This window comes from Hemibagrus wyckioides, linkage group LG11 (assembly GCF_019097595.1).
Source record: "Hemibagrus wyckioides isolate EC202008001 linkage group LG11, SWU_Hwy_1.0, whole genome shotgun sequence".
Lineage (NCBI taxonomy): Eukaryota > Metazoa > Chordata > Actinopteri > Siluriformes > Bagridae > Hemibagrus > Hemibagrus wyckioides.
Window position 1 is genome coordinate 26756281 of NC_080720.1, and position 72071 is coordinate 26828351.

The 72071-nt window shown below is 39.1% G+C and overlaps 2 protein-coding genes across 2 annotated transcripts; one reads left to right on the forward strand and one right to left on the reverse strand.

The window, feature by feature from the left end:
- Positions 1-2215: 2215 nt before the first annotated feature.
- chpfb (chondroitin polymerizing factor b) lies at positions 2216-15393 on the forward strand. Its single transcript, XM_058403476.1, has 4 exons — positions 2216-2671; positions 3679-4246; positions 9191-9373; positions 11553-15393. Exons 1-4 carry the CDS (start codon positions 2382-2384, stop codon positions 12813-12815), a joined length of 2304 nt encoding a protein of 767 aa, XP_058259459.1. The 5' UTR covers positions 2216-2381; the 3' UTR covers positions 12816-15393.
- A 1239-nt stretch (positions 15394-16632) lies between these two features.
- Positions 16633-53242, reverse strand: asic4b (acid-sensing (proton-gated) ion channel family member 4b). The gene is made up of 10 exons (XM_058403477.1): positions 52189-53242; positions 26414-26558; positions 24468-24595; positions 23252-23405; positions 22622-22675; positions 22194-22347; positions 20912-21003; positions 20527-20606; positions 19081-19248; positions 16633-17329 (listed from the first exon to the last, which is right to left on the reverse strand). Exons 1-10 carry the CDS (start codon positions 52765-52767, stop codon positions 17225-17227), a joined length of 1659 nt encoding a protein of 552 aa, XP_058259460.1. The 5' UTR covers positions 52768-53242; the 3' UTR covers positions 16633-17224.
- Positions 53243-72071: the final 18829 nt, after the last annotated feature.

The window sequence follows — 72071 nt, forward strand, 5'->3', positions numbered from 1 at the left end:
TGCAAGCCACGTGAGTGTTTACAGACCAACCTTGGCAAACCATGTCATCATGGAGCATTCTTTATTGTAAGGGGCATTGTCAGGTTGGAAGAAGTTTGAGCTAGTTCCATTAATCCCAATGAAGGTGAAAGAGCAGAGAAAAAACATTCTAGACATTCATGTGCCTCCAGATTTGTGGCCCCCAACTTTTTTGCCAAAAAAAGTTTTTTTTATTGTCAAATGACCACATACATTTGGACACATAGTGTATTTACATATTCACACATTTACACTTTCTGCCCAGTGTATATTGTCTAATTTCATTTGCAATATCCAGCAACCACTTTTGCTAGAGCACTGGAGTAAAAATAAGAACTTGTATGTTATGAAGAGGGACCAGCTTAAATAAACTCCCGCTGGTCCCTCTTCATAACATACAAGTTCTTATTTTTACAAGGCAAAATGTCAGGCCAATCCTTTTACAGTGTTCATTTGGGGCTAGCTGGACTTATATAAACACACTGGGTGTCAATTCAGCCATCGGGATTTTGCTGAGAATAGAAATGTTTAACTCAGCCCTACCTTCCACGCCTTCAACAACTGGCAGAGCAACAGGGCTGCTACAAAACTGCTGATTTTAGGTGTCCTTTTTTTATACAAATCATCTGAATCACTTCTAACATAGAATTCCACCACACCTCCAGCCAATGAAGAGGAAAGTGCTTTTCGTTTCATTTCTTATAAAGACGTGACCTTTTTTTCAATTTCTATAGTATACTTAAAGATATTGTTGAAGGGTTCTAAATCTAAGCTCATCATCTATAGCATTACTCAACAAAAAAATTTGACTGAAACATCACTTTAAAATTTAACAATCTACTGCATACAAATTCAGATATATTGGCAGCTTTTTGAATTTCCACATTGTCTAACCTTTCTTGTCAATAATAAAAAAATCCTAATGTGTGATTCATTTGCAAAATCTTCAAGATGTTGACAAATCTACATATTTTGAACAAGATAGATTAAAAAAAAAAGAAAATCCCTAAATGGACAGCCTAAAGATACATGAGATGACTGTGGACGCTTAGAAACCATAAAGATGACTTAAGATGGTCCATGATTGCTATGAACATTTTTACACTCAAGTCTCCATCAGTGAACAGCTGACAAGAGATTAGAAATAGACCTTCAGTAAGAAGAGGCCAACCCTACAAGGATCCTGAGGCATCCAGAGATGGACCGGTTACAGTTGGATTCTGCTTCGTGAGGATTTGGGTATTCAAAGCAACGATGCCAACCCTATGTGGACTTTGATGATGACAACAACCTCCTAATTAAAACACACACTAACATTCTACATATGCTGTATCTGCATCACACAACTGACTGTACATGACTGCAGAAAGGACATTGTTCATAATCACACTGTTCGGTGTTTAGAATAATTTATAATCACACTCTCTAGTGTCACCCAAATGAGGATGAGGTTCCCTTTTGAGTCTGGTTCCTCTCAAGGTTTCTTCCTTATACCATCTGATGGGAGTTGCCCCTGTTGCTAGGACGTTTTGCGCTATGTTTTTTTGTTTCTTATGTTCTGTAAAGCTGCTTTGAGACAATGTCCGTTGTTAAAAGCACTATACAAATAAACTTAAATCGAAAAAATTGAACAAAATAGATTTCATGTTATAAAACTATAGTGAAGTCAGAAATGACTCTGATTCTTATAGGCACATAAGTTCCTCATATGCTCATAAGTTCCTGGTTACACAGTTGCACAGTATAGTACACAGTTATAGATAGGAAATAATTGATAATCAAGCTATTCTTTGGCACTCAGATAAGGATTGGTTCCCTTTTGAGTCTGGTTCGTCTCTAGGATTCATTTTTCCTATGGTCTCATGGAGCTTTTCTAAAATATAAAAATAATATGGAATTGAGCATAAAGACAAATAAACTAAAAAAAACCCAGCCCGGTTTAGACCACGCCCACTCCGTGTTAAATCTAAATGATGGTACTAAGATGTACAGGTATTCTATGGGTTTCTTTCTGAAACCCCACTCCACCATAGGCTTGTATCCAGGTGCTTTTTTTTTTGACAAATTGCTTCTCTAAAATTACAAATGGCGTTAAAGACGGGTTAACATCAGTCTGGTGCAGATGGTGCTGCTCCAAAACAGTCCGCGCCTCCGTCAGCTGGCAGCGCGTGTCGGGTGACGTCAGCTAGGAGGCGGAGCTCCGGGCGGTGACACGTCACTAAACAAGCGGAGACGTCGTCTTGTCCTCGAGGCGTTTAGAAAAGAGGCTTTGTATCGAGGCGCTTTCTCTCCTCCGAGAGCAGCTCGTTGTCTGTGTCAGTAGCGGGCGATAGAAAGACAGGCCAGGCGGCGGTTAATCAGCAATGCGGATTGCGACGCTAATCTCTCTGGCCAGGCCGATCGGCCCGGTGGTGGTAGGCATCTCTCTGGGCTTCACTCTCAGCCTGCTCAGCGTCACATGGGTGGACGAGAGCTGCGGTTACGGGGCCGTCGGTGTGACCGAGGAGGCGCCGGTGGCTGCGCCGGGAGGCGCGAAGGGCGCGCGCAAGCCGAGCTCGATAGCAACGGGCAACGCCGAGGAGGATGACTTCCAGCCCAAAATAGTGCCATACAACAAGCCCGCCCAACAAGATCCACCGAAGAAAGTTTTCAGGTAAGCTCATAAGCCTTGTTTCTGGAGTTGTTTCATGGATGATTCGCGAGCCAGTCGATTCTTCATGAACGACTCTTTAAATGCAGCCCAGGAGAAACAACTCGCCACGACGGACGTGCAGGAAAAGAGGCTTTGTTAGATTTGAACATTTATTCACTGTGCTCTCTTTGTTTAATAATGATCCATTGTGATTGTACTGCAGTGTTAGTTATGAACATAAACATCTTTTATGATAAAGCAGTAGACTTGTTTTGTTTATTTATTTTTGTTTCTTTAGCTCTAAACAGTGCCAGGATAAGTGTGTGATTGTGTTTTGCAGAAAGATTCAACTCGCACTATTTTTTTTTTTTGGATTAAAACTAATGGGAGTTTCAGTAGTTGAAGAAGTAGAAGAATCACTGAAGCTGAGTCTAAATGCCAATCACTATTTTGGAGCGTCCACGCCCGTCTGCCCCTGCCTAAAGGCCACATCTGTGCTCTCTTATTCCACAACCAGTTCATACATTAGAAGTCTTTAGAGGCGCTTGACATGGCATATTGTTTTCTGCAAGCATCAACAATCCCTAGGGTTTCCACACTGCTATGATTAAAGACATTTGATCTAACGCTTTTGATGTCTGCCCTAGCTCCTGTTATTAAAAGGAGCTCAGCATCCTGTTGTAGACTTCAAGTTGTTCATTCACTTCCCAGTGATTGCATTTCAGGCAGAGGATATGTGTGAATATTTCTACGTTTAGTCCAGACATGCTATGATGCTACGATTGGGGTGCTAATCAATTTTTTTAAGCTTAACTTAAAGGTGGAATAATGAGCTCTAAATGCACCACAGGGAAGATCTGGGGAAGAAAAAAAATTCTATCTGAGATGCCATTTGTGATCAATTAGTCCGAAATCTTTAGGCAAATCTTTGCTTAGTGTGAGGAAACGGACTGTGGAGATAACACAAAGAAACAAGTCTGTTTAATTTGTCTGTAAACTTAACATAACTCTCCCCCCCCCCCTTTCAGAGCCAAGTACGCCAGCACGGAGCTGGGTATTCATGAGCGTCTCTTCGTAGCAGTCATGACCTCCAAAAACAACTTAAACACATTAGCTGTGGCAGTGAACAGGACCCTGAATCACCACCTGGATGGCCGGCTTATCTTTTTCACCAGCTCTCACAACCGCAAAGTCCCTCACGGGATGTTTGTGGTGGCCCACGGTCATGAGCATCCTGTGCCCAACATGGTACAGACCGTGCAGTATCTTTTGGAGCACCATGTAGTAGAGTACGACTGGTTCTACATACTTCAGGATGACACTTACATCCAGCCTGACCGACTGAAGACGCTGGTGGGCCACTTGAGCATGGACCTCCAGTTGTACATGGGCCACCCAGGGGAGTTCATTGGAGGTGAAGCCCAGGGAAGGTACTGTCATGGAGGTTCAGGTTTCCTCCTGTCCAGGGCCTTATTGCTGAAGCTTAAGCCCTTCTTGGAGCATTGTCGGACTGACATTGTTAGTGTCAGGCCTGATGAGTGGCTTGGGCGCTGCATCCTCGATTATGCTGGCATTGGCTGTGTGAAGGAGTATGAGGTAAGACAGATCCATTGTATGAAGGGAAATTGTCTGCGAAAACCCATGAAAATGACAGAAATGGAATTTTTTCTGACAGTAACATAATTTGAGGCCTCTGTTTAAAGGGCCATAAATATCTGTTTACCAAAATGGCATGCAAATGATTTTATTTAGGTCACTGGCTCTCTCTGCCTGCAGCCTTTGGTAAGGAGTCTGTATACCAATGTCTACAATCTTGTTCGCAATTTGTTCTTGGGATAGGTATCCTATACACTGTATAGAAATAGACATAAGCCTATTCAGTTCAGTTTGTAATCAGATACAATGCGCCTGTGCCGTCAGAACATTAATGCAGAGAAGTGCACTGTACAGATGCTGGAAAACGGTGTAAAAATGTTTAAATGAACTGAAAAAAGAAATATGGCCTATAGAATAGAACTGATTTAATTATTGCTTATTTCTCCACTGATGTTAGCAGGAGCAGAGATCAGTCTTGTGATTGTACCTCAGCTGAAAAGACAGATATGAATGATGCTGATAATCAAAGGGACAACTTATTTCCCTTTCTGAATTTTAATTTTTTTTTTTTTTTCTCAAATTTGGCAATAATGGCATCTTTTCATGAGTAGATTAGGTTCTGAATGTAGAAGAAGTAGTGTGATTAATTTAGTGTGTCTTTCCATGGTTTTGGACTAAGTTGGGTTTGAAATCTGTGCAATAAATCACTATGTTTTATAGTTAAGGAAAACTTATTTGGAAAGTTTATACATTTATAATAACTTATTTCAGTTGAGGAATAAGGAATGATTTATGTTAGAAAATGTCACATTTTTACCATGTGAAGGTTTTTTTTTTCTTTTTCTGCAGACCAACATACAATTATGACTCATAATTTTAATGGCTCCCTTTTTTCTACCCTCTTTCATGCAGCTCTTCCTCACATATTTTCTAATTTTGTTGCTTTCCAACGTTGTTCTGCTTCATGACTTTCCAAACACGAGAGTATACGCCTCTTCACTAGAGGTTGGACTCGCTACTGACGATTCTCCTCATGAGGCCCTGTTAAATTGTATGTAAAATAGCATCCACATTGGCATAGAGATTTATATGCAGGATAGTTTGACAGATTTTAACCTGGCATGGATCATCCTGGCCAGCTCCGAAAGCAGACCAGTGTAGATAAAGCAAACTGTTCATGTTGCCTGATTCCGCTAAGAGCTCCACGTTTATGCTGGCCACAAGTGCCCTCATTTTTCAACCTCAGCTCTCGTGTGTCAGCAGGAAACCACAATTCCCAGGAGTCTTTGCCTCCGATGAGAAGGTGGCTTGTTTCGTATTGAGACACAGTACAGCGAAGTGCAACGTTGGCTCAGAATTCTGAACGCTAACAGTATTTCAGGGCCAAAGTCCCTATTTCTGATGCAGATGCACTTGCAAGGAAGCAGTCATAAGTCTGTGAAACTCGGCGCAGTCTCGCAGAACATATCCCAAGATGCATTGCCATGTGCAGCCATGCTGTTTCATCTAACTGCCAAATAGCTTAAACTGCACCACTCTGGTTTTATGAGTGATTCCACTGATGGGGGGTCATTTAGCCCCTTAATCCATGTCAGGCAACATCACATTTTTATGAGATTTTTTTTGCTGACAATGGTGACATTTTAATCCTAAACGAATAACAGGGATTTTTTAATAGCATGTAATTAGCAAATAGACATAATAATGTCATGAGAGCTTTGAACGCGTTCAAAAGTTAACATATATTTTTACTGTATAATTTTAATAACAGATTGTCAGTTAACATAAAAAAGTGGAATGAGAGAACATGGGCATAAACATGAACATAAATTTGTGTTGAATGTGATTTGTGAAAATTCCAAATGGTTCATAGGCTCAATAGGAGCATGCAGTATAACAGTTTTCTGCAATCTTTCACTGCTGTGTGCTTCACTGTGAGACACACTTTATTATGTTATATACTGAGAACCTTTAGTGCTGCAACATTGGTGCAAGAGGTATTACTAAACATGCACAGAAGTGGAGTATTTTTCTCCTTAATAAAATGAGAGATGAGAAATTAATTTTGAACACTATTAACCATCAGGAAGCCTCACCCAATTCTCCCCATGTCACATGCTTTAGTCTGGCTTCCCAGGGTGTACTTACTTTCTGTCAAGATTATTTTGAATTAATTAAGATGAAATAAATTATATCAGTTATGGCATGTTTGACACCAGTTAAAGGAAATGTTTTTTTGGAGAATAGCCCAAAAATCTGTCATTCAGGTTTCATGAGTGCCACTGCCTACAAGCAGTTCCTGACTGCTGGAAATATTATTACCCACCAATCGTACCACCCTACTCTCCTTAGACCTGTGGAAATGCACTTGTTTTGGAGAATTAAATTGTTCAACACGATTTTTTTTATTAAATGGTGAATCAGGAACAGGGAACAGTTCACACTGCACAAGCCTAATGTATGGGGAATACTTTTACCTTTTACCTTTACAGATATACATGTAAAGTAATCAGTGAAACACAAATAATGATGTTTTAATGATGTTAGGTCTTTTTCCACCTTTTAATGTTTTTACCAACCAACAAAATTCAGTTGAAAAACAAATAAGCATTTTCGGGGGAAAAGAAACAACAAGTGTGCACACGCCTTAACTAATCCTATGGTAAAGCACCTGTTGCTTGTAATAAAACACTCAGTCTGTTGTGGAAATGCCTCCCGAATTCTTGATTTATTGCACTCTTCCTTGCCAAAATGCTCCAGATCTGTCAAATAAAGAAGGGATCTCCTTTATGCAACACTCTCCAAGTCATTTTACAGGTTTTTAGAATAGATTTAGATCAAGATTCAAAAACATTGAGCTGCTTTTTCGTACATTTTTTTCTTTATTGGTGATTTCTTTGGGTCATTGGCATGTTAGAAGGTTTTGTACATGGGTTTGAATCTGTTTACTTAATCCTGTGCAGAGTCGCATGCTCTGTTACAAAAAGGTGTGCACACTATACAACCAGGTTATTCTTCTGCTTTTCTCTAAAACGTTTTTTTTTATTTTTCTTGAATTTTTTAAGTCACATTAAAGATGGAAAAAGATCTGTCATCATTTATCTTGGTTTAATTTTTTTACGTTACAAAAAATAAAGCTTCACACATTGTTCTGAAGCAAGAGGTCCTGACTGTTGACAGGCAGTTATGTAGGCAGTCGACGTTATTTGTTTTAATGAGCCTAGGGCAGCCATAGCAAGTTTCCTCTGATCAGATATTTTGCTGCTGAAATGCCAGGAAAACTGTTCTATTACAAAAAATAATATGAATGTATTATGTCTTAATTATCTTTAAACTACAGGACAGTGAGACAATTGCTGAAAGACTTTCCAGTTGCCAATCAGAAAGGTTTATATGCGTAGTCGGGTCTATACAAATTTGGACATTGACAAAGTTATTGTTTTTGTGGCTGACTTGCAACAGTGCAGTATATTGGAGTAAATAAAAAGTGCAGACTTTCTACAGTAATGTATTTATCTCTCTGAAATTAAATTGTCATTATTAATACTTGTTTGCAAATTTTTTTGCAATTGACGACCGAGCAGGTTTTTACACTGGCAGTTTAGTCTAAAATGGAGCACAGTGTGCATGGAAGATTGGTAATATGAAAGCTGTCATGTGGACCACTGTGATGCCAAACCCAAAACTACTTGTGGGTGTGAGTTTGGGTTGCAATAGAACTGTGACATGATTCCCATGAACATAAACATAGCACGTACTCAAGTCCACACTTGTTCAGGAAGTAAAGTTGTGTGTGCAAATGTTTTTTTTACCCGATGACATCATTACTTTTCACAACACGTGTAGCACGAGTGGCATGGGAACATTGTGGGACACCAGTTTTTGTGTTGTGATGACGCACCAGGGTTCGAAACCCGAAACCAGACCAACACTGCACAGGATACTAGTCACAATCGCACTTGTATTAGATTGCAGCAAACATGCCAAGTGTGAAAACCACCTGACTGAAGTGTAGAAGTCATCACCAGATGCTAGGTTTCTTCCTGGTAATGCTCCGTCAGGCATTTACTGCAGCTGTCTTCAGTTCCTTTTGCTCTTCCTTCAGTTTTCAGTGAAATGCATGCTCAGTTGGTTTCAGGTCAGATTGTAGACTTGGCCATTGCAGAATATTTAACTTGTTTGCCTTTAAAAAAAAAGTTTCCAAGTATGCTTTGTGTCTAAAGAGTTTTGAAGCAAACTGAATGTGAGTGCATGTTCAAGCTGTATCTACATCATTCTGCTTTAGCTTTTTCATTGTTCAGTGATACTCTCATACATTTCACAGCCACATGTGTATTTTTAAAAGCAAGTGTAATCCAGGCTTTGCAAGAGGTTTGATTGAACTGTGGCTGTGTGGTTTAACATCGACAAGCCAGGCAGAGTTACAGGGAGATGACTGACAATATAGCAAAACTCCAGCCAATACAAAATCACCACTTCTCAGAAAGCAAGGATCCAGACACTCCAACTTTATTTATCCCAAGACAGATCTACGACGCAAACATAGTCGGCTATTATAGTTTTTGGTTTCCGTTGCAAATAAAGTTTGGATCTTGGCACATGTTCACTCAGTGGCAGTAGGATTAGCAAAGACGAATACGTAGTCTTTGATGCGAGCAAGCCAGAAGTGAAAGGACTTCCTGCCCTCTGCAGGAAGGCCTGCTGAGAGTCGTTAAGTTAATTAGGGTAATTAGGATGAGATCTTTAAAACGGCATTACTACTGTCAGCAGGGGTTGTATGGACATGAGCGCTTGTCAGGGCTTTGTTCTTTTTAGTTATGATGAACTATAATTTAGAGTATATGAAAGATGCTGCATTATGCTTTTAAAGCTTGCGTGACTGAGAGCTAGTCGGTATTGGACTGCATGTCATCTATGGATATTTTTTGTTTTTTTGTCTCACAGGGTCTTCATTATAACTATTTTGAGATGAAAAACACCATGGACCTGAGTGGAGATGAAAGCCCAGACTTCCAGGACGCTCTCTCGGTTCACCCAGTGAGCAGCCCAGAGCAGATGTATCGCCTGCACAGATACTTCACAGAAAGAGAGCTACAGAAAACCTATGAAGAGATCAAGGAACTTCAGGTGAAAATCTCCCGTTCTTTATCTTTCTCACTGTAATGAGCTCCATTCTTCACCCCATTCTTTTTTTTTTTCTTTTTCCATTTGGATTATAGTTGCTATGAGATTGAACTGCTGTCAATATTTTATTTCCTCCCATATTTGAGATTCACACTTTATGTGAATCATGGATTATGAACCATGTTTAAACACCAGAGAGCTCTCTATGGGAAAAGCGAGCCATATCAGATAAGAAAATGGGGGGAGAATGGATCAGAGCCATTGCACAAACATTGGGCAATGCCAACACAGCAATTTGGAATGCTTGGATGAAACCACTGGCGTTCTAATAACCAGCCTCCAACAGGTTGGCCAAGGAAAACAGCAGTTGATAGCAGAAACGCCGTGAGAACTGTGAAGGGAAAACCCCCAAAACAACAGTCAGTAATATTAACAAGAACCTTCACAGGGCAGGGGTGAAGGTATCATCATTTATATAAATATCATAATAGAGAGCAGAAATACAGAGGCCATACCACATGATGCAATCCCCTCATCAGCAGTAAGAATCAGAAGGCCAGGTGGAAACTTGTAAAGAAATACAGAGATTATCTACAAATCCAAAACTGACCTTTACCAAAGTGATGGAAAGGTGTGTTCCTGATCTAAAAAGCTCATTGGTCAAGTACAGTGGTGGTGGTAGTGTCATGGATGCTTTCTGAAGCAGAACCACTAATCTTTATTGGTGATGTATCTCACGGTTATAGCAGCAGAATGTCTACAGAAATGTTCGTTCTGACAATTTACAGAGAAATGCACCCAACTTCATCAAGCAGCCAAAGTCAATGACCCAAAACACCTTGCCAAAACAACAAAGCACTTCATCAGGGGGAAAAGTGTAATGTTTTAGATTGGCCAAGTCTATCACCAGACTTTAACCCAATTAAGCAGCATTTTACCTTCTGAAGAGGAGACTGAAGGAAGAAACTCCTCAAAGTAAACAAAACTCAGAGAAGCTGTGGTACAAGCTTGGAAAAGCATCACACTGGTTTTATGCAGTTATTGCAAGCAAGGGCGGTGGTAGCTCAAGTGGTTAAGGCTCTGGGTCGTTGACCAGAAGTTTGGGGTTCAAGCCCCAGCACCGCCAAGTTGCCACTGTTGGGCCCTTGGGCAGACCCTGCGGTCTGACACCAAAACCGCTAAGGATGGGATATGTGAAGAAGGAATTTCACTGTGCTGTAATGTATATGTGACAAATAAAGGCAACTTAACTTATAAACTTTAACTTAACTTTAAGGGATATGCAAACAAAAAATGAGGTGTCTTTTTTATGTTCCAGTACTTTTCTACACCTAAAGATTGAGGCCACCATAGGTGCCATGTCGTATTAAAAACTGTTTAACATGTGTAGAAGTAAATAAAAGGGAATTAAACTTCCTAAGGGGTCCTGGTGGGATTCCTACCCTGCTCAAAATATTAAGGAAACACTTAATCATCACAGTATTACATCAAGTCAATCAAACTTTAAGGATATCAATCTGTCTAGTTATAAAGCATTGTGATTCACAGTTTTGCCTGCTTTTGTGCAAATGAAAGTGACAAGTGTTGGCAGTTTCTTGATGATGAGGCATAGATTCCATTGACTAGCCCTCATGTTCTCCAGCCCTTATACTGTGATGAAGTGTTCCCCTTAATTTTTTTGCAGTCTTTAAAATACCCTGCAAATATCAGGTTGAGTAAGAAGCCAGTTTAACAAGCACAGATGTATAAACAGTCTTTCTAAGAATGTTTAAAACCAGCGAAAAACTTTAAACAAGTTGGTTTATAGTGAAATGATGGTGAAACCTGGCATATACCTTTTATAATTTTAAGAACTCTTTATAGTAGAACATGTTAGACGTTCTACTGGGTTTTCCCAGGCAGACACCCATACCAAATAGGTAGCTTAAATGCAGTGGAGTGTGTACTGGTACAGGGCTCTGCAGTTTCAATTGACAGAAAGAAGGCAAAGAAAACACTACCCAGCTGTTGAAACACAATATTTTTACTGGCACTCCTACATTTCTCAGTGACCTTGTTTCAACATTGCGATTGTGACACACTCTTAAAGAAACATACATGACTGATTAACTCTACCCAAACATCAGTAATGCTTTAGTTATTGACATGTTGATCACAGCGCTTTATTTTGTGTTTGCCACAGGCGGAGATAAAGAACATCAGCCACTTGGCTGTGGATGGCAACCGGAGCACAGCATGGCCTGTAGGAGTCCCACCTCCGTTTGAGCCCAAGAGTCGGTTTGAGGTGCTGCGCTGGGATTATTTCACAGAGGAGCAGCTGTTCTCCTGTGCTGATGGCTCGCCTAAGTGCCAGCTGACTGGCGCCGACCGTGCCGACGTGGATGATGTCATTAAGGTTGCTGTGGCTGAGCTGAATAAGAAATACTCACCTGTTCTGCAACTGAGCACCCCACAGTTGGTCAATGGATACCGTCGCTTTGATCCAACCCGCGGCATGGAATACACACTTGACCTTCAGCTTCGGGCAGAGACCGAATCGGGCTCGGGGCAATCGGTATCACAGCGCGTCCATTTGCTCCGGCCGTTAAGTCGGGTTGAGATCATCCCCATGCCGTATGTGACCGAAGCCACACGAGTTCATATCTTACTACCACTAACTAGTGGGGACCGCAGCGCAGCAGTCCGGTTTCTAGATCGCTGTGCTTCAAGTCTGTTTGAGCCAGCTGAGAATGCAATACTCAGCTTCCTCTTCCTGTACGATCCTGCAGAGGCACAGAAAGTGGGCACAGATGATGTTTTTGCAGAGGTCAAGATAAAAGTGGCTGCAATTGAACGTCGCTTTCCAAATGTCAAAGTGCCATGGATCAGTGTGAAGACGGAGAACCCGGGTCTTCTGCGTGTGCTGGATGTGGTATCAAGGAAGCATCCGGCAGACACTTTATTTTTGCTAGCTACTGCTGACACAGCATTAAATCCTGAATTCCTGAATCGCTGCCGTATGAACGCTATAAGCGGCTGGCAAGTCTTCTTCCCCATCCATTTTCAAGACTTCAACCCACAAGTTGCGTATCCCGATCAGGCTCTGCCCACGGCTTCGGATTTAGTGCGTGAGGCAGGCCACTTCGACCGCTATTCTTTTGAAGAGGCGTGCTTCTATAACGGTGACTACATGTCTGCTCGGGCACACATGGAAGCAGACACACATGAGGATGAGGAGCTGCTGGAGAGCCTGGATACCTATGACGTGTTTGTGCGCTATTCAGGCCTGCATGTATTCCGTGCCGTTGAACCTGCGCTCCGTCAGGAGTACCGAAATCACACGTGCGACGCACGGCTGAGCGAGGACATCTTCCACCGCTGCCTCCAGAGCAAACGTGAAAGCATCGGCTCCCGCTCCCAGCTTGCCATGCTCATGTTCGAACAAGAACAAGGCAACAGCACCTGAGCTCTTTCATGAATCTTACTGCAGGAATCAGAGACTGGCGACGGGCTAGCATGTTCTATCCTGCGAGATTTCTACAAATCTTTTGAAAGAACATGCAAACAATAAGGTGCTGCAGAAAGCATCCTCTAAATAAGCCACCACTCCATAACCCAGCAAGGGGCAGAATGGAAACCTGCATTTGAAGGAACCTTTTTCAGAGTATGTGAAAATGTTGTGGAGGTTCTGAACTGGAGAAGGTCTCTGTGGTGGCCCTGATGGAAGCAATAAGTATTGCGGAGGAAACCTTTAGGGCTAATTTTGTTAAATTAACTTAAACTAGAGACCTCAGAAAGGGTGGAAACCATCCAGTTCCAAGCAATCTCCAAAATTGCCTGTGTTTGTTCAAAATGTATTTCTGTCTCTCATTCATTTTCATGCTTGCTATGTTTGTCAGGGGCCAATGACCAGCTCTGCCTTTCATTATGGTACAATGTATTTCATGACTTGTAAAGAATCTGGAAAAAGTGTGGGTGCCGTATTGTGCGTTTATCAAGTGGTGTTGCATTTACCCAAACTGTATTATTTGAGGAAATGGGCAACACAAATGCAGTGCTTTACAGGGATGTGTGTGTGTGTGTGTGCCTGAAATTGGCCTCTGTGGTATCAATAACTGTTAAATGAGATTATTATTATTATTATTATTATTATTATTATTATTTATAATATGTAGTGTAGTATATATTTGAGTACCTTTTATATTAATATATATATAGTATGTAGCTGCTCTAGCTGATAAGGAAGGGTGGACCTGCTGATGCACACTGAACGTTCTGGGGTTGACTGCTGACAGTACAAATAATTTCAAATGATGAGACCAAATGTTTATACAATGCACAGATTTACAAACACTAAAGCTGCTACAGTGGTAGAGTAAAGCTAAATGTGTGTAGATAATATGGCACATTCCTGGCAGGAGGTTTTAGACTATTGCTGCAGCTGAGGATTTGCCAACTTCAAACCTCCCACTTCCCTTGTTATAGCGTTCAGGCAAACTCACAAACACACTGTAAACTGGAATGCTGTTTGATTAGTGATCCATTAATATTTAAACTGGATGTAAAATACGTGTGTAATAGTGTCGAAAATGGCATGAAAGAAAAATATGGCAGGAAATGGACTGTTGGCAAAGTATCATCTAGTATTTAGTGATTTCAAATATAAACAGAAAATACAAAGGCTACTTAAAAATCCTTAAATCTTACATGTTTCTTTTTCTTACTCTTCACCGTGAGCATGTTGAAGTGACGTCGCAGAATTACAACTCTGAGAAGTTTGAGCTCTGGATGAAACCATTATGAATCGGAGTGGCGTTCAAACGAACCTTTCCTACTGGGAACTTCCCAGTTCCCATTTAGTCATGGACGCATTATTTTCAGCCTCCAACTAGGAAAAACCAGTGAAGATTCCCCAAAACTTGGAGTGGAAGTTGGGAAGATGTCTTTAGCTTATATTCTTGCTCATATTCTCTGGTCATCTACTTTAAATGAGTTATAGTGGTATGTTCTTTAGGTCAGTGAATACAGTTGATTTACTGTTTATTAAAACAGCAAACTGTATGGCCAATCGTTAAGTAAATACACCATAAAGTCATGATTAATGGTAGCTGGCTTTTTCCACCAAGCAAGTTCCTACTTCCCACTTCATTGTTTCTTTGTCCTAGCATACAGCATTTGCAAGTGTTGAAATAAAACTGTTTTTTTAGGACCCTGTGGAGATGGCTACCATTTCACACCAAAAAAACTGTCCTCATCATCGGTCACTGTGGAAAAATGAGAGCATTTTGGTCATTTATTGATATTTGAGGACTCGATACAAGCAAACCTAGAAGGAACTTATTAAAACCGAGCAATGTTTGATAGACAAAGCCAATCTAAAAAAATAAAAAGAAGAATCATGCAATGAAGCTTATATGTGAACATAAATGAACAAATGTACCTTGTGGTTAAGGCATTGTAAAACTGCAACTGTTGGGCCCCTGAGCAAGGCCCTTAAGTCCCTCTATGTATCGTAGCTGCAACTGTACTCTGACCCCAACGTCCACAGCAGGAATATGTGAAGAAAAGTATTCCACTGTGCTGTAATATGTGTGACAATAATAAAAGCTGCTTCTTCTTCTTTTAGTAGTAACGTCCAGTTGTGTACCTTAGTGACGTTTCTTTGCAAGTATGTCCATCCATTTAAGGGTACAGTGGCTCAGAGTTTGAGCTATAGGAGGTTTGGGGTTCAAATTGAACAAGAGTCCTAACCCTCAGCTGTCCAGTTGTGTCCTTTGGATAAAAGCAGAGTTAATTCTAAATACCCCCCAGTTTAGTAGAATGTTTTTAAAGAGTGTTCTTTTTCGGAATGACCCCCTATCAACCCCCTGCCCTGTGCATCAGCCCCCTCTTTACCTTTAACTTAGCAGCTACATGATGTTTTATTGCACACAATCAAAGGTTTGACAATGGAAAAGACACTGGGGTTGTGTTGTATGCAGATTTTCCCATGTTCAAGACTGAAGAATTCATTTTATTTTATTTGTGATAAAAAATATAAATACTACATATCATGTAAGTGACCTTTTCTTTTGTAGTTTCAATAATAGTCACTAGATGGCATGAAAGACAAATACATCACTTCACTAGAATAACTCATCATCTTCCATGCAGCCAGTGTCTCAGTGAGCGGCTCGCTCGGTGATCAGGTAACCTTGTTATTTTTTTTTAGTTCTAAATTAGAAATTATATTATTATAGGAAAAGATGAAAACTCTCATAAGTCTCATTCACTCTGCTGACATTCTGAAATGAAATCATTTCTTTAATTCCCGAATTGATTTCTCGTTGTTGGATGTTCTTATTAAACCATTGTGAAGTGAATTTATAAAACCATCCAATTAGTTAGCCTTCGTTGCTGTTCTTCAAACAAAAATTATTTTATTGATTTAATGTTTTATGTGCTCTTTACAAAATGAACAAAAAGAGAGACTAGCATCTTTGTTACTCCAAAAAAAAAAAAAAAAATCATGGTGATCCATATCCCATATCCACAGGCAATATTTGAGCAAATATTGATTTTCCTTTGATTCTAGGATGAGCTGTTATTAGTATCTGGCTCCCAGAGGCACTATAGGCTATTGTTTCATTCTAAGAAACATGACACATGGAAAAGTAACAAAATGATTTAACTGAGCACTTCAGCCAACTCACTTTAGCCCTGTTGGCAAAGCTGGCATGACTCTCTTCATGAGAACTGTGGTTGGCATTTCCCAGCAAAGGTCTATAACAGGACTGTGTGTATTTATAAGCTCTGTGAGAGCATTTATGAATGAATTAGATGATACATGACAGAAAACGTGAGCGATGCAGCCAACGGGTGTGTTAAAAATTCTCATCAAGTGCACTAAGAAATGATGTTTCATACTACAGTCAAGATTAAACACCGCTACAGCAGTTCAGTCCTTTCTGGTCGTCCTATCAGCAGATTAAAATAAGAAAATAAGATTGTGTCGTATCCTCAAGGTGAATACGCACTGAGGTTTTTTTTTTTGTGTGTGGCAGGATTACTAGGGATCACTGGTCTCATTTTCTAGAAAACACAAAACCTTTCTAAAAAATATTAAAAGACTGTAAATGTACCTTAAAGATGCTTTACAGGGTGTGCAAAAAAAAAAAAAATCGGATCGATTTAGGAAAATAAAAATGAAAATACACCAAAAATATAAAAAATGTAAATAAAATATTTAAAAAAAAATAAATGGAAAAAGTAAATGATAAAAAGCAATTTACATATTGCCAGTATTAAATATTATATTGTTTTATTCATATTTTTAATAAATAGATTATTATTGTTGTTGTTGTTGTTATTGTTATTATTATTGTTATATATTAACATTAAATGCAAACGTAAAAATAAAGGACACAAGATTTGGGAATTTTTACTCTTCTAATTATGGAAAAGAAAAATGTGTTGTGCTTCTTCTTTACCAGTGAGAGGATTAATCTGAATGTAAAAAATACATAAATAAATAAATAAATACATAAATAAATAAATAAACCTCCCTAAAATGCTAAGCGTCTACTGAAGAACATAATTTACATGCAGTCAAATTGGCCTTGTTCCACCGGTGCTACTGCAGGACGATGCCAATACAACCATGTGCTGAAGGAATGGAGGCGGTCTCAGCCAGTTTGACCCCCCACCTAGCCACATACCTTTACACTGGCTGAAAAGGGGCATTCACTGTGAGCTCCCTGTGGGTTTGACTTTGGCTGCAGCTTATACAGGTGATAAACAGAAATGTCCAATTCCAGTGTGTGGTTCCAACCAAGGGCCAAAAGTCTAATGAGAAATTATTGTAGACAGTGATGAAAACTACAGAGAAATCATCTCTTAGCAAGCAAAGTCCTGCTGTCCAGTGGCCTGTGTGTGATGGTTTGGTAACACTGAAGCTGGATATACACTATGGGGTTGAGCTCTCGTCCCATCACTAGCCTCCTGTTGACACAAAATAGATGACAGATTGTCAGAACTTACAGTATATACTGTGTTATTTCTATCGATTAAAAAATTGTGTTAGTCCTACTTTTTATAGTTGTAGGTGCTTTTGAGTGAAGTACAGGGATCAGCATGGGCACTCTAACTGGCCTGCAGCTATGTAGCCCCATTCACACCAAGCTGTGATGCTCTGTGTGCTCTGACACCTTTCTATCATAGCCAGCATGAACTTTTTCAGCAATATGTGCTGCACTTGCTCTTCTGTGGGATCAGACCAGATGGGCAAGACTTCACTCCCCACATGCACCAATGACCATCTCCGGTCACTGGTTGACCTTCCTTGGACCACTTTTGGAGGTATGTACCACTGTATACCGGGAATACTTAACAAGACTTGCCGTTTTGGAGATGCTCTGATCTAGACATCATATGTGTCAAAGTCACTCAAACCCTTACGTTTGCCCATTTTTCCTGCTTCCGACACAACAACCTTGAGAACTGACTGTTCAGTTACTACCTAATAAATCTCACCCCCTTGACAGATGCCACTGTAATGAGATGATCATTATTCACGTCACCTGTCAGTGGTTTTAATGTTATGGCTGATTGGTCTGTATATTAAGCCTAAGTGGCTTTTAGGAGAATCAGCTTTTTTGTAATTCATTGCAACTTATAAATATCACAAGCCACTTTATTAGGAATACCAGCCTTATTTCTTTGAGATTCTGCTCATGTCAAGACTGCATCACGTAATAGCTGCAAATATCTCAGCTGCTTATTCATGCTGGAAATCTCCCATTCTACCATATCCCATAGGTGGGTACAGATTTGTCCTTTGTGACAGTGGCACATCATCATGCTGACTTTGATCGAAGTAGCCATAAAGGGATGCACATTCAGCAACAATACTTGATTGATCTTAACAGACTTAATATGTATACCAACACCAGTGAGCCTGAACTGTTAACACAAGACAGATTGGATTCTTGGATTCATGTGTTTGCTTAGTGCCAAATTCAGACTCTACCATATGCATGTTGCAGCAGAATTTTTTATTTTTTGTATCAGACCAGGTGTTGTTTTCCAGTCTTTAACATCAGACTCTGGTTTGTATCTAAAATGACTGGACCCCTATGTGGTCTTCTGCTCTTGTAGTTCTTCCACTTTAAGGTTTAATATGTTGTGGTGTGTTATGAGATGTGTTTCTGATCAGCATGATTGTACTTGAAGTATTCTAGGCCAGCCTGACCATTCATAGCTGACGTCTGTCATAAACACCCTGTTTCCACTAACATAACCTCCACTAAACGGAAGTTTGTTTGATTTTTTTAAACACCATTTTTTAGACCTTTGCTTGCAAATCCTAGGAGATCATCTAGTTTGGCACCAGCACCTATCCCACAGACAAAATGCTTGATCTGCATGATTTTAAGCATTGCGATGCTGCCCCATGATTGGTTGAATGTGTGAAAGACATACTGTACCCAGAGTACACTTCCTGTAATGTATGTGGTTACTTTAATACTGACTTTTAATTCACTTTTAATTATTTGTGAATGATTTCATATGGACCAATGATATTTGGTCATTGCTTTACTTGTGAAAAAAAAAAAAAAAAAGAAAGAAAAAAAAAGAAAAATATTCAGCAAATTTCTGTAGAAGTGCTGGAGAATTTTTCCACTGTGAAAAGCTGGTTGAAATAAAACAAACGGAATCCTCAGCTAAGGATTTCTTCAATTCCCTGGACTTACTTTGGGCTTAAATTCCTCTAGTCTGACTGTTGCAATGGTGCTCGGTGTTAGCTGGGCTCTAAGATTCAGGTCACGGAGGTTCTTTGTTCTCTGCATCTGGTTCCTCTGGCTCTGCTGGTTCTGGTACTTCTGTGGTCTCAGGAGTCTTTTGATCCTGTATTTGATTACCTGAAAGTGGGACAGAAATATGATTAAAGGCTGTTCAGCAACTAAGAAAAGAAAGAACATAAGTGAGAGAAAAGACTGTAATACAACCCAGTCTCAACAATGTTATTTAATAACCGTGAATACTTATATAGTACTTTTCACTCTTTTTCTAAAACACTCTTTGCTTCACACAAAAACTAATTAAAAGAGCAAAAAAAGAATGCGAATAAAATGCAATAAAAAAAAAGACATTTAGTATGGAATACAAATAGTAAATTCTCAATAGTAAATTTCTCTCTCTCTCTCTCTCTCTGGTGAAATAATCCTGAGATACCACTGTTTCTGACCCCTTCTGCTCTCCGGACCTGCCAGAACCATCCTCATGCCTTACTTCAGGTTGGAGTCTCATCTCTTTGAGGCCTCACACTGCTGCTGAGGATGCTCTCATATGGACAGCCTGAAGATACATGGGATTGCTGCGGATGGTAGCGTTTAAAAACCATGAAGATGGCTTCAGATTGCAATTTCCATGAACAGCACTCGAGTCTCCATCAGTGGACTTCAACAAGATAGACTTCATGTTAAAACTTGAACGAATGACCTGGATACGCTGCACTATATAGTATGCAGTTATAGAAAGGAAATGATTTAGCATCTTTATAATATCTGGTGTTACCCAGATGAGGATGTGTTCTCTTTTGAGTCTCTACGATTCTTCCTCTTATCGTCTCAGGGAGTTTTTTTTTTTTTGCCACCGTTGCCTCAGGCTTGCTCATTAGGGATCAATTTAAAATGTACAATTTATATTCTGAATTCATCTATTTCTGTAAAGCTGCATTGTGATAATATCCATTCTTAAAATTGCTATACAAATGAAATTGAATTGAATTAAACATATTACATTTTAAAATATTATATTAATTCTCATTCTCTGACTTATGTGTGGGTTGTTTATACTCTCTCTCTCTCTCTCTCTCTCTCTCCTGATTGGCTGCCAGCTCCTACAAGAAGTCACCTTGTATTCAGACATTTTCATGCCTGAATTTGAGGTGTGATGACGTTTAACATTTCTGCATATATGAGGAAAGATTTCAGAGCAGCCACAGCAACACAGCACTGACTGAAATTCCTATTACAGGATTGTCAGCGTGACTCACAGCAACTCAGAAACAGCATATTATAAAGTATTTTTTGTCCTTCAACTCAAATGCCATTTTTTCAAATTATTAACAAAAGATTCTATGCACTGTACCTTCAAAAGAGGGTGTAATAGGGTGTAACAACAATGATAAACTGTACCTCATAGATGTAATCGAGTATCTCTAATATTGTGAGAACACTGGCGCCAATGAAAAGTCCCATCTGGCCTCCAATGTCCCCTGAATGTCACACAGACAAAAGAAAAGCTTTGTCTAAGAGTAAGAATGAAAGCGCAAGCATACTAATGGAAACCAAACTGTAACATCCACATCAACGTTGTACTTTTAATGATGTGTACATAATTCGCTTGTGCAATTTCGTCTTCTAGCTTTCAAAGTGAAAGAGTCCAATTTTCACTGCTCACTTTAGTGCAACTTTTACAATACGCACTGTTTCTGATCTTCGTATATTGTAAGTGAACAAATGGTGTGTGAATGGCATCATAAGAACACCTCGGGCGCTGGTGTACACGACAAAATCCCACCTAACAGTCCAGCTATGTCGTATGCTTTCTTCTGCTCGATCGTTTCGTAGTTCAGCGCTTCAAAGTAAACATCCAGGACGAGGAAGTTGTCCCTGCAGTATTGGAGATAAGCAGCAAAACCATGACATTCTTAATAGAAACATTCAATATCCTATTGCCATAAAAAAAATGAGAATATGTCGCTTATTGTGTTGTTATAAATAAAGGCGAATAGAGGGAAAAAAATAATTACTGGAACGAACATAATCTCAATTTAGAGCAATCTATTTAAAAAGCGCTACTTCATTTAGCCTATGCATGGAGGAGCCAAATTACATTTTCATTTTCAATATTGCAGTTTTACAAACAATAGTGAAGGAAATCGAGAGAGACGTTGTGATTATCATAAGACGCTCGGACAGCGAAAAGATTTTTAATTTTTTTCCTTGGCAAGCTTATTTTTTCCTGCTGTATTTGAATACACAGTTAATTATTCTTTAGGAAGGAGCTCTTTCTGTCATATTAACCAACTAGAAGCTGGGATATGTGTGTTTGTGTGTGTGCCTATACATACATACATATATATATACATACACATGTCAAAACATATATATACATATATATACATACACATGTCAAAACATACTTGGTTTAGGTTTAGATTGATGATGTCAGAGATTCAGATGAACTCATATATACACTACCAGTCAAAAGTTTGGACACACCTTTTAATTCAATGTTTTTTGTTTAGGGATTTATTTTCTACATTCTAGAACAATACTGGAGATTTCAAAACTATGAAATAACACACATGGACTTAAGTAATCCATAGGTAATGACAACAAACAACAGTCGGTTGTTATTTTAAGACACAAAGGTCAGGTGTTCTGGAATAGTTCTTGCAAGGACAGTATTGTCAAGTGCATTTGCAAAACCCATCAAGCACCATGATGAAACTGGCTCACATGAAGACCATCCCAGTAAAGCAAGACCAAAACTTACCTCTGCTGCAGAGGAGAAGTTCATTTAGAGTTACCAGCCTCAGAAATCACCAATTAACAGCACCTCAGATTAGAGCCGTTATGAAGGCTTTACAGAGCATCAGTAGCAGACATATCTCAATATCAACTGTTCAAGGACATTATTGTGTATTTCGGCCGCCTTCAGCATTGTTTTACAAAGAAATAAACATCAGGAAAGACCATGGAATTAGAAGGTGTGTCCAAACTTTTGACTGGTAGTATAGGTCCTCACATACAGTAGGTCCTGGGTGTGTGTGTGTGTGTGTGTGCATACAAGTCACCTGATATACTCCTCTGTTTTGTGGTACTTGCGAGAGAGGAAGCGAGCCGACCCTTTGCTTGGAATTTTAACCATCGAGAGCTCTTTTCCATAGCGTGTGATGTTACACGGTGTCTCACACACACATGAGTCTCCTGCGCTTATCTCCATCGAAGCTTTATGAAGAACAAAAATGGAGATCTTTCACTAAAGTGTCTAGAATAACACCATATTATATTATATTATATTATATTATATTATATTATATTATATTATATTATATTATATTATATTATATTATATTATATTACATGTAAGAACACTAGATTCAGTTACTAATCTGGTACACATATAGCAATAAAGTATTAAATGACACGGATAGAATTAAATCTAGTGGCATGGAGTGTTAGGTACAGTAAATTAAGCGATTGTTTTTGGAGCAGATCTTACCAAGTGCTCTGTCGACACATTTCACTTTTGCCGGTGTACAGATATCCGCTTTTCCTGCAGAAAGATGTTTGTCGTGTTGAAAAGCCTAGAACTAAAGATGCAAATTCTACCAGTGTGCATGAATGTGAATGCCGTGAGTGTTACATGAATAGGACTGATGTATGTAGATATGACTTGATGGTAAATGGAACGATGAATAGATATGACACGGTCTGTAAATGAATGGATGATTTATACTCCTTTCTATAAGATATAATCTGATTAATACCCTCAGGCCAGTCATATTCTTCAAAATAAAAAGAAATAATTACAACGATCAGACAAGAATGATATAAAAGGCAATGGCAAGGAAAGAGGTCAGGATACTAAAGGCGTGAATGGCAATGAGGTATGTCATTCTTGCATATGACTGGCTCATCTAAGTGGAAAGCTCATTACATAAATGGCCCCCAAATCCCATTTCTTGCAGCGGCTTTGACTGACAAGTGTGAAGATGATTGATGGGTCTGCTGATAGCCTGTGCCAGTCAATAAGTGTGAGTTTACAGACGAGACATGCACATTAATAGCAGCTTATCAAGTTTCGTGAGTGCATATACATAGGCGCTTCTTAACATTCACACAAACACACCTGGCATATGTATCATCCGACAGTTGCACTCTCTCTGCACCTGGATGCTCTCGCAGTGCAGTCTGCAGGCGCTCACGCTGTACGTGTCGTATCCGGGGATCACTGGCTCTGTCGATGCACGGCAGTTTCCCCATGGCTGAGGCAGGTACGACAACTAACGGGGTGATTACACACAGAGAACATTAGAGGAGGAAATCTCTTCATAACATTACGGATTTTATGTTGTACAGGTCCTTTAATCCAAAGGTGAAGTAAAGCAGAATCCATCCAAAGCACTGAGCTCTTGAGGAAGCTATCACTGAGAAGACTCAACATAGGCACAACAAATTCACAAATACAAACGTGTCAGTGAAAAAAATGGGCTAAAATGGACAAGAATAATCTCAAAGCCACAGGTGGCATCTTTAAACACAAAGCTTGGTGGAACACCTTCATGGTACATTCATTTACAGTAGGTGTGTCATGTATCCTGTATCTGTGTTATGCCCCACTATTCATATTTCTATTTGTATTCAAATATAACTGTATAGTTGAATATGAGTCCTAACACTGAGCCCACTGTAAAGCTCATAATTGATCTCACAGGATTCAGCACTCCTCTCATCTGTGCATGGGGGTGTTTTTTTTTTGGTTTTGTTTGCATTATTTCCTAATGAATACAGCTGGTTTTATTTTCCAACATATAATCAATAATGCAGCCTAATGTAAAGCACCATGATCCTGACCAGGCAGTTATTGAGAATGAATGAATGAATGAACCTTGTAAATGCGTCACCAAGCACATCATGCTCATGCTTTTTCCTGCAAGCTTCATATCTGAAAGTAAAAACTAGATTTTTATTTTTGTTGCACACTTAGTCCCTAATTTATAGAACTCAAGACAAAAGTTTGGTAACTTTTACCATGTCCATTCATATATTACTGGAGTCAGGAGGAGAGGGCTGAACAGCAGTAAAGGTCCTATGCTAGTAATTTGGTGTTGGACTTGAGCAAAGCCTGTAACCATAAACTGCCCCTGGAGTGTTGAGCAATGGCTCCTGCGCTCTGGTCATAACTTTCTTGGTATTAAAAAAAATCCCTGGGATATTATAAAATATAGCAAAAATAAATAAATAAATAAATGCTTTACTAGCATTCTCATCAGAGGTATGACTGTGTGCCCTTGTTCCCTTGTTTTTCAGAAGAATATTTTATAACAGCCTGGACTGGAGCATACCCTCTGTTCCTGGCAGGACACGAAGGTTTGGAATCCTGGTGAGACTCCAAAGCCCAGCTCATGGATATAAGGAGGCTCATCCTGACTATGAATCTGAACACGGATTCCAGCCTCCAGAGTGGTCTCATCTGTGGAGACAACGACAGCAAGCCACTTTACCTCAGCATGTTTGGATGATAAAGTACTGACTGTTGTATATCTAACCATTCACCACATTTCCACTGAATTCTTAATGAATAGTACTCAGGTAAAGGCATTTCGCTCTCGTTTTCTTTTCTCCCCTGCTGATAATCTTGCATGCTGTAAATCATTATGGGCTTCTTAAGATTTAATGTGCACCCAAACCGTGAAACATTGAAAAACATTGGGGGAAAAAAAGTCACTTCTTCTTTTCTGTTTGAAATCACAACTTTATGTAAAGCACCTTGAGATTATAGTGCTTATAAATGGTGCTTCATACACTGTAGAAGTTGACATATATTTAACTATATGAATTACAATTTAAAAAGCATATGTGAACCTCAGAATGTATTGGACTGAAAATGCATTGGCCAAAGCAGTCTATTCTTTTAACCTAAGGAGGTTCAGGTCTTTCTTTGTGTACAGTGGGTTCCTTGGGTTATTTTAGCAGTCGGTTGTGACTAGTATACAGTTCTATACTGTGCTCTTGTCAGGAAGCAGCAAACACAGAGCACCTCAAGTAACTGCCTCTGGATTCAGGCACAAAGAAAAAGGTGTTGTTAAATATGTCTTAAACATCCATCCCATTCTGTCTGCCTGTCTTCCTGTCTGTCTGTCTGTCTGCCTGCCTGCCTGCCTGCCTATCTGTCTGTCTGTCTGTCTGCCTGCCTGCCTATCTGTCTGTCTGTCTGTCTGTCTGTCTGCCTATCTGTCTGTCTGTCTGTCTGTCTGCCTGCCTGCCTGCCTATCTGTCTGTCTGCCTGCCTGCCTATCTGTCTGTCTGTCTGCCTGCCTGCCTATCTGTCTGTCTGTCTGTCTGTCTGTCTGCCTATCTGTCTGTCTGTCTGTCTGTCTGCCTGCCTGCCTATCTATCTATCTATCTATCTATCTATCTATCTATCTATCTATCTATCTATCTATCTATCTATCTATCTGTCTGTCTGTCTGTCTGTCTGTCTGTCTGTCTGTCTGTCTATCTATCTATCTATCTATCTATCTATCTATCTATCTATCTATCTATCTATCTATCTGTCTGTCTGTCTGTCTGTCTGTCTGTCTATTAGTATTAATAGTTAGAGATTTTGGTTGTTTAAAATAAAAAAGACCCTTATTCCATGTATACACTTGAGTATATTTACATGTGGACATTTCAAATAAAACTGAAAAATATTCTTTAAGGTCTCATATTTCTACCTATTTGCAGAACTCAAGTCAAATGAAACGATCCAAAGGTTAAACATGGGTTAGACATGGCTAGAGATAAGATCAGTCTTGTTTATATCTTTTCTTATGATTTCTTTCAAGGAAAATCCAACAGCATTCAACTAAAATTGCCCTCCACTGTTTACTAACTGTTTACCGTTAGCTTCAAATTAACAAATTGCTTTAATTTATCAAGGGTAAGTGGCTTAGGGTAAGTAATTGGCTCTGGTGTTCATACACACTGTTATGGATTTGATTTAACATTTTGCATACAGTAAATATTTTGAAAGCCCAAACATGGAGGGTAAAAAGTATTTTGTTTGCTGTGTTTGAGTACGGTTGTATTATGAATTTCCAGTTTTTGTTCCATTGTCTTGAAAATAGAAGTATTTGTAGAAGTGCTTTTTATATGTTTTTATCCTTTATCTTGTATTTTATTGATTTGTACATTGATGTATGTTGACACTGTCGACCCCTATAACAAAAGAAATTCCATGAACCTCTTGCTCTTGGTGATTGAAGTGAGTCATTCAATTCCTAACAGTACTTTTGCACTGACTTACTGGTCTCTCTCCAGATGGGGAGGTATTCATCTTGTTGTATATCCAGCATCAGCTCTAAGCCATTTCCCATACCCCCCTGCCGGGTCCGTTTTGGTGAGGTCTTGTTTCCATTGAAAGTGTAGCATTTCCCATAGCGTGTGTATACCTGCCGTTGAGAAACACATATATCACATCAACATCAATATGTAGTTCTTAATGCTTCCATGTTTCATGATATGCATTTCAGAGACGGCATAAAATAATTCAAAATGTCCTTGAATGTTCCCTGGCAGTGCACTTTATGTTCAGTCAAAATCAAGCGCCACTCTTTTTTGGCACTGATGTCATCTGAGTAGGAGAGACAATGTTCGACTGTTCTGTTAATGTAATTTTTCGTTTAGAAGAGCCAGAAACACTTATGCAACATTCCTCTGTGTCTTTTAATGAATCACACAGCACATGGCCCTGGTCCTTTGTGATGAAGAATTTGTAAAGTCAAGTCACACTTAAAAGCAGAAGGAAAAGGAAGAAACACATAATGTGTAGTCTGTCTCTCTCTCTCTCTCTCTCTCTCTCTCTCTCTCTCTCTTTCTCTCTTTTCAAATATTTTTTCAAAGCAAGCAATTTGATTGTAAATATTGCGAATAGCCCATATTTAAGAACCATTATGACTTCACAGTTGCTATACATCCAGTACTACATTTCTCTTCCTCTTGGCCAGACAGGGACAATTACAGACAATTACACTCATTCTGCTGTCCTTCCCTTTTAAAGTAACTTCTGGTGGCTTTGTCAGCATGGTGTGATTGATTTGGTCTTTAAGGGGTCATTAGAAGAGCTTTCGTTTCAGCCAAAAGCCAAAGATCAGTGCTGGCTGATTGGCAATTAATGAGTATGTGGGCTTCGTGTAATATTTTTTTTAACTCCAAAGATAATTGCCAACATTTGTAGTGCATTAGACAAATCCAATATAGATTCTGAAACAACTGAGAGGAATATTTATCTAAAGCTCAAGAATTCTTGATTTTGTACCAGTCTATATAATAACTTGAATGCTATTTTGAATAAAGACATTTCTTCAAGTGAAGAATCTGTATCCATGGCACAGAAACTCATCCTGTCAAAAAAGAACTTTTGCTAGTTTCTCTTTTTCACTATGAATTGCGGCTGAATAGAAAACCCCAGAAGAAGGAGACAGACAAAATTTCCCTTCTGAATCTGATATGCCTTCCTCCACACGAGTCAGACTTGTACCTCGACAGATGTTATGATAAGCCAATGCGAAGCAGATGGGATTAAACCTGCACCTTCCTTACCCCGGAGGCCAAGAGAATCTCTATACAGTGTTAAGCATGCTGAACACATCCCCCTCCCCTACTTCCTCCTTCTCTCTGTCTACCTACAAGCATTTAATAGCATTTTACAGCATTTGCATCTTAGTATTTTCTGATCCAGATGACACATAATATCATGACTGCATCCGAACAATGATTATCAATGTCACTAAAAGGGTCAGCGGATCACAATGCGAGCATAATAGCATATTATTCCAGACAAAATAGAATCTCATGGAAATGCCTAAATGTATATAGAAATTTGTGCATGTGATATGCAAATGTATTTTTAAGTGTTTATAGGATACTAGAGGTGCTGCCAGTATTAGTGTCACCTGTCATAAAATGAGTAAAAACGATTGCATCAAATACAAAAATTTTCCACTCAGTTAATATTAGAAACCATTATCTTTTTGTAATATATTTGTTGACCTTTCGACACAAAATAGACACACAGATGTTGCTCATCTACTGGAAAAAAACCCCCCACATGAACAGTTAACAATAGCATTAGGGCTATAACAAAAAGTTATCTAAAAATCTACCATGAATTGATCCCATGAGCACACTGTCCCCACACACGGTGAAGAGGAGGGTGAAGGCCAGGAGACAAAACTATTCATCATGATGTCAGGATCATGAGGTTTGAAACCAAACTACTTTAAGCAGTTTTTGTTCATTTACTTGAAGGGTGTTAATAATTCTGAAGAGCACACTATATTGAACAAGAAGCGTCAAGAGAAAGAACAAGGCCATGTATACAGTATGTATGTGTCTGTAACTTTAATTAACTCTGACAGCACAAGGTTCTTATTTTTGGTGCCTTACTGAATTATTTTCCTCTCAGTTATAACAGTGAATGTGACACAGACAAAAACGTATGTACTGGAAGACCATACACATCTCCGCATGCTTCTAACCAGTGCTGAGTTGCAATACTTTTTTTAATATAGCCTTGTCAACTCCCTTGCCAATACCCGTTGTGGGAAAAGTCTGAAACCATCTTAAAGAAATAGCCCAGCATTTTCAACTTAAGTCTATCCACTGCATCTATGGTGCAGGTGCAATTACCATGGATAAGCATTTTTTTTTAAAGTTTCCCTGCATTGAAAAAAGCCTATTTACTCAAAATGTATTGACAATACCTTACCCTTTATACTCTGTGTGTCTTAGCATGAGACAATACTGAGAGAAAGTTTTAGCTGTCAAAGCTGGTCTCAGCTTGAACAATATTTAAAAAAGAAAGAAAGAAAGAAAGAAAGAAAGAAAGAAAGAAAGAAAGAAAGAAAGAAAGAAAGAAAGAAAGAAAGAAAGAAAGAAAAGCTCACAGTTTACCTTAAACTATTCTGACTACATTGTTATTTTGCAAAAATATAACCACAAATGAAAATATAATAAATGATAGATGACTGCCCTCTTGTATGCATGCTCAGATATTCCAATTAAAATACTGCCTCTATACAACAATGATTCACTAGAACCTTTTCTTCACCAAACTGGAACACATTATGAATGACAAAATCAAACAGTAAGATACATACAGCAAGGGGGGAAATAAATATTCGGACACTTTTGATTTTGTTGTTTAATATACTTCCAATATACCCACATCAAATGCACATACAAAAATGACTTAATATGACTTAATTAATACGAATAAAAAAATCTAGTATTCATAAGCAATTTCATATGGTTAAGATAAACTTGGCACTGTCACCAGAGTATGCATCAAAGGGCTTCATAAGGATTGTGGAAATGCGCTAGCTGCCATATATACATTCAGGATAGATGAAGATGAAGCTCTGCCGTTCAACAATCCATGAAGAAAAGTCAAGATCCCGGAGCTGGACAATGCCAAATCTCACATTCCATTTTAAACACAAAACGCTCTCAGAGAGGAAGCTGCTAGAGTGTTCCACCAACCAGTGAAAAGATTGAAGCCCATCTTGAGGCAACAATTTTGGCTCTTTGGCCTAGTATATGAATTGCTCCCAGTGATAAACATTTGTGGTATCAGCTCACCTGAGATACAAGATAGCCACTTGTCCTTATAATAAAACTGACCATCACAATATTGTCTGAGTGGACCAGAAAATGGCAATGTCTGAGAACTGGCAATAAATGCATCAGGGCCAGATGGACTGCCCTCAGTTCCAGGTGGTTGATATATCTTACACTTGCCCAAAAGGGCACTGGACAGCTGAGGAAAACATCTGTGGTGAGTATTTCTGTCCAGTGTGGAAAAGCCCCCAACTGGACTCCTGCTTGATATGCCCTGCACCGCCAGCATGCAAATGATTTTGCTCCCATAACTGAAACAAAGACATGATTCAGTATTTGGAATCCAGTTGCAGAATGAGATGGTGTGACTGACAGCTGGCAGCCTGGCTGAGCTGGCAAGCATAATAATATCTGCCCACACTGAGTCGATGGAGAGGCTAGAAAATCCAGTTTCAGGTTGGTGAACTGTGTTATCTGCACTGAGGTTAGCAAGTTCTTGTCTAAGTAAACTTGATTCAATTTCCAAGTATCCACTGCACTTGAATAGCCAAGTTCTGATGTTGACCCCCATGTGACAGATACATTTATATATTTTGGATATGCATCTCTCTCTCTCTCTCTCTCTCTCTCTCTCTCTCTCTCTCTCTCCCTCTCTCTCTCTGTGTATATTAGTTTTGGTCCATCACTAAGAGCTCTTTTAAACCTACTGCAGTCATTTTTTGAGTCATTCCTCTTACTCACTTCATCACTGCCCAAATATTAATGCTGACCTTGTAGCATTTTTAAATACTATAGGCCAGGCATCTGATCTTACTTAGATGAAAATCACTTTCTCCTCCAACTCATGCATTATGGATTCATTTTATAAACTTACAGAAAAGTAGATTTATTTATTTATTTATTTGTTTATTTTATTATTATTATTATTATTATTATTATTATTATTATTATTATTATTATTATTATTATATACATTACTCACTAATGACTGACCAAATTACATATCTGAAAAATTACATATTACATGTCTGTTTGTATTCATCTTAGCTTGAAGGTGTGCATGTTACATATATTTTGCCTCATATACTTAATTTCTTGTGCTGCCGAAACTGAATTAACAAAGCTGAAGAAAGAAATGGGCTTAATCTGCAAACCTGAGTTTAGTCATTAGTGTCCTTTGCCGTTTAAAACCATTAACCCTGTAAAATCAATCCACTTCAGTCTTCTGCCACTGCACCACTGGACAAAATATTTTACATGACCCTCCTCTAGATGTGAGGGATCCGATTGTACTACTATTAGCCCAAGCTCACTTAACTAGCAAAGCCCACCAGAATGTTGAACAGTTTAAGGGAGAAAAGGCAGCAGTATTGTCCTGCTCAATCGACAGGAAACCGCTCAGCTCACCAAGGAGCATTCAACATCAACAAAGCACAGCACACTTTACAAAAACAGACAGAGAACCAACTCAGTGAATGTAAACGGTAAATAATATCCACACACTGGAGAAAGCATTCAACACCCCGGAGCTTATTAGAAGCAAACATTGGTGCCAAGCAGTAGAACGTGTAGTAGATAAAAACTGGCTGAAGGTTACAGATGCTCTGTAGCTTCTTACAAATAATGCTTGTAATATCAAAAATCCTGTGTTCATGAGGTGTGTCATGACAGCAGGATTTATTGTGAATACTGCCCCACAGGTCACATAAGCTTGTTAAGCTTGTTCAAAGATCTCAACATGCATGCACACACACACACATATAGCTATTTAAATGGATTGAAGAGTATGTGGACTCTCTTATTCTGTGTTCCCAGTAGCAAGCAACAACTATTCTGTAGGTACACTCATGACAAAGACTCACAATTTCAGCGACAACAGCAAGTGACAACATGATAAGTAACAACTGAATAGAGATTTGCACAATTCTATGCAAATTGGGTATGATGTGGTAAAGTGACAAATCCAAATGATCAAGGCACAAATGATTTCGAAGACCAAACCTCTAGAGCGATGTTAGTCTACAGTTTCATTAATTCGCAACTAGCAAATTTGACTGGTTCCCATTTACAGTTTGATGTAGAAAAATAGATGAAAAGCTTAAAGTCTGAATCTTTAATATTTTACCTCTCATTGACTGTGTTTATAGAAATTATAAAGATGATTAAAATTGAGAAAAAAAAAGAAACAATTGCTGTGCTGCTGGTGAGTGTATGTAGCTATTGCGATTAGCTTGCTTTGCAAATCTGTCAAGGAAGCTAGTACGGAGCTTAGCACATTGCATGTATAAGGAATTTTCACACTGATTAGTTAACTACATAATTTAATATGATTGTAATTAGCTTTACATTTCTATTATAAGTGTGTTTAGGGCAAACCCTTTTCCCTCCTCAGCACTGGAACTGTTTTTGTGGTACACTACACGGCGGATAGAAATTAGATTTTAAAATATTGGAGTATTCCTTTAAGAGGGAACTTATTGCTTTATTATGTCAGCGAAATATGTGAGTATTTAGAAGAATGATCATGTTAAAATAAACATAATCATCTTAAGATTTAATGAATATTTACTTTTTATATAGTGATATTTAGTTATGTATTGAATTTAATTTCCAATCTGGGTTTAGTGTGGCCAATATAATTCTATAGCTGGTTAGCAACCAGGATTATTACCAAGCTTGCCCAAAGGCAACATGTGCAGTTAGCATATTAATCAGTTACTTGACAAAAAATGACTCCATAGGAAGCTCAGAAGAAACAGGCCTTATAAACTGCCCAGGAAATCTCCTTCTGAACAATAAGTTCCAGATGAATAATTCCTAGTTTTACTGCTTTTGCTAAAATGAGCCATCTTGTGTGACGCAAATAGTAAGTATGTAGAATTAGACACAAATGTTTGTTAAACGAATAAGCGGCCCAAGCTCTAATATTTGTCCTGTTTACAATGTTCTCATAGTTTTGCATTGAGGAAGAAGAAGAAGAAGAGGAAGAAAATGTTTTAATGAGAGTAGGAGGATACTGAGAGCTTTGGGCAAGCAGCTGTGATAGGTAATCCAGAGTGGCAGGATGATACCCAGGATGATTATGTGTGTGTTCATATGTGTCAGGGACGCACAGGAGACATTAGCGCTACCAGCCCTGCCTCAAGCGCTTTGTTTATGAATGAGTTTTTCTGTTTTTAATTAATGTTGCACATTAATTAACATAATAGCTCACTGCCCGCTTTCAATCTATTTTTCAATCACATCTATGCCTTGCAGGTCAGTCTCATCTAATCTGTATATTAGAAAAGTTTCGAATGGATCTACATGTCTTTTAAGTAGCATTCAAGGATTATAGAAGCAGTATGTCAGTACTAGAATGTCAGTATAGAAGCAGTATTGTTAGGACATGACAGTCAGCAAACTCAGTTTCCCAGAATACACCATCCTAAACTCCTATCATTAATCATCACCAGCACTATATACTGGACCATCACACACACTGCAACTGCTCAGTTTGTGCTTATATCTGAAACTTTACCAAACTTTTGCATTACTCTTTCCTCTGTTCTGATTTTTTATTTTCTGCTAGCACATGTTTTGCCTAAAGCCTTGGATATACTGTTTAACTTGACCTAGTTTGTGTCTTTGACCCTGCACTTGACTTGCATTTTGGATTTCTTTCTCGGGTAATTTATTAAAAATCAGCCAACTGCATTGGTAATCATTCTCAGCCTCCTACTTTATTTCACACAGTGCATGTTTTAGCTAAGTAATTTGCAACTAAACCAACGATCATATTTAAGTGTTTTACTTTTTTAAATAGCATATAGTACTACAGTTATCTATTTTAGTTCATTTCTTTCTCTTTCACCTTCAGTAACCACTGTGTTCTGGTCATCTACTGGTCACAGTGTGATCTGGTGGGAATGAACCCTGGGTGTCATGCATGTCCATCATAGAGCAGTACACTTACAAATTTGTGCATACATTCATACCTAAAGGCAATTTTATGTAGTCCACCAACAATATGTTTTGAGTAAACTGAAGAACCTAGATGGAACTGATGCAAAAATGTGAAGAAAATACACAGACAATAAAGCTCAGGATCAAACCTGAGGCATGTCTATCATTCACTTGGTGTGATTGTGTATGCATCATGCTTTGGATCCACTATGATCCTGACCAGGATAAAGCATTTACTCGATGAATGAGTAAATGAATGCCTGATGATTGATGAGTCAAAATTGCACACGACTCAAGATGTATTTGGACATCAGGTTAATCTACTAGACATTAAGTTGATCGTAGCTCTTTAAATTTCTCTGACAAATAAAAACAAAAGGTCAGGCAAACTGATGATGTCTGAAGCTGCCTGAAATCGCATAAACATTAATAACAGAATGGCATTTCTTCTCCAAAATGGAAAATAACATTGACCTATCAGTTAAGAGTGAGTAATGATATTTCAATGGTGGTCACTGCTACCTCATGCCACCCCTTAACTCTGCCTTTGCCCCAGCTGAAGCAACCTTTTTATATTTAAAATAATAGTTTGGGGTTTCGATTCCTATTTCAGCTGAGTGTGAGTGGAGTACACATGTTCTCCCTGTGCTTTGGGGGGGTTCCTTGGTGTACACTGGTTTCCTCCCTCTCGCCATGTGTTGTTCTCTAAATTGTTCATAGTGTGTTAATGTGTGTGTTTGTGACCCTGCGAAGATTTGGTATCCTGTCCATGGTGCACTGTGCCCCAAGTATACAGCATACAATTCCTGTAAAACATATGAATACATTTACTTACTCTATTTTTATACCTACAGTATATAATGGAAATAGAATGGAAGTTGCCAATTTATCACATTATGTCTACACTCACTGGACATTAGTGACATTAGTTACTACAGTATATAGGGACACTTTGTCCTGTAAGATCTGTCTGACTCCACATGCAGAGCGGTTCAGGACTGTGAAGCAGCCTGTGCAGCATCTCTGGCATGTTTTCCTGCTGTGTAAATGGATTATTTGCTCAGTAAGGATGTCTCATTTGCAGGCAAAAAATGGGATATCCCCTACCTAAAAATGTCTCACAGTTACTATTCAGTCTCACACAAACAGCAATTTCCCAACATGGTATACATACGAAAGAGAGATGAACACACACACACACACACACACAAATAGCCTTATTCTGTTCTCCTTCTGCTCAAAAGGGTAAAGGAAATGTATTATGTAGTGGTACATGTTTACTCAAGCTGTTCTATTCTGTTCAGAAATTGCATAGCAGTCTGTGGTAGAAAGACATCTCTCTCTCTCTCTTTCTTTCTTTCTTTCTTTCTTTCTTTCTCTCTCTCTCTCTCTCTCTCTCTCTCTCTCTCTCTGTTTCTCTTTTATGTCTAAATATAACAGTAAACTGAATTCAAATCTATTGTGGAGACTGCCGGTGGCACAAGAACTGGTCCCTATCAAAACATACACAAGGCAAGAACACATAAATGAAATGTTTCATCTCATTTTTTTTTTTCAATTGTTATTTCTGCAGAGTATATTTTGTGCAAAAAAAACAAACAAAAAAGAAGGCTAAACTGAGAGGCTAAATTGGACTCGCTGTCCCTTATGCATTCACACGTACGCTTAAACAGTGAAAGTAATTCAACCCAAGCCCAATTCGATCCACTTTGCGCAGTGTATGGTGAGTTTGTGTTTAGATTCCCATGAGCTCAGAGTCACCTGTTTCATTTTCTGTTCAGGCGCGTGCAAAGCTAACAAAGGCATGATATCTGCTCGCTCTCTTGCATGCTATTCTCCCTAAACCCACGCTGAGGACAATCAATGCGCCACATCATACTTAATAATCAGCTTGATTGATCTCCAGCCGAGTTCCTGACCTCCACATCCTGACTCACCCAGACCATGCTGCTTTCATCAGAATCTCCCACTGTTCTGTGTCTTCCTCTCGCTTCTGTAGCACATTCGCGTACTCCTTCCATGATGATTCATTTACAGGCTGTATGTGACATTACACTACACTCATTCACACACTAACCATATGGTGTCTACCATATTTGTACATAAAAAATAAAATAAAAAATCCTGCTGAAGCTTTACAAATCCATGCATATTTCTATTCCTTCTAAACATTCATTGCAAAAATTCATTCAGCACATCATACAATGTTCGCAGGAGCGTAGGAATGCCTCTACACCTACAGGTCCAGGTCTAAGGTTTGTCCATGTCACCTGTCCTCCAGAAAACTATCCACTTTCAGTAAGCTTGTGTCTACTGTAGCCTCAAATGCCTGATGCAGCTGATTTTTGCTATTGTGCCCCATACAACTCAAGGTGTGATAAGTTGTGTGTTCTGAGATGCTTGTCTGCTCACCACGGTTGTAAAGACTGATTATTTCAGTTGCCAAAGCTTTCTGTCAGCTCAAGTCTCCTTTGAGCTCTCTCATCAACAAGGCATATCCTACAGCAGTAATGATTTTTGTGTTTCACACCACTCTGCCTGAACTCTTTTCAATGTTGTTTGTAAAAATCCTAGATCCTACGTTTCTAAAATATTTAAACCAGCCCATCTGGCACCAACAACCAATCACATTTTCCCCATAATGATGTTTTATGTGAACATGTTTGATTTAATGTGAACATCTGTTTGATTTTATACAGGATTTAGCTGATTGGATCCTTGAATTCAGGGGCATGGTAACTGAGTGGTTAAAACATTTTCCTTGCAGCTTCAGGATTGTGGGCTCGCTTCCTGTTTTTGCCCTGTGTTTGTGGATTTTGCGTGTTCTCCATGTGCTTCATGAGGTTCCTCCAATTACTCTGGTTTCACCCTTGTGCAAAGACATGTGCTGTGGGCTGATTGGCTTCTCAAAGTATGTTGTGATTGTGCCCAGGTTGGCACCCGGCCCAGGACACCCCCTGGCACCTTCATGGCCTTTAGTCCCTTAGGCTTCAGGTTCCCCTTGACCCTGTGTAAGATAAATGGTACAGAACATGGACGGATGGATAACTGAATAACTGAGCAGTTGTGCAGATGATCTTAATAATCTGGTTGGTGAATGTAAAGTGATGTGACACTGTTAGTGTAACTAGAGCCATTTTGTTTTGCAATTAAATGCAAAAATGAAAAATCCTCACATTTATGGCAATAAATATAATTTCCACAGATTTTTTTTTTTTCTTTTATGGTATCAAAGTTAGAGAAACTTTTACTCATAAGTACAAAGCCATTTTAGTTACAAGCATATTGTGATGCTGAGGAGCTCTTGTGTGGAAATTCATATTCAGCAGAGCCTCAGCCCTGCCTTTCCAGTCTCGAAGATGGCAATAATTCAGCTATCAATCTGTCCATATTTGTCACCTAATTTAGAATGAATGGCCTATTACAAGTTTATGATTTAGGCTGCTTTATGCTGACACACACGCACACACATGCAAAGACACATTTCAAGTGCTTTTATGTCTCTAAGGCCAATCATCAATTCCCAGAATGCAGGAACGCACAATATCAAGGAAATATGCCTCCTGTCGAGTGTGTGCACATGTATATATATATATATATATATATATATATATATATATATATATATATATATATATATATATATATATATATATGTGTGTGTGTGTGTATATATATATATATATATATATATATATGTATATACATGTGCGCACACAAGGCATATTTCCTTGATATTGTGCATATATATATATATATATATATATATATATATATATATATATATATATATGTGTGTGTGTGTGTGTGTGTGTGTTTTCCTGTCCTTGAGCAGTTGTTCGGAATGTGTAGTTGCAGGTAGCCTTGGGCTGAATCAGAGCAGCAGATGCTACAGTAGAGCTGTAGGGCTCCTCATCTGCTCTCTCTCTTTTTCTCTCTCTTTGTTTTTCTAGAAAATGACTGTAAGTCCTGTTACAAACTCCAATTAGCATTTGAAAGAAGCAAGACTATGATTCTAATGTCCTCTTTAGCCCCATTTGTTTGTTTATGTGTCTGAAAAACCCTACACATTCTCCAAGGCAGCAAAACTACTTCAAAAGACAAATTAGGGAAAACTTCTATACCCTAAAGCATGTGTGAATGATCTAACCGTAATTTGCTGGAGTTTTGTGGAACAGCTCTACTGGTGGTCATAGTGGAGTGGTCAATACTCAGAATACCCAGCTGTGAAGAAGCAAGGTTAGGGCTGATTTCTTTCTAGCCCAGGCTGTAGATTTCGTTAACAGCGACAGTTGTTTTGATTTCCTTTAACAGCTCATCACTGACACATCTGTAACACATCAGTGAGCAGATTCAGCCACAAGTCTAATGAACTTAAACAAAGTGCTGTATTTAAACTATAATGATGCCTTAGGAGGAAATATTAAACAAACTAAGCAAATTGGTGGTGAAAGACAATACTAACATCTGAATCTGTTTAATGCTTTAAATATTCAGATTCAGATCTTTCTTTCTTTCTTTCTTTCTTTCTTTCTTTCTTTCTTTCTTTCTTTCTTTCTTTCTTTCTTTCTTTCTTTCTTTCTTTCTGTCTTTCTGAGCAGACTGGTGGTGAAAGACAATAATACCAACATCTGTATCTCAATCTGTTTAATTATTCAGATCTGTATGTGGATTCTTTGTTTCTTTCTTTCTTTCTTTCTTTCTTTCTTTCTTTCTTTCTTTCTTTCTTTCTTTCTTTCTTTCTTTCTTTCTTTCTTTCTTTCTTTCTTCACATTCACACAGGTTATCAGTTTTGTTTGTACCTGCTTACAGAATTTGTACCAAATGCACAAACCTCTCGCCTAATTTTTAAAAGCCCCATGACCTCGACCAGGCAATTACTGATGCAGTAATGTTACATGATGCAGTAATGTTATAAAAGCATCACTGTAAATGCATTGCTCACATTAATGAACGTGGTCTTTCTTTGACCCGCAGCATCATATCTGACCTCTTGCTCGCATGAAAAGTAAAAAACCTCTCGTCGGATGCACACCTCTAGTCTCATCTGGGTGTCAAGTGAAGCTTGAAAGCTTTCTGAACTAATTTCCTACTACCTATGAATCTGTTCATTTTACCTGTTCATACGGAGCATGTGTTTGTATCCTGTTACAGTGTTTTTTAAATGACACAAAAGGACAGATGAACCATAAGTTTAGGATTTTTGAGGTATGAATGAAATGTTTAGAACTCAGAGGACATGTGGCATGAAAAAAATTATTGCAAATGTAGCTGTATGTCTGTGTTTAAGTGTGTAAAGGATTTCCTGCATAATTTTTTACATTTTTTTTCTTTTTTTTCATGACAAAAGACATTGTAGACAAACAAAACAACAAATACAAGAACAAATGACGAGAAGACAGGACTTAAGTGACCCATGTGCAATGTCTGTGTTTGTTTCCAAAAGTGCATTGGGGCAATGGGTGGAGGGGTTGTTTTTGGAAAAGAGAAAGATGGGAGCAAAGAGGGAGGACACAGAAGAAAGAGAAGAAAAAAATAAAAAAATAAAAATAATAATACAATGAAGGGAGGAGAGAAAGAGGGTGAAAAGAAAACAAGAAGAAAGAGAAAAAAAAGTAAGTAAATAAATAAATAAATAAATGAATAAATAAATAAATAAATAAATAAATAAATAAATAAATATTTTTTAATTGATTTATTCCTGCATAATTCCTATTATATCATTGATGCATAATTATGCATTGCTCAGAAATAACCGTTAAATACCACTTAATAATATTTGTTAGCTTTGGTTGACTATATGTTATTATATATCTGTTATTATATTCTATTTTTTCTGTGTTCATTGTTGCACTTTGGGATGAGTAATTAAGGAAATTTTACTACATTTTATCACAAGTATTTAATATGTAAGTGACAAAGAACCTTGAACCTAGATTCAGTGTTGGAACAATTAATAGATTTGATTTTAGCCTTTTACATCAACACCAGCTTTCCCTGACTGTTAATAATCAGGATATTCCCAGATATACAATCATCAAAAGCCATAATCTTTAAGTCTTTCTCTGTCCATTTTCCTTATCCTGCCTGCCCGCAGCCTCACTGTGTCTCAGAGTATTATTGTATTTTCACTTTTTGTGTTTCTTTTCGAAACATGTTTGTGAGTGTGTGTGTGTGTGTGTATTCTTTGACCCCCAGCACCTTTTAACACAACAATATCCATTCACTCCAGCACATTTTGACACGTTTTTCTGCACTGAATCACACCCGAGAGTGAGATATATCTATGCTGCAGGGAATAAATCTGTGGCATTTTGACACTGACCGCAACACTTTGCAGCATTACAATACAATGTCACGCACTGCCAAGATCAGCCAATCATTTATGACGTCTCAGATATAAGAGGTCAGAGGTTATGAGAGATGTCAACAAGTCTGTCAGAGCTTGGGGGCAAAACACGTGGGTGTTTATATGTGGGTGTTTGTGGCAGAGAGAGAGAGAGAGAGAGAGAGAGAGAGAGAGAGAGAGAGAAAGATTGAAAATCTTCCAAACAAGCAAGCTATGTCAGGCTGTGTGACATGCCGATATCTCATATGTTTGGCATAGTGTGTGTGTAGATGGTGAACAATTTTTGTGTGATTAAGACAGTGACAGCTCGGTGTTTCAACTGAGTGTTGTTTCTCTTTCAAAGAATAACATCACATACTGAATAACAGATTATTGCCTAGTTGTCAGAGGAGGAAATAGTTGAAAGTGAGTAAGATACAGGCGGAAAACAGGACATACAGCCTAACAAGATAAAGAAACTCTTTGTGTTAAGAAGTAATTGGTAGAAGTGCAGTCAGTCAGTCTTAGATTAGAGGAATAACAGGTCTGACAGACGGAAATCAATCAAATACACATCAGTCTGTAAAAGACTTGTGCTGTTGAACTTAATTTTATAGCCACAGAGTATAAAATGCCACAGAGTTTCCTGAAGTGAGTTTGAGTTCGTATATAGAAATGCAATTTTTTTCCCTTACTTTATAACAGTAAATGTAAAATCATGCACTAATGTCTTATTTAATATGAACTAATGATGACTTAAGGCATGAGCTGATCACCAACTACTGATGAGTTAAGGCATGAGCTAATGAAGAGTTAACCTTAATTATGACATGAGTCTTATGCATGAATAACGACCAACTTAAGTACATGTTAATACATGTGTGTTAGTTAGTGTATTAATGAACACATAGGAGTTAAACTAAGTTATACATGCTCTATAAGAAAGAATATGAATTACTGTATATACATGGGACTGGTTTATCCATCCATCCATTTTCTGTACTCTTTATCTTGGAGTCTGGAGTCTATCCAAGGGGACAAACGATGCAAGGTGGGAGACAGCCTGGACAGCGTGCCAATCCATCACAGGGCACAATTAACACACACACACACACACACACAATTAAGAGGATGAGGACTCCAGAATACCCAGAGGTAACTCCCAAATGATAGGGAAAACATATACATGAAGGGCAGAGAAGGAAACCGAACCCTTAACCCTAGAGGTAAGAGGCAAACGTGCTATCCACTAATCAATCAATAGTTCAAACTATTTCTGTTTGTAAAGGCACATAATATTTTCCAACACATATTAATTAGTACTATTTCTCAAAATGTTAACAAGCTGCATTTGTATTTGGTTTCATCCCTTAAAGCACACATGAAACATACTGAAGCTCAGCCATTACATCACTTTCTATATGACGTTTTTTTGTATTGACAAAGCCATTAGCGCACAGAGCATCACGTTCGCCTCCATTTTCTAACACAATGCCATTATTGATTGATGAGTATTTAGACAAGTGTTTGAATGAGCGTCACCAAACAATCAATCAGATGTCAAACTGGAAAACGTGCTGTTACAGTGAAGCAGAGTGTGTACGCATGTTCAGGGTATTTACCCAGCGTTGCTCCAGATAACACACAACTCATTAGCCACAGCATTCACCAAGGGCCGTTCAGTGAAGTGAGTGCTATTTTCATTTCCTCAGTCTTTAACTACATAATGAAGAGTCGTCTACACACAAGAATGCACACACGCACACACACACACACACACACAGTTTGCTACATTTGCAGTAACTAAAGGAGATTTGATTGAAAGTAGCTGGGTTGAAACTAGATGAAAGTGCTGATCGAAAGTAGCTGGGTTGATATGCTTTGAAGTAGGGCACCATTAGAGTGCTGTGAGATTTGCGTTATGATCCATGCTGAGCAAGGCCAAGGAGTTCTTCAGCTCCTGAGCTCTCCGTCAGCCTTCATGTGCCCAGCTATTTACATGTTGCTGAGTAAGGTGCAGTGCTGCATTTGTGCCAGGACGACTTCAAAAGGCTCACAGATTTACCGCCGGTCCAGAAATATAATCTCTAAATCCCGTTACTGTGGCCAGCTTTGGCTTTGAAGCTGCAGGCAATGCAATACAGCAACCATCACTGGCATCGTTATTAAGCCTCTTTAAACCAATGTGCAAATCTGTTTGATACTACCACGGGAACATAATAACAAATCAGCATCATTTGAGTGGAAAAGTCTTAAATGGACATGTCCAAAAGTAAAGGCTTTGTCTATCGGTAAACCCTTAAAAAACACGAACAAACAAAAACAACAACAACAACAACAACAACAAAAAAAACTGTCCATTTATTGTGCTGCCATGAACTGGCATCTCATCCAAGGTGTAGGCTAGGATACGCTCTGGATCCTAACCAGGACAAAGCTGTTGCTAAAAACAGATGAATATTCATGTGAAATTGGGAGTTTACCAAATTTATACAGAAAAACATCCTAGTATAAATATCCGTTTATGCCTCATTAAATGAATTATCATTTTATCCTCTTTATCCTGAGGTGAAGTATGAGAGCCTTGTTTACTCAGTTTTATGGCTCGTCAATTACATTTACATTTATTCATTTAGCAGACACTTTTATCCAAAGCGACATACAAATGAGGAAATACTGTCCAAGTAAAGGACAATACAATACAAGTAGTGACACCATGCAAGACTTTTGATTTTATTTTTAATTTTTTTTGTGGATGGACCTCGTCTTCTTCGCAAGCTTCCTTCTTCATTTCCCAACAAATCAGATTTCTTCTGAATCATACTTCTGCAAACTAGCCCACTGCTTGAAGATCTGTGTGAATAGCTAGTGCGGGGAGGCTTGTGGGTGTTTGGCGAGGTATGTAGATCCACATCTCCCTTAGAGACTCTTCTCTTTCCATAATATGTGCCTTTCTCCTACTTCTGTATTGCTGTACTCCTATTTATCTCAATTAGAGATATTCTTTCAGTGGAGAGCTGATTATGCTTTAAGATTCATAACGTAACTTGCACTAAAGTTTGGAATTTAATTTGTTGGACATCATCCGAGCTGCATTATGTGGTTTCTGATCCCGTTCATACCGCCTCTGGTTTTGTTCTCTCAGGCTGGTGGTGATGATGATGTTGGCACAATATTCCATCTCGGTCGTTCTTTTCAGCCAAGGCAATGAAAAGTTATTTGAACGAAATATTCACTGATCGGTGCTGCGCTTGAAATGGAGTTTGATTAAAGTAATAGTCAGTATCATTTACATGGCTAATATTAACTGAAAGCTACTAGTACGCATTAGCTAAATCATCTGGTATCATTTAGCAAGACTAGCTTGCATTATTTCTATATATGGATATATCTGGCATTCCGCTTCATGTCAGACGTGATGGATTAATGAGAAGGATTAATGAGTCAGGCTTCATTTTCTGGCAGGACTTGACAGACATTTCACACTTAGCTAACAAACGAGAATGTAACTGGACAGTGAAAGGGAATGTTTATCCTGAAGTGCTAAACTCTGGAGGATTTGTTCAATTTTCTATTTAAGATGAACATGTTTTGATTGTGTCACTCAATCTACACTCTGTTTTGAATAATGATCTCATTTGTTAAGGCATTCTAGACTTCAAAGTGCTGTAAAGGGAATTGTGTTTGACATAATAGCTGGAACAGTTGTAATTGTAGTTGAATCACTTTCCTTTTCTTCTTAACTCTCCTGCTGCTATGAGGTACATCTTGCGCAGTGCAGATTCCTTCAGTCATTCTGCCATGTTCAAGCTTGCTGTTGTATTGTTGGATTTCAGGAAACTAATCCATTAATAAAACACTAAGATAATGCACTGATTAGAGTAAATAGACTTTATGTAATCATGAGCTATAGAATTTGCAGAGTGCAGCCTTCCATATACTGTCTTGTTCATTCAGTTTGATTGGCTGGGTAGGTACCAGAATGATCATAGTGATTGGATTACTGTGGGTAAAAGCCCAAAGTGAGGTTTTGTATTTCGCTGAGGTGTACTAATTTGGCCTGGGGGTCTGACCCATTTTTTGGCACACTAAGAGACTTTAGTACTAGTCTAAAATTGAAACACGCTCATTGGCACATGTTCCATGCTGCATATGATAACATTCCCACACTCTGTGCGCGAGTAAAGAATAGGAGGATACAGCTGCGTTGCCAGTCCCAAGTCTCATAGTGAGCCAAAAATGGGTCAGAACCCCAGGCCAGATGAGTGCAACTCAGTGAAGCACAAAACCGCCCTCATAAGCCTAATCCAATCATTACAATCTTTCCAGCACCTGACGAATCAATCAGAATGTTTTTCTGGGTCATAAACACTAACAGATCACATGACTCCATGGCATCCGGTACATTCTTGCTTGCATTTTGACATGCCTGCTACCAGTTTCTGGCAGAAGAGCTTGAAAAAGAAAAAGAAAATGCAGACCTCAAATTGTGAGCGTTTTATCTAAAAGAGGACACCCGCGTTCTTCCAAAGAGTTTTGTGTATACACAAAAGAACAGCGATGTTTTTGTGACCAAAAAGAAAATTTCAGGGCAGATGAAAGTTTTACATAATGTACATTTTTCACACCAGTTTGAGACAGACAAAAGAAAAACGTCTAACAGTAGGCATTAGGCAGAGACTCCAGTGATGCATTCCTAATTTGTGTATAGATGAGAGCTGAGGATTTTTAAATGTGGCATTTACACATGTGGCATTTACACATTTCGATCCAAAAGCAAACAAAAACTGTGTTTAGCATTCAGAAAATGATAAACAGGTGCATAACAGACACAAAACACACATGGGGAGAGAGAGAGAGAGAGAGAGAGAGAGAATGACAAAGTTTGGGAAGCACAAATCTGGACTTTTCGAACTGATATAAAGTAGCAATCTTTGTCTGTTTTAATGTCTCTTCATGACAAGAGAGTGAGACAGATAGATTGTGACTAAGAACAAGTGAGAGGCAGGAAGCCTTCAGCCTTCCAACTGAACACACTTTCCAGTGTACTGAATGCTAGAGCATTTTCTCAGCTGATTCATCACCAGCACACTTTGCCATCCTCAGCGTAGGCTGTGTCTAACACCACCTGTGGCTGAGGTGTTTGTGTGGCTCACAAAGCATCAGATTCGTCATTAGCCCTGAGAATTTTCTCCTGATGTGCTTGGCTTTGTGTAAGAGATCTGCATTCCACTTGTAAGAGTAAGAGTCACACTGCAGCACACACATACACACACACACACACATGCACACACACACACTGAGCAGCGCAGCAGCAGCAGTGGACAAATCGTTAGCCCTGACAGCCAAGACAAGCCATGTAACAGTAATGTTTCTAAATGATACTGAAGCTGCTGGTCTCCAGAGATTTTCACAAAGAATGGTACAAAAACAAAAAAGCAAAAAAGCAAGCATAAGGTGAGTGTCAGACTTGTTGATAAGAACAGCAAGATTAGTCAGAGCTGACAGGAAGGCTACAGTAACTCAAAGAACAATTTTTTACAAACATAATGAGGAGAAAAACATCTCAGAACACACAATATGTTGAACCTTGAGCCATGTACAGCACCACTTTGGATGCCATTCCTGTCAGCCAACACCTCAATCAGCACTGCACAGTTGAATATTAGAGGTTTTTTCTATTAGAGGTGAGGTTTTTTTCTGATTTTTATTTGTCTAACTGATCAAATTATTGCACAAATGAATAGCTTGAGGCACGAAGGCACAAAGCACCTTGATGCTGCAGCATGTATTCTTCTGTGAATCCCACCATCTGCACCAAAGTCTTCCTCTTGTTGTTCATAGGAACTATTTTTAATAGGTCTGTAACTATAAACTATAAAGTATAAACTGTTTGTGACTAAGCATCTATATAATTTTAATGAAAGTAGAGCATTGTGGACACTTTGAATGATCTCTCCATGCTTCCGGGTTTAGTCTGTGACTTTGATTTCCTCCCCCTGTTCAAAGACATGTTTTGTAGGCAGATTGGCATCTCTATATTGTCCATAATGTGTGTGTGTGAATGTGAGTGTGACTGTGCTCTGTGATGGGTTGTTTCCTGTCTTGTGCCCTGAGTCCCCTGGGATAGACTCCAGGCTCCCTGTGACCCTGCGTTGCATAAGCGGTACAGCAAATGCATGAAGCGATGGATGGATGGATGGATGGATGGATGGATGGGTGGATGGAGGGATGGATGGATGGATGAAGAGATGGAGGGATGGATAGATTTATAGATGGAGGGGTGGATGGAGGGATGGATGGGTGGATGGATGGGGGATGGATGGATAGATGTATAGAGGGAGGGAGGGAGGGAGGATTGGATGGATGGATGGATAGATGTATAGATGGAGGGAGGGAGGGAGGATTGGATGGATGGATGGATGTATAAATGGATGGATGGATGGATGGATAGATGTATAAATGGATGTATAAATGGATGGATAGATGGATAGATGTATAAATGGATGTATAAATTGATGGATGGATGGATGGATGGATGGGGGGATGGATGGATAGATATATAGATGGATTGATAGATGGATGGATGGATGGATAAATGGATGGAAATGCATGCTGACATTTAAACATCTAGATCAAAGATGTGGACATGTCTGTGCTGAACAATACAACTCGTATCTCAAATACAAAAGAAAATCTTTCCTCCTTTTCAGTTATTTTCATAGTCTTTGTCATGTATACTACATCATAAGATTGGTGAACGTGTAAGACTTAAAAGACTTAAAAATCATACACGAAATCTGATCTAAAGTTTTTAATATATGAAGTCTGATGGCAAAAGCTGCATTGAAGATAAGACACAGTAAAATCAGCAGATCTGCATTTAAAAGCCGAGCTATGTATCAGCGTGTATCACCACTTTCCAAAAGACAGAGGATTCAGCCTGCAGCTGTTACTGCTGGATCCTGTCTGCTATCATTTTCAGCCAGTCTTGGGAATGAAGCATTATTCAAATGACATTATTTTTATATTAGAAACAATAGAAGTGATGCGGGAAACCAATACCTATAATTTGGTGTATATTCTGCTATTTATGATGTTTAGATTTTGGCACTTCAGGCTCCTTTTAATACAGGCTATGCAATGGTAACGTTTCTAAATAACAGAAACCGTAGTTGGAAGTAGTCTTAAATGTGAATTTATTGGGGATTTGAACATAAACCACTTCATCTCCTGTGACTCATCTCCTCTGACTCAGAGTGCCACTCATAGTACATTTCATCAATAGCACTGTAAAGGATGTAAGTCTGAAGTAACAAATAATTTAATTGAGAATTCAGAAGTATCAAGCACACGGTAATCTAGGTAAACATGTCAGTTAATCAGAGTATAAGCATCCGATTAGACCCGAAAGTGTCAGCAAAGAGCATCTGCTCCTGAGAATGTTGTGGGTTATGGGGTAAAAAGCATAGGATTTGTAAAAGAACACAGTTAACTTGATCAAACAGGTCAAAATCAGAAGAACTTTTAGTCTTTAAACTTTTAATGACTTTTTATAGAGTAAGAACTTTCCTTTTATCAAAAATCTGTACTGTTTATCCTACACAGGGTTATGGGAATCCTGGAGCCTATTACAGGGGACTCTGGGCATAAAGCAGGGGACACCGGGGATGTGGTGTCAATCCATCACAAAGCACATTCACACACTATGGACAATTTAATGATGCTAATCAGCTTGAAAGGTGTGCCTTGGGACTAGGGGAGGAAAGTGAAGTACCTGAAGGAAACCCCTACAGCACATTGAGAACATGAAAACTTTGTGGAATTGAACACCAACCCCGGAGTTTCCCAAGCAAATCTACAAACCACTAGGGCAATACTATTCCAGCTATTTCTCTAAAACAGGGGTGTCCAATCATGGCTAGGGCTGGTGTGAGTGCAGGCTTTCATTCCAATCAAGTAAGAGCTGCTTAATTAATTGATTTTGGGTTTTTTTTTAAAGACTAGGAGAAGTGGCTTTTGATTGGTTGGAATGAAAAATTGCCTCCACACTTGTTCTTTCTGGATTAGACTGGACACCTCTGATCTAAAACATTTCTCCAAGCCTTGCACAAAGGCCTCAGGGTAGTCCTTCAGCTAGACTTGATCCATCTCCTCATATAAGTCTAGCCCTCATCACTAAGAACATTGCACAACAAACTTAACAACACAGTTATCCATCCTGCAACACACTCCTACCCCTAGACTTATGGTCGGATGGAGTCCAGATCGACCCAGCAAGATGATCGGGGTCAGATCTGACTCCAGTAGGGGTCCGAAAGGTACCCTTCCCTCATTACACCTGGCCTAATTCATTAAGAGCTTAATATTACATAATCAATTGGATCAAGTGTGTCACAGTGGGGAAAATCAAAAACCTGTCCAGGGCAGGACATCACCACAAGTAAAGGTAAGATATCCTGCTCCTGGGTGGACAAATAATAACTACACATGCTACCCCATCAGGCAAGTATAATCTCAAATGGGCTGCCAGGTCTGTATTTTCCACCATTCTAATTACACCATCAGTTAGACCTCTTGATACAATATATTGCTCAACCCTAATAGTTCCATTTTTGAGCTATTAATAGATATTATATTAACCTTCACATCTAATATCATCAGTGGATATCACCGGCTTGGATAAAGCCATCTATTTAACTACTTCAATGCATTCATACAGACTCATGGAAATGAATGAATATGAATTCCAAGGGATAGAAGCATGAACTAAGTGTTTTTCCCCTCGCATGGAAAGTATTAATATTATAAGTGTTTGGCTGGCTTTATTTTCAGCCGGTGTGTTTATCTTTGAGGTGGCATATTGTGCTAGCAGAAGAGGACAGATTTTGAGCTATATGCTCAGTTTTGTCATTAATCCACCTTGTAAAAATTGTGCTACCAGTTAGCTGACGTGTGTATTCCAGCAAGCAGTACTGACACACACTCTATTTACACCGTGAAGTGCATTTTATTACATTTTATATAAGCACAAAACATAGAAACCTTTCAAACGCTGACAGGAAGTAAGGTTTATTTTCTTCATTTGGTTGTTAAACCTATTAAATAAAAGATAAATTGCCTAGACAAGAATTCTGCTTGTCCTAGGTACCCAGGCTTCTGATTTGTCCATCAAACTAAATAATGCATCCATGCAGTTCGGTTTGTAGTGCCATAAAATTACCTTAAAGTTAACTTTAAGGTAAATCTTTCATACATATCTATTCTCATTTGTTCAGTGTACCAAAGACGTGATAGCCTGAGGATCTTTCAGAGAGAACCCGTTCGCAAATCTGCTCTCGAATGAACACAGCACGTGTCTCAGGTGAATACGTGAGCTAGGTTAGAGCTATAAAATGACGTGACGTGTGCTTGTCTGAGCATGTGATAGGTGATTAGTTAAATCTAGATGAGATGCGCACCAGGACAGAGCCATCCATTACAGCCACAGCTTGGGAGAGCTTTGATTAATGTTTTACATGACTTTCACTAATTTATGCGGCTCTGCTGTGGAAAATCAAACACGCAAAATCGTTACGATGCCAAAAGACAGCGGCTGGTGTGAGAGCCGATCCATGTTTCGAGCTTCTGGTGACCTTCAGGGGGTTAGCTTGTTGCTTTTGTTTGTTTCCCAGCTTGTTGTGTGGAGTCATTATTTGCTGAAGAGAACACACAAAAACACAAACACTCACACACACACATACATGCATTGATGCACACACTGATAAATGGAGTTACAAACATGGTGTGTGAGCCACTTCAACAAATCTTAGCTGTTTTTAAAGTCCAATAGCGTATAAGCTGACTCTTCTAGAAACACACACACGCACAAATGCAAACCGTCCTGCCCTACCGACATTTACCCTTTATTAAATGATATTAAGTTGTGCAAATGAGCCAGCATGCTATTTACTGACTCTAGAGTGGCCACCAAGCGTGTGCGGGGAAAAGATCAGTAATAAAGAGAGATTAGACGACTAGACGACTGCAACAAATCTCTCTGTTTTATATCCACACATCGGAGCAACAGATGTAAGTGCTTGGAGATCCAGTCTTGGATCAGGCTTTGATATAATATTCATTAAATCATGAAAAAAAAAAGACTAATGTGAGATGAATGTGTCCCTAAACTCACTCTCACTCTGTTATATCCTTGAGCAAAGCATTTTAGCTCATGTTACTCCCAAAGTGCCACAATACAAGTTATTATCTCTGCTCCTGTAATTAGATTGTTTAATCAAAACCACAAGGCTAATGGAAATATTGGAATATCTCGAACTGCCAGAAAAATTCACATTTCTAAGAGAAAAGAAGACTGTTCCAAGGTCTTCACATTCCGATCATGTTCAAACAAATCTAATCCTGACAGATGTCTTCGGGAGGATTTGCGAATAACAAGACAATACAGAGACAATATGTCACACACATGGTTTTATGGAGTACAGCTTGAATTGAACATCACATCCCAAACAAGCTATGAATAACGAAACCTCATATCTCTCGTATAAACCTGAGAGAGGATGGACGAATAACAAATGCAAGGCAGGACTACAGTTTAACACACACACACACACACACACACACACACACACACATGCATCCAAAGGCCTATGCAGTATATTGTGTTGTTTTTCTTTCTAATAGAAAGGAAGCACACACACACACACACACACACACACACAGGGGTCATGTTCATTGCGTGCTTTGTTAAACTTTGTGTTGTGCTATAAATATCTCAATGCAACAATCGTTGATGTTCCACTTCATTAGGACAGTGTTTGTGGAATTGAAAGATTTTAATGGAAGTGGACGGTGATGTCACTCCCCTTAATTAACGCTCATTTATTTAATAAGAAGGGTCCTGACGTCCCATTCATTCCCTCAGTTACTGACAAATGAATCACATAAAATAAAGTTCTCAAAATGAAATTGGAGGCAAACTGACCACAAGCAAAATCGTGAATACCACAGCCTTCATCCAGAAAAAAAAAATAAAAAATCAGTGACTGAAACAAACACCCACTAATAAAACACTCACTTAATCCACAAGCCTTAGGGGATACTAGTGTTAGGAAAAAAAAAAAAATTTAATCTTTTCTAATGGAAGGTTTTCTCAGGACAGCTAAACAAATTATTCCAATTCCAAAAGGCTGTGCAGAGAAGCAGTCTGAGGTGCATTTTCCTCTAAGCTGATTTGCTTAATGCAAGAATCATGTCTCCTGTCCATCTCCTGCATATTTCATCTGTTCTGTGGCCAAAATAACATTCTCCGTCAGGAGAGACAAACCGTAACGTAACAGAAAGGGGAAGAGACAGAGACAGGGCGATGAAGAGTTCAGTAGAGGAGAGCAAACCATGGCAGCACTGGGACTGAAATAAAGCTTCCAGATTTCTCTCAGTTTATCTATATATTTATGAACAAGTTGCATAGCAAGAGCAAGATTACAATACTGAGCAGAAAAATAGAATAGAATAGGATTTAGACAAAAATTATTTCATGGTAACTGACAATATTAATATAAACAAAAATGCTCTTAACCCTTAAAAGCATGGGGTATCCCCAGTGGCATGAAAGATCACTGTCTTACAAATATGTTAAATTCTTGAAAAAATCATAGTTTAGCTAAAAAAATATTTCCAAAGAATTCCATATCAACTCTACAGTTTAGCAATAAAAACTATATCATTTTTCATTTTGTTTGGATTATTAACCACATCTATGCAAACATTTATATATATATGTTAGTATTTTTGGTAGAAACATTAGTTATATTATCAAAAGCAACTCCATTGCTCTCAAGCTAGACCGTTTGACCAATCGTGCATGACATCGGTTGACAAGGCCTGATGTCAACCGGTTTTTGTTTGTTTGCTTGCTTTAAATCTCAGAGAGTAAAGTTCCATATCTTAGAAATGGTTTCATTTCTATTCACAAGATATCCAGATTGTATGAATACATTTGGATAGAGTGCACCAACAAGGGGGCGATATAACATTTGATGGCCGTCAATCAAGAAGTTTCAGATGTCAACATTGTCAATCAACCAAAAGATCTCATAGCCAAAACCCAACACACAACAAAAACATCACAATTACTGGGAAAGTACCACGACTTCTGGCCACAGCCAGCTAAAGGACGCCATACTCACCACGCTGAAGTCCTGCACGGAGCAGTTCTGTCCACTAAAGTTGCAGCTCTTCAACATATCATCAAGCTGGTGGCCCGTGCGCTGGAAGATGTCCAGCATGTCAGGAGGTGGGTAATGCAACTCGCCTGGTCGGTGCCCGCCGCGGCTTTTTGGCGGCAGCCCGGTCAGGTTGGCCAGGTGGTAGATGTCGGCGTCGGTGAGCGCAGAGAAGCGGAAGCGGTTGACGTTGCACAGCGTGATGGCGGGAAAGGTGAGCTCACGCCGGCTTTCCTCGCTCAGTGCGGCCACATGTGGGTGCTCCAGGTAGGTACCTGTGCTCCGGGACGCTTGGTACAGGAAGAGCATGAGTGATGCCAGCAGGGCCAGGGCCCACACTGTCCGCCTCATGCTTGCCCGGCCTGATCCTGATGATCCCAACACCTGAGCCAGGCCATGCAGGGATGAGGAGCTGGCAAAAGCAGCTAGGTCAGACATGCCTGCTCCTTTGTCCATCGGGCTGCCTCCACCTCCTTTGGGTGGGGTCGCTTTGGCCTCATCTCCCTCAGCAAACTTGATTTTGCACACGAAATCGATGGGCATGTGGGCCGCCACGGCTGCTACACTTCCAGTGTTCCTTAGTCTCTCTTACAATCAATCTTACTCTTCAGGTGTTCCACTTGCTACTTCTTTTCACTTCCTGCTACTTTTCAGTGCTTGTACACTTTTTCTTGTCTATTTTTTTCCAACGGTCTGCCCCCGCTTCTATACACAAATCCTGTCTCTTTTAACACTTTCTCCTTTCCTGTGCTTTCTTTTCCTCCATCCTGCGTGTTTATTCAGCTTTCCTTGCAGAACTCTTAAGTGAAGCTGTGGTTCCTCCAACTCCAGGAAAGGAGAAGTGCAAAAGTCCTCCAGTGGTGAAGAAAAGCGAAGCAGTGAGAGCGAGGAGAAAGGAAAGAGGAAAGACGAGAGGCTCAGTGCTGTAAGCTCCAGAGTGCGAGTGAGTCGCTGCTTTGCTTGTCAACTCAGCTCCACATCTCTCTCTCCCTCTCTCTCTCTCACTCTCTCCCTTCGACTCCTCGCTGCCTCTGACGTAGCCGCTGCCCAAAGTCCTCTCACACACATTTTCACTGAGAGAGAGAGAGAGAGAGAGAGAAACACACAGAGTTGATAGAGAGATAGACAATGTGGTGACAACACACACCACGCATTTAGCAGACCAGTGCAAAGTGAAGAACTCCTCACAAAAGGACCTGATACAGGGGAGATGAAGGAGGGGGAAAAGGTGCAGAGAAGAAAGCGAGAAAGTAGAGAAAAGGAAAGACATTTAATATCACATGATGTGAGACGTCTGTGTTTATTTCTCCCTCAGTAGAGAAGACCTCATCCACATCCACTGAGGTTTGTGTTTCCCAAGCAGTGACAGGTTATTACATCCACTTAAAGAGATTTCTCAATCATTTTTCACACATACACATCCCCCTCTCCTGCTCTTTCATTGTGCCAGTGCTTTCTGAGCGTTGGGATGGAGTTACATGCGTGTCATGTATGTGCCTCAATAACTGCATAAGTGTATGCATGCACTTGAACCTGGCTGTGTATATGCATCTGTGTGCTAAAGGCAATTTGATATTTTGATATGCTGCATTTGTGCATATAACTGCAGCATGTGTGTGTGTGTGTGTGTGAGTGAGAGAGAGAGAGAGAGAGAGACTATTAACACAAATGTATTGTGTGTGTGTGTGTGTGTGAGAGAGAGAGAGAGAGAGAGAGAGAGAGAGACTATTAACACAAATGTATTGTGTGTGTACCTGTCTGTGTGTGTGTGTGTGTGTGTTTCTCAGCCTGACTCTGACTATTAAAACAAAGACAATTAAACTACTGTGAGTTATGCTGTGTGTGTGTGTGTGTGAATATTAACATGAAGATAAGTCTATTGTCTATTGTCAGTTACACTACTTGCATATGTGTGTATGTGTGTGTGTGTGTATGTGTGTGTGTGTGTGTATGTGTGTGTGTTTGTTTGCCTGCCTGACTCTGACTATTAACACAAAGACAATTAAACTACTGTGAGTTATGTATATTTGTACCTGTGCATGTGTGTGTGTGTGTGTGAAAGCGAGAGAGAGAGAGAGAGAGAGAATGAGAGACTCTCAGAGAGACTAATGGTGTACGTAATGAAGACTGAGAGAAGTGTAACGAGCAAGGGGCGACTGCTGATGATCAATCTCCCTCTCAGGCGGAGACTGACAGTCTATTGATCAGACAGATGGGTGAACGAGTGATTATGGAGGAGTGTGACCCTCTAGCTCTGTCTGTATAAACACGCACACACATTAACACACTAACACACACACACACACCTGTATGCCTATAATAAGAAGAATCAGAAGCTGAAATTGTTTACTGTCCGTTGAATACACTCATCATAAGCACATTTCAGCCGGCTGATACATGCATAAGGACTAAAAGCAAAATGTTTTTTTTTTAAAGTGAATTCATTTCTATTTTGTTAATTTATTTTTTAAAAGGAGGTCAGATAAATGATTACAAATCCAGCTTAACGAATGAAACATCATTCACTGTAACGGGACACTGACAGGGAAATAATATAACGCATAGTTGTTGTTGTTGCTGGGTTTTTTTTACAATATAAAAACACTGCAAAAAATTCAGTTATTTCAAGATCTCACTGCCAGGTGAGAAAAGAGAGAGAGAGAGAGAGATGTCAAGTCATGCTATTTCGTCACTGTCTGAAAATAACACGTTGAGTTACAAGAAAATCACAGCAGATTCTAAGTGCCTTTAGGTGACTCAGTTTTAACATTAGACAAAACCCCCTTGGGAAACAAAATGAGCACTTGAGGCATGAGTGGGTCTGTTCTTCAGTACAATGCAGCAATATAAGACCACTTTCTGGCCACTTTTCTGACAAAATGTTGATCCTTTCTCTTCTCCTTTTTAAAACAACTTTCCCTACACATTTATTTATTTATTTTTTTTAAGCTCTTTCACCTCTTCGGCCACCAGGCTGCTCAAAAAGGTTGGAGCGTGTTCTCAGTCACACTCCTGACAGACCAAAGACACTTTTAATATTTATAAAGACATCCAAGAAGCGCAGTCTGTCTTCTGACTTTACTGCAGGGTGTGTAGCGTCGCGTACCATGGTGAAGTAGAGCGCGTTAGCATGCAACAAAAGGCCTGCCATGCAGAGGGAATCTTTGAGTCTCACTGACATTCTCATGAATTATTAAACTCCCCTCAGGTAATGACACTGCCAGACATACACACACTCACGCACTCACGCACACACACACTCACGCACGCACCCAAAGCTTGAGAAAGATTTGATATGAAACTAAGTGCTGCGTGACTTCTCCTCTTCCACTGAGTCGCCCCAATGCCGTTTCCCTTATGGCTCTGGACTGACAGGCTAATTGGGCTGCTCTAGACCAAGAGTTTTGAGGCCTCAGACGCCATGTTGAACTGCAGCTACATTCTTACAATTCCAAAATGGCTCCCTATTGAATACTACATAAATGCTACATTGGGGTGGTGCTACACTATATGGGGTGGCACTATGTAGTGTGTGTCAGTATAGACTTATCACTTCACAGCTGAATAACCTGCACATTACTGCAATCATCCAGTCAGGCAGCAGTGTAAGGCAGAAAATCATACAAATACTGGTCAAGAGCTTCAGTTAATGTTCATGTCAAATATAAGAATCAGGGAAAACTCGGGGGCATTTCAGTGATGGAGTGGTTGTTGGTTGTTGAGTATTTCAGAAATGGCTAATGTACAGGGATTTTCGGTCACTACGCTGAGTTCACACAGAGTGTGAAAAGCAAAAATAAATAAATAATCCATTTAGCAGTAGTTCTGTGGATGGAAATATTTCGAATTCTACAGTAAGAACTCAAATAACTGCTCTTTACAGATGTGCTGAGCAGAAAAGCATCTCACCAAGCAACAGAAAAAAGCAAGAGATTTGATTGTAGTCTTCCTTTCTGAGCAAACCACAAGACGTGATGATCACCACAAGTGATGTTTCCTGAAGATTTTTCCCCATTTTGATGTTTGATCTGAAATTAAAACTTCGTTAACTGAATGATGTTTTAATTTAAAATTAACTGAAGCTTTTGACCTGTACATAGTTCATAAGCACAATATACAAGTCAAGTCAAATCAGTCAATAAGCTTTTTTTGTCATTTCAACCATATATACTGTAGTTGACACAGTACTATTTTGTGTATCTGTCCTGTATGGTTTTATTTTGGATTATCTGTTTGTCTTTTGTCTTTTGCACTAGGTTGCACTTTATGTGGCTAGCACAACTTACAACTTTCAGTCCTTAGCTCTGTGTTGTTTTGTAGCTGTGTCGTTTTAGGTAGCACCAGGGTCGTGGTTTTGTTTCATTTCACTGTCCAACCAGTTTACTGTAAGTACTATACACAGTGCACTACATAGTACACAAAAGACATTATTCCATGTCTTATGCAGTTCACTGCATACACTGTATATATGGAGTAGCTTACATAGGACTGAGTATATTTTGATTATTATCTTATTATAAAATCTCAAATACATGCTACATGAGTATTCATTCCAAATGTCTTTTTCAGTATAGTACATACTCTCCAGAGGCTGTGTTTGACTACAGTGGTACCAATGTATATAGGAAATCTTGAAATATTGTATATAATGTTGGGATTTAGTCGTATTATTTTAAAACTCTTAACTCTCAGCACGAATATGGCCACCATGAACTACACTATCCAGAACACACACACACATACACACTCCCAATTACCATGTTACTGACTTGAACACACCTGTGTGCAATCAAACACACACACACACAGCATACAAAACCGACTTTCAGTACTCACACAAACTCAAAGTATTTGCTTTGTATCAATAAGCCTTTGTTTATTGACTGTGTTTCTGCTTTTCTTTGACTTTGCCCTCTGATTGTTGTTTGTACATCGTCAACCACTGCATGCTTTCCGATCACGATTCTGCCTCTCGATATGGATTATCGCAAAGCATTGTTTATATTAACGTGACTAACCTGCTCTCACATCTGACTTCGTGTATTCTTGTAACAGCGATTATTAACTGAAACTTTCACATAACAGCAGTTTGATTCCGCCTTCACTTTATAAGCAGAAAAAATTGACCAAGATTCAAAAAGTCTATATATATATGTATGATAGCATTGTTGAATGCCTGATTCTAATTGTTGATAAATTTTCTTTAACAGCAGCTCTGATAGTGGTTAATGTGCTCAATCTATTAATTTATGATTTCTATAGTAACAACATACACAGGCACTTTGGTGATTGGTTAAAAAAGGTGATTGGTTAGTTCACATAGTGACATTTTTTTTGTGAGGAGATGTTAACTAACATTTTTGGTAGGAGTATCCAGGGTCAATGCTTTGTAGCAGACTTAAGATAAAGCTATCTTAAAGAGAGAGGGAAAACCGACTCTTTATAGCTGCTATAATATAAGTGATAACAGGAATGACCTTTTTTTTCCCCTACAGACCTTCCACAACATTAAGCGTAACTAAGAAAAAAACAAAAACAAATAAAATGTATGACGTGTCGTTCATTCATAAGTGTAAAAAGAAAAAGATTTCTGATGATTTTTCAATAACTGGATGCCTCGCTGTGTTTGAATGATCTTCAAATAGCGTCTGTAGCTCCTGTCAAGGAAGTGATATTGCTTTAGTTCAGCTGGGTTGTTTTTGTGCAGACTGCAGGATTGTGACACTGAAGGTTCTGTTATCTAACTCCGTTCATCGAGTCAGTATGCATTTGAAAACAGTTGTGACTGTTTTTGTGGCCTGCGGTGATATTCATGATGCTTTCGGATCGTAACCCTTACTACACTGAGTTGTTCTCAAAACTCTTTCATCATTTGACACGCAAAGACGAGGGCGAGATGGAGAGTTAGATGAGCTGCAGAGTGAGGGGAAAGTAGGTGACGAAAACAGGGAGCATAGTCATGTCTCCTTCTTTGAGGATAGCGATCATTTGTGGGAATGAAATGTACTCACACACACACACGCACACACTTTCTGTCAGACAAATGCTTCGTTTTAGAACAGATTTTTTTTTACTTGGTCTAAATAAAAAGGTGAAAGCAATATGAAACCCGAGAGAACACAGCTATTAGCAAAGGATTGTTTGCAGTTTGGCTTTTGCTTAGCTTCTATGACCCATGCTGCTGGTGGCATATCTAACAGAGAGGCTGCGCTACATTACCACAGTCAAAAATATACTTTCGTAGGACAGGGTGAATATAAAAATGCTCTAATTGGATATGAGAAATGGAAACTGGATAATTGGATCTGAGAAAAAATAAAGAAAGAAATAATAAAGTTGCCACAACCCTGGACAACAGTACTTATACTACAGTAGTATTTGTTAACACAAAATAAAACTAATTCAGAGTTGTGTATTAGGAAGCAATTTTGTGTTTCATTCTTCTCTATTCCTCGGTTTTCTAATGAATCTTGTTTTACAAGGCCAGTGTTTCCTACAAAAGACAAACTCATAATAAAGACATTAAGTTAATTATTATTAGTATTAGGCTTCATTTTTGTCCAGAATTTTACTGGTGTCCTTGTTGATGGAGGCTTTCTAAGGACACAGGAAGACCTCTGACTTAGTAAAAATGCTGTGAACAAACCCAATTTATAAAGTTATGCTTGCTTATCCATTGCCTCCCAATTAACTGAACAGCAAGAGGGAAAAAAGCTAATCATGGCAAATCAACAAGTGTTCTTTCTTAACAAATAGCTTTAACACATCAGACTGCCTGGTGGAAGCAGTCCATCTGTCTCTAGCAGGATCAAACGCCAGTCAATCCGCTTTTATGCCTAAGCTAGGTGCATGAGGTTTATTAGTCCTGCGCCTCTCCGAAATAGAGGTGTTTCATATTTATGCAAATGGTTTCTGTTTATCGGCCCGCCTCAGGCACCCAGGTCTTTAATGAGATGGTGAATGCCATTGTTGATGCTTGCAATGAGGGAAAAAATAATAAAAAGCGAGGGGTGTGGGGTGGGGGAAAAATATATGAATACATTAACTCAGAAATCAACAATCACCATGCGGCCCAATTTAGCTGCAGGCATGCTGTTCGTCTTTCATGCCAAAGAGTGAAAACTCTGTCTGAAGTATGATAGTGTGTTTGATGCTTAAATTGAGACATTTTTTAGTGCTATCCCTGTTCTTCACTGCCAAATCAATCGAATTTTGTAGCTTTGTAGTAACACAACAACAATTTGTAATATCTGTGAATTGCAATTAACAAGCTTTTGTCCTTCAGTCACTGTTTAATGAAGAAAGTGGTATGCACATTAGAATCAGTTTTATTTCACCACGATATCTTCCTCGGCTTACAAACCACGTACAGTATAACAACACGTATTGCCTAGATACTCTATATAACCCATATTCAAACTGTACTCCGAGTGTCAAGAGGGCATCTTGCTGAGTATCTCTACTGAGATAAGAAAATCAGTGGCCTCACTTATCCCTAGTACTGAACCCAATAGAGTCAATACTAGACAATCCAAGCCTAATATATTGAGAGTTTGATTCCTGCCTCAAACTCCAAGCCCTATGTGCATGGAGACTATATGTTCCTCTTGTTTTGGGGGATTCATCCAGGTACTTCACTTTCCTTTCCAGTCCAAAGACATGTATTATAGGCTGATTGGCATCTCCTTGTGCCCAGAGTCCCCTGGGAGAGATTCCAGGTGGTCTGTGTATGATGATATATGCAATTACTACAAATAGAAATTATAGGCATTGCTCTCGGTGCAAGATGAGCTGGTCTCTGGAGTTTACAGAAAATGGTACAAAAATCTAAAAACATTTAGGGTGAGCAGCTGCTCTACAGATGGAAATGACTTGATAATGAGAGAAGTCAGAGGAAAATGGCCAGACTTGTTTACAATGACAAGAAGCCTATGGTTTGGATGTTTAGGTAGAGTTGCTTTAAACATTAAAATGTGAGTTGTTAATCAGAAGGTTGGGGTGTAAGCCCCAGTGCCACCTGGCTCCCACTGTTGGGCTGTTAACCCCGTGCTATGACACCAACTAACAAGCTGATGTATATCATATTACTGTGCTGTAAAGTATATGCAAAAAAGAAAAAGAAAAATGAAGGTAAGTAAACTGGCCAGTTTCAGTGAGCCAAAATCTCACCATTTCTTTCCATTTTCTTTTCTCCTTCCTGTCTTTGTAGATTTGTTTTCCATCATGTGGGATTCATATTCTACTCTATGGGAGAACATTTCCACCACTGGGTGCTGCAGATCTCAATTCATTCCAAAGGATGGGTGCAGTTCTTCTTTTTTTTTATTTTACCTGAAGCAAGGTAATGGTGGAGAGATGAGAATCATGACATATTCCTTAGGGTTCTTAGCTAGATGAAGCATTTTTGTTTCACATTGGATAGGTGGTCTTGGTCCTGCATGTTTCTTTCCATCAGCCCAGCTGTGAGCGGTAGAGCCAGAAAGATGTTTTACTATAGACTGAGCGGAGGATGAAATTGTCCTGCCGTTATAGCTGTCAGGAGACTTGTCTTGAAATACACTGTGCTGACCTAAGTTGCACAGCTACCAAGAGAGAGCTGCAGAATGTTGTGATTGTGAAAATATTTGCGTATTCAACTATTTGTAAAAGTCCTGAGGAGGCACTGTCCTATATTTGAGTATATTACATAATACCTTACTCTTTCCCTCTTTTAAGTATACTTACTGCATGGAAAAGGCATCACTACAATTATGTATAACTCTACCATATCTTCTTCAACCAAGGTTTTTCTATATTAATTGTTTTTTGTTTCTGGATTTGTGTTTTCTTTTTGGATTCGGACTGATGTTTTGGCATGCTGTTTGTTAGGGGAAAAAAACGTTGTATCATTTGTAACATTAGCAGTTTGTAGTTTTATACAAAGTCTTAAGCCTTTGATTCCTTCCATAATTACAATATGACATGACAGTATGTACAAAACTTCATTCTCATTAGGTATACTTAATTTTTTAAAAAGTATAAACGTCCCCTTTAAAAGCTACAAAAGAAATTGTTAATCCTTTCTGTGATTAAAAAAAGGAAAGAGAAACACATTCTGCTTGGAAAGAATTTTAAAGTCAGTACTGCACTGTGTCTTTAAAGGAGAGGAGAGGCCATGCACCATGGGAATCAGACATAAGCAAGGTCTGTTATAGGGTTTTTTGTTTTTTTTTAAATAGTCTGCTCCCAGACCCAATGATCCCAACTGTACATGATATAATTCTTAAAATGGTTCCAAGCACAGTAAGATCAGACTTATGTGAAAGCAGAGCTTTAGAAAATACTTGATATAGTCAACTCACACCAAACATTTTCTATTAGGACCAAACCTCCCATGTGCATCAGAAGCCGTTAGGTTTAATTAGCAGATTCGAAGGAAGCGTAACAAAGAACCAGCAAGACAAAAACATGCAAGATACTGTAGCAGTAGCAGCAAAGAAGAAATAAAGGTTTGCGAAAATTTTCAAATGACACTTTCTAGCTACTAGTTTAGCTGGGTAATTGTAATGTTATTCAAAATATCACATTATTTGAAGAGCAAAAGAATGAAACGTAACTGGCTCCACTAATAGAATAACTGGCACCAGCCTCTTAAAATGATCTAGAATGGCCACTGAGTCAACTAATAAACACTGGCACTCTTGTCATGAAAATAACCACAGATAAATATGTATATATTATATATCATAGCATATTTTAGACTTGAACATAAGGGTAAGCTGTGTATTTATATTTAAACCCCCTCCCCACACACTATAATATTTGGTGAAGCTTTCTCAGGAGATACCAGAACTGAGTCTTATCTTGTAAGATCTAATGGGTTTGGAGCCCGTTTGATTCATTACCTTGTTCCCACAGTGTGTCCTTGCTAACCATGATCACACATGCATATAAATATTAAAAAGCATGTTAACAAGGTTGTGTTTAAATAATAATCACTCCTAATAAAAAAAGGTCAAATTTAGGAATCATACGCTGTCCTGTTTAAGATCCCCTTATTTTATCCAGGGTCAAGACGCATATCACGAATATTCAATGTGCTACACCCCTCAATCAAGTGGAGGCCAAGTAATGTGAAAGCCAGAAACGTGCAGCTTATTAAGCTTTTAAACCGTAATTTATAAACTGTTATTGTACTCCAAAGTGCTACAGACCTGTTGTACCACACGACTGTATGCACAGTAAGGACAGGATTAATGAGAGCTGTAGAACATGGGTGATAACTTGCTCTGCTGTATTGTAGGTACTGTATGATGTGACACTTCATAGTGCATGGTGATCAATGGCTCTCTTTCAAGACGCATTATGCTAGTGTTAGAGTAAACAAGCACCTCAGGCCTGAAGAGAAAGACATGGTTTAGAACAACAGAAATAAATGAGACGCTGTAGGCTGTTCCACTTACATTCACATGGCTGCCATAAAGCAGGGTAAGGTTAGGGCAAATCCGAAACAAAGACTGGGTTTAGATACTACACAACACCAAAACCAATGGACCTTAGGTTTTAAAGCCGAGCTCTGGGTGAACGTTCAGTGCGCTAGTACGCTAATATGATGCTTAAATCTTAATTCATATGTGGACAATGTAAGAAAAGCAAAATCAGAATAAATAAATATCAGAAAACATCATAAACAAGGAACATTATCCAGCAGTAAAGGCAAGTCTTGATTATTAACCCAGTGTTATCGGAAATAATAATTTCCATTTGGGATATTAAAACCAAATAAATTTCTGTCTACAAAGCTGAATTTCTGTCTACAAAGCTTTTCTTTGTTTTGTTTGCGCGTTCATTCATTCATTCATTCATTCATTCATTCATTCATCTTTAGTAACCTACTGGATAAATAATTCAACAGTAATCACAACTATAACACTCATTAATACTTAACTAATGTTTTTATAATAATAGTTCATTTCTTTAAATCAGGAAATGACAAATTGTATAGATTAATACCCATGTGAGTCATATATAAAGAACCATATATGATAATAATGATAATTGTTAAATATTAAGAATCTGAACTCATTTTGTTCATGATTGCAGTGCATGATAACAAAGCTCTTTTACATCACACAAGGCACGGCATAGCCACCATGCGTACAATCCTGCACAGGCTCGGTTCAGTGTCTCTGTGGAGTTTTCCATGTTGTCATGGCAACTACATGGGTTTCCTCTGGGTTCTCCAGCTTCATCCTATTTCCCAAAAAACATGCAAGCAGGTAGAACTATACTAAATTGCCAGTTGGTGTGAATGAGTACCCGAGTCTGTGAATGCATGTGCATTTGGTGCCCCGTGATGGACCAGCATGCCATCCAGGATGTACCTAAGGCTATGTTTTTCACCTTCTGCTGCTCTTTTACTGTACCTTCTAGCTGAAATGTACCTGTAAGCTTTACACAGAAGGACAGCTTCAACTTCACCTTGACAGGTTCCATCATCACTGGTGTTCACCAGCTGGTCCTCGGGTTAGTGCCATGAAAAATGCTGACAGAGTTTTGGTTCCAGGTTCTTGTGGTGAAAACAAGATCCATTCAGAACACGATCTATTCAGACTCAAAGTCCCCGACCTCACATTTGAATTCAGCATAAATACAAGAGTTGTGGATGGCACAAGAGTTGTGTACGCCACTCCTGAAAGGTAAAAGTATAGGTGTAAATAATGTGAAAGCATTTTGTATGGATGTGAGAATGCTTTTCGTTTACATATGGTTGATAAAAAATGAATAAGAACCTAAACAGCACATGAATACACACACTGTCATCATTCATTCTCACTTGCCTATACAGGGGTCAGAATAGGTAACACCAATGCGAGTCCTTGAAACACAAATCCTTCCCCTCCTCCACCATGGAAAACTATGTGGACATGTAAGCTGCTCTGAAACATAAATATGACGCCACGGTGATTAACTATATTCTTGTTAGTGTGGTAAGTGAACACTCATGGAGCCTGAGATTCTTGATCAGCCCATGATTGACCCTGTTCATTATCCCTCTGTAGGGAACATAAACTCTGTGAGACTGAATCCAGATCAGTGAATTTTCTCAACGCCACAGTGTGTTTCTTTGGCTTCAGGCTCCAGATGAACCTGCCATCCTCCACAGTAATGAGTTTGACACTGGGTTCAGACACACAAATAGGACCTTAGAGGCAATGTTTGCGCAGCTTAGTACTTGTCCACTTCAATACCTCGACTCTGGCTGCAGAGGCAAGCACACAAACGTTTATTCTAAATCCTGAACCACGCAGGATAAAATAAATAATGCTAGGGTTATGGCAACAGGATTTGCCTGGCAATACTAACACTATGAAAACACTCGCTTCTATTCATAGCTCTATAAAACTCGATATCTGCTATCGCCGTGTCATTTTTCAAAATGGAAAGTTGGTGTGATCTATCTCGGTTGTTGCTATCTCTCATAAGAAGAATGGTATGATGGAGAGTGTAGAGGTGGGAGTGAGAAATGGAAGGATTGGAGGAAGATGTGAGATGCTCACCGAGGGTGGTGTTGTTTTTTTTTTTTTTTTTGTGCTTTAAATTGTCAGCAGAAGTTTTACAGTCCTCCCAACCTGCTTTGCAGCATTGTGTGACATTTGAAAATGGTACCATGTTGTCAGCAATATTGCGAGCATTAAAGGTTTCGTGTGAATATGATCTTCTTGGCAGAACAGCACACTTAGCAGCCTAGATCAAGATTTTACTTTAGTATGTATTTACAAAAGCAGAAATCTTTACATTTACTGTTTGCAGGAGAGCCAGGACCTAAGCAGACAGGACAAGGCAGATATTTGCTATGGATGTCTAATTTTGTCTTATCTGCCTTACTAGTTTCATGCTCTATGCACCTATTGGGAGATGGTGTCTGCGTGTTGCCTCATTGACTAATAGAGACCCACACTCTGCACCGAGCCCTGTCCTGACTGCTAAACAGACACAGCGAACAGGGCCAGTATCGATTTCCTGTCACAGCGACACCCAAATGTTGCCATGTTATCGGTGCGGTGACTGATGGACACCCTCAGGGGCCCAGCAGGGCCAATGATTTCACACACCTGCATGCACACTGACATACACACCTGCTGCTTGGATCATACTGCATTATTATTATTATTATTTTGACTTGTGTTCTACTATGGTAGTGAAAAGGCTTTTTTTATTGAATTGTGGCCAGAGGAAAAGCTATTTGAAGCCTCTACAAGGACAAACATATGATAATATGACATTTCACTCCTGCCCTGTCAACGGAATCATTTCTGGCATTTGCGATGAAATGTTAGGCAAACATATCCCTAGACAAACCTATCCATATTAATAAAGCTGGATTCAATTAATTAATCTGCTTGTATTACCTCTCCTCTGGGCTAATTGATCTTTACCTGAAAATGATAATTTGATGACACATGATTCAAGTCAATTAAAAGGTCATTAAAGTGCCTTTTTTAATCAGTCATAATCACCCTCCTAAACACAGCCTCGGGGTAATGACAATCTGCTGCAAATTGATTTAGTGATCTCAGGAAATTAGCTATTGTTTTTAGAAGACACTGTGAAGACGTGATGATTAGCCATAATTACTTGAAGGCAATCTCAGGGTTAACCTGCACACAGGATATATTATATTTACAGTGTGGTGTTGTAGTACTTATCTTCTATATTAGAAAGTGTACTCTCAAGTCTTTGTTGTTAATGGATATATAGTTGTTACTGCTGTTACTGTACTAAAGACTGGACTGAATGTTGACCATATTGAACCCTAATAATCATGAATAGCTGCTCAATAGACTATAAATAAATAAATAAATAAATAAATAAATAAATAAATATGACCACCTCAACACAGTCACACACTTGCTTGTGACTCGACCTCCAGCTCACATCACAATAAAGGCCTGATTGAGTTAGAGAGAATTACAGGCCAGTTTCAGATGGCCTCCAGGTGTCCAAAGGACTAACACAGACTCCAAGAAATTAGGTTTGTGCGCTTGAACACTGTCGCTTAAACCCAAACCCCAGATTGTCCCTGCAGGCTATTGCCTCGTCCTGTTGTGCCACCTACGCCTTACTGAACGTTAAAATAAGTAATGATGGGGGAGGAAATAGGATTTACACTCGTAATCTAATCTCTTGTATTTATAACCTGCAGCAAACACTAAGTGCTCAGTGTCCTGGTTTTTTTTTTTTTTTGAAGATATTTACAAAATGCATGGGGTTTGTTCATACTAAGCACTAAGCACTAGCTAAGGAGACTACTCTTTTCCCATTACTTTCCACTCACATGTGTGAAATTACAAAATACCTTCCAGTAACCTCTATCTCACGCTGGCACAAAAACACAATCATTACACAGTAAGCAGTGAGTAGCACAACAAAAAGGGTATTTAATTGGTGATTGTGATTGCAGGGTGATAGAGGCTAAACGCTAGCAGCTAATTATATGGCAGGATGGAAGATCCTGCCGTGAAGTGCTGATCAACAGGAGAAGTTAACAAGGAAACATGGTGCCCCTGCTCCATGACTGATAAACACAATGCCCAGATCAGAGGCAGATTTAGTTCATTAAAAGTTACTTTGTTGTCTATCAATAAATATTAATAGTAGGCTTACAGTTTAAAGACTTTTGTGGAAGCCCTTTTTCTTAAAAAAAATAAATAAATAAATGAAATAATCTTTTTTTTTTTAAAAAAAAACCTTTTTTAAGTTAGTATTTAGGTTAGTTTAGTGATTAGTTTAGAGTTTTGTCTGGAATTGAGGTTCATTGTAGTTCTTGATGTGAGACACTGATCACGTAATCCGTCCGTTACATTAAACACTGCAGGATGTGAACACTCCTGGTTTGGGAATACCATCAATCAGCTGGTGTTAGGTAATGCCATGTCAGCAAACACAGCAAGCAACATGGCGCAATGTTCAGTAATCAGGTGATACCACAAGCCTTGTGGTCTGTCGAAGGTTTCTTAAGCAATATACCACCGCTCCAATACCATCATACTCCTACCTACCTGTTTACTCCAATACCATCACACTCCTACCTACCTCTACTGGTTTACAAAGCATACAATATGCAGTGGGCACACAAGCCAGACTCCCATGAGAGCTATGAGAGCCACAGAAAAAAAGGCATGGCAAATCAGTGTTCACACGAATATGAATGACAAGCATGTCTTGCTCAAACGCTATTGCCAAAGACTCATTAAATCTCTATTTTGCTTCTGGCATCATTGTTGCACAGATTCAGGAGGTACTGAATGATGCAGTGGTTGAAATACAATCTAGCACGCAATACAGCAAGCTACAAGTAGGTGTACCTACCCACAGTCTTGCTGCTTCCTAAGAAGTGAGTTTCAAACACTGCAATGGCGGATAAAAGGAGTTATGCAGGATAGACATAGGATAGATATACAGCAGCAGCATACAGGGTTCGGATTGAGACAAAGTATGAAGTGCTGGAGAATTCTGTCACTGGGTTTGTCAGAACATAGTCAATGCAGGGGACATAGAGGTCCATCCCATAGAGGTGCATGAGCCAAGTCAATTGGCCATACTGACTGCAGAAGTCACTTCTAGACAAATAAGCAATAGAAATTGTATTAGTGCCTCTGTGTTTTTTGTTTGTTTGGTTGATTCTTAGGAGGGGAACAAATCCGCCCCTTACATTTGTTGAACCTAAATATCTGTTTTCCATATTCCAGCTGCCTTTCCGTATGATGGACATACTGGATGTGTTGTAAGCAGAGAAACATGACCACCTTGTATCCATACATCTGAAAGAAGGACATTTCCACATTCTTGGACACATGGACACTTTCTCTGCTTCCACAATTCAGAGTTCTTTCCACTTTATTAACTGTAGCATACATGGTGTTCCTGAAGTGTGTACTAGTCACCCTAGATCCCCTGCCTTGCGTGTACTTCCCTGTCTTGATCATTTGTTGCTATGCGGGTAGTCTAGGCAGCAAGTGACAAGCAGGCGAAGCTCCTGAGTTCACATCTGGAAGCTCTGAAACTAAAAGTCAATTCGTGTGAAGAGCCATTTTTGTCCTGCACAAGCAGTGCAGTTCACTGGTTTGGAACTGGAAATGGGCAGATGTACACCTCCTGTCTCTGAAAGCTACCTACCTAACAGGCTGTTGTAATCAGAAAGAGGATGTGCTGTCTCACAGCAAGCATCTGTCTTGAGATTCACAAAGAGGTGATTCAGCTCATTTGGTACACTTATTTCAGGCAGGAAGTCAATAACTTTTTTTTTTTTTTACAAAAAAAGACAAATTACTGTCCAAAGTGGTTCAAAGACATAAACAGGATATAGACAGGGTTTTTTCCTTTGCTGTCACTGTTATGAATATGGCACTGCAGCACAAGCAACAGACTAGTGGAGTTTTTTTATAGTGACCAATGTTCCACGTGTTAATAATGTTAGGAATAATAGCAGAGGTTTTTACAGAGCCTTCTAAAAGCACACTAGACGTTTCTCAAAGGCAAGGAATCTCTGGTAACATCCCTCATATAAATTAATTGTCCTAGAGTGAAATCTGGACATGGTGCTAGGCAGTTTCTGCAATGAACCAATACAAGACATGGATATAAATCGGCTTTCACCTAATACAACATTTTTGCCAGTCATCTCTATGGCCAAACTGCAGTCACTGAGAAATGTTTGTATGGATGACTGGGACTCAAATTTGTCACAAATGTGTTCAAACCTATCAATCTATCTGCACTTGCGAAGGAGATCAGGACCAAGTTTGTGTACATTGAGGAGAATATCAAAAGTGCTCTGTATGCCTGAACGATTGTTCAGGCATACATGCATGCATGCAGACCAAGAGTATAAGGTGGGTTCAGGTGGGTTTTATTGTTATGCCATTCTATTCTATACATTGGAACGAAATATCATTACTTCAGGACTATGGTGTAACATGTTGTCATAGTACACAAGACTGCTTGCAAGTGCGGACATTAAAAACAATGGACAATAAAAAACAGGACAGAACTTAAAGGACAACAGTGCAGTGTTGTGTTGGAGAACTATTGCAGCAGTTGTCTGTTAGCTATTGTGTAGTGTAGCAGCAATAAATGTAGCAGCAATAAGAGGTGCCTTTTTCCATTATATGACATTTGACAGAGGCTATGTTTACCTCCTAGGTGGCACTAAGAGGTTTGTAACTGGCAGACATTTGTGAAGAGGTGACATGGTGTCAAAGCCGAATCTACTGCGAGTCCAGAACACCTACACCTCCCACTCGCCTGATTATTGATGGTGCCTGATTCTTTCTGCCCTTGATTTTTAATTTTGATTCTCCTTCATTACTCCATTTGCATGATCAGTTGACCCATGTCATGTCTTCTGATTGGGATTTTTAAATCACACTAAGCCTTCATCCATTTTCAAGACACACGCTTCACTGTTGTCACTGGTGTTCGAACAGTTCTTGCTGTCTTTCCCTAAATAGTAGATATACTAAGCATCAGGTCTTTGACTGATTCTCATCCACAGGAATGTTCATTATTACCAGATTAGCATTCTCTAGCATTCTCATTAGCAATAGAAAGCTGTATCAGTACTTGAGTGACTCTTATCATCAGTAGAAACAGTATCAGGACTCAAGTGATTCTTATTTTACAAATAACACCACGATCAGCACTTGAGTAAATCTCACCTTCAGCAAGGAGGAGCATCATATTTAAGTGTCTATCATTCTCAAGAGGTAGCAATATTGATGTGTTGAGCAGTCATCATTCCTCATATAGAAAAAAGTATCAGTCTGTATTGTAAGCGCTGTCTGGAGAGTGCATCAGGGCATTTTATGAGCCTTTGTGGCAAGTTTTGACATATCCAAAGACCACTAGTTCCAGAAGAAAATCACCTACACTGTCTAGAATGAAAGGAAGTAGAACCACCATTATGCTACTCTAATTAGTTGTAGAACAATGGTTATATACTGGACATATCCTACTGTTCACTTGTCACAGTTCTCCCATTGTCACTATGTCAAACTTGAATATACTGTGGAAATATGAATGCAAGCTAGTCGTAGAAATGCTTGAAACATCCATACCTCTATGGTACTGTGTTGCCTCCAGGCAAGATGATCAAATAGGGCCTGCTGCAACAACACCAGCTTTTTGAGTCCATTCTTTGTCATGAGGGGAGAGCCTAATACTAATCAATAGAAATGTAAAAAGAAAGAAAGAAAGAAAGAAAGAAAGAAAGAAAGAAAGAAAGAAAGAAAGAAAGAAAGAAAGAAAGAAAGAAAGAAAGAAAGAAAGAAAGAAAGAAAGATTTTTTTTTAAATGGTCATATGGTGTTCTGGCACCCAATTTGAATAGTAGGTATACATGCTGCAGTTCATGTTCATGTGTGTGTGTGTGTGTGTGTGTGTGTGTATACACTGTATATAGCTATACATACTGCAGTTCATGTTCATGTGTGTGTGTGTGTGTGTGTGTGTGTGTGTGTGTGTTTGTGTATACACTGTATATAGCTATACATACTGCAGTTCATGTTCATGTGTCTGTGTGTGTGTGTGTGTGTGTGTGTATACACTGTATATAGCTATACATACTGCAGTTCATGTTCATGTGTGTGTGTGTGTGTGTGTGTGTGTGTGTGTGTGTATACACTGTATATAGCTATACATACTGCAGTTCATGTTCATGTGTCTGTGTGTGTGTGTGTGTGTGTGTGTATACACTGTATATAGCTATACATACTGCAGTTCATGTTCATGTGTCTGTGTGTGTGTGTGTGTGTGTGTGTGTATACACTGTATATAGCTATACATGCTGCAGTTCATGTTCATGTGTGTGTGTGTGTGTGTGTGTGTGTGTATACACTGTATATAGCTATACATGCTGCAGTTCATGTTCATGTGTGTGTGTGTGTGTGTGTGTGTGTGTGTGTGTGTGTATACACTGTATATAGCTATACATGCTGCAGTTCATGTTCATGTGTGTGTGTGTGTGTGTGTATACACTGTATATAGCTATACATGCTGCAGTTCATGTTCATGTGTGTGTGTGTGTATACACTGTATATAGCTATACATGCTGCAGTTCATGTTCATGTGTGTGTGTGTGTGTGTGTATACACTGTATATAGCTATACATGCTGCAGTTCATGTTCATGTGTGTGTGTGTGTGTGTATACACTGTATATAGCTATACATGCTGCAGTTCATGTTCATGTTCATGTGTGTGTGTGTGTGTGTGTGTATACACTGTATATAGCTATACATGCTGCAGTTCATGTTCATGTGTGTGTGTGTGTGTGTATACACTGTATATAGCTATACATGCTGCAGTTCATGTTCATGTGTGTGTGTGTGTGTGTGTGTATACACTGTATATAGCTATACATGCTGCAGTTCATGTTCATGTTCATGTGTGTGTGTGTGTGTGTGTGTATACACTGTATATAGCTATACATACTGCAGTTCATGTTCATGTGTCTGTGTGTGTGTGTGTGTGTGTGTGTGTATACACTGTATATAGCTATACATGCTGCAGTTCATGTTCATGTGTGTGTGTGTGTGTGTGTGTGTGTGTATACACTGTATATAGCTATACATGCTGCAGTTCATGTTCATGTGTGTGTGTGTGTGTGTGTGTGTGTGTGTGTGTATACACTGTATATAGCTATACATGCTGCAGTTCATGTTCATGTGTGTGTGTGTGTGTGTGTGTGTGTGTGTGTATACACTGTATATAGCTATACATGCTGCAGTTCATGTTCATGTGTGTGTGTGTGTGTGTGTGTGTATACACTGTATATAACTATACATGCTACAGTTCATGTTCATGTGTGT

Excerpts from the sequence above, each read along its gene's own strand:
- chpfb (XM_058403476.1), top strand. The coding sequence starts at position 2,382 with ATGCGGATTGCGACGCTAATCTCTCTGGCCAGGCCGATCGGCCCGGTG. Across the intron at positions 2,672-3,678 it reads CCACCGAAGAAAGTTTTCAG|AGCCAAGTACGCCAGCACGG; the intron begins GTAAGCTCATAA and ends CCCCCCTTTCAG. Across the intron at positions 9,374-11,552 it reads AAGAGATCAAGGAACTTCAG|GCGGAGATAAAGAACATCAG; the intron begins GTGAAAATCTCC and ends TGTTTGCCACAG.
- asic4b (XM_058403477.1), bottom strand. The coding sequence starts at position 52,767 with ATGCCCATCGATTTCGTGTGCAAAATCAAGTTTGCTGAGGGAGATGAG. Across the intron at positions 23,406-24,467 it reads TGTCCTGCCAGGAACAGAGG|TTGTCGTACCTGCCTCAGCC; the intron begins GTATGCTCCAGT and ends TCACCCCGTTAG. Across the intron at positions 20,607-20,911 it reads CGACATAGCTGGACTGTTAG|GGGACATTGGAGGCCAGATG; the intron begins GTGGGATTTTGT and ends TGTGACATTCAG.